Source organism: Gossypium hirsutum, chromosome A07 (genome assembly GCF_007990345.1).
Source record: "Gossypium hirsutum isolate 1008001.06 chromosome A07, Gossypium_hirsutum_v2.1, whole genome shotgun sequence".
Classification (NCBI taxonomy): domain Eukaryota; kingdom Viridiplantae; phylum Streptophyta; class Magnoliopsida; order Malvales; family Malvaceae; genus Gossypium; species Gossypium hirsutum.
Window position 1 is genome coordinate 96,931,469 of NC_053430.1, and position 72,089 is coordinate 97,003,557.

The window sequence follows — 72,089 nt, forward strand, 5'->3', positions numbered from 1 at the left end:
AAGTACCCAAAGCATTGAAATAAGTAACTGAAACAACGTTGCTCATTCCTTTACTCAAAGCTGCTTTACTTATCACTGATATACCCACATCTGTGCATTCCACTGTAATCATTGCCATAAAAGGGAGTGCATTCCATAGGTAAGAACTTAACCCCATATTTTGGCTAATTGCAAAACCTGCAATTGCAGAGAAATATGTGGAGATTTTTGGTTTTTCAACAAAGGAAAACTTGATTTTATATGTATTATATATGTATTGTCCCTATCTTGAAAGCAACAACTTAGCTGCAATTTGTTTACAAGCAGTAGTGTGCTTCAAAATTAATATCACCCCAAAAGACAAGCCTCACCATTATTTTTATCAGTCACTTGCATTGTACAATAACCTACAACATTTAATGGACTAGATAATTTCCTCTCATATGCACCTTGATTTTAAAACCATAATTTTATGATTAAACTCTTTATTTTTATCATTTTTTCTTTAAAATTACAGTTTTTACTTAATTTTATATTTAAGCAAATTTACAATATATATTTAAATATATAATAAAGCTAAAATGGCAATTTCAAAGAGAAAAGGAATTCATATTAAAGTGGACCAATGAAAGTCAAGAGGCACTAAAAGTGACATGGGATGGGGACATGTCTCAAATACAAGCACCAATTGAATTCAAGAATCATGCTCCTTAGGAAATGGAATAATAATCAACCACAAATTTAACACACTTCTTGCTGCAATTTTGTTTTTTAAATCAATCACTGTTTTTAATATTGTTGATAGCCATCATCATAGTACCATACTTATAGCGTAATATGAATATGTGGTAAATCGATATGTCTTCATTAATTTCTTTTAACCATGTCACTTTTTTTAACGTTCTATCCTCTAATTTATATTTTTGTCTGCAAAAGATGAACAAGCAAATAAACTCGAGAATATAATAAAGCATAACTATCAAAATGACTGTCTACGTCTTACACTGACAAAATTAGCCCACTAGCTTTGAGTGAAGCATAACAAAAATATCAAATTCTATAATGACTCCTGTATCAATTCTTTATAGAACAAACTTTAAAAAATTGGAAGATGGAGGAGAATAGATAAACTTTTTTTCTGAATTTTTGGTACATCTTGGTATGTCTTACAAATGAAATTCATCTCTTATTTATAAAAGTTATCATGTTAACTATCAAAATGGATAGTCACATCTTTTAACAATATACATAATAATTCAATAGTATCTACTTGAATAATCATAATTCTTTGTTAATAGTCAAGTAACATGACTTTTACAATAAGATACATAATTTATCACTTTTGACTAGTGGCAACTCTTTATTAATAACCAAGTGTTATAATGTTTGATTACTTATAGCTTTTCAATTATAATTATTAAAACATTATAAATATTTTGAAAATGTTTTAGCAGGTATGGTAGATGGTAGGTTTTTACTACAATATTTGGTTTGGCTCCTTAAGTTGGGTTTGGTTTGAACTTGAGTGGTGGAACTGGCTTTCTTGTCTTGATTAGCTACAGTCAACCAATTGTTATAACCTAGAGATGACCGCAGTTTGTGAAGGTAGTTCACACCGTAAAGGGTGCAGAGAGTTGTTACTTATGGGGTTTAAGGGGATAGAGTTTTTGTAGAGTGAGGTTATGTTCTCCTTCACCCTACCCATTATCTTAGGGGTATTTATAAGGGAATGAGAGGTTAATCATGGGCTCCCCCTTTAATCGGTCCTAGGCACCATTGTACGGTAGCGAGTGTCAACTTAGAGTATTGTTGGACTTGACCCAAAATGATCTACTAGATGTGATAGATTGATAGGTGTGTGTAAGGGTTCTTCCCGATATATCTTCCTTGGATTATATGGGTCTCAGGGGAATAGCATTTGGGCGATGTTATGGTAAGTGTCTTAAGCGGAGAGCGAGTTATTCATAGGTTTGTTTGAACTAAAACTTGTGGGATTGGACCTTCTAAGTTATTGGGCCTCTCTTGTTAAAAACGAAGGTATAACAATTTTATTTTGAAAGATTTGATAAATCCATTACTTTTATATGATTTGTAAATACTGTTAGGATTTCAACCCGATTAAGCAATGAACAAGAAAATAGCGGAATAAATTGAGAAATTGAACACACAAATTTAACGCGGAAAAACTCTTCCAAAGAGGATAAAAAACCACGGGCAAAGATAATTTTACTATAATGGCAAAAGAAGGAAGAGTACAAAAGATGGAGATTAAGACTAAACCCCGAAAACGAAGAACCCTCAAAACGTAAACACAAAATTCTCTAAATGTGTTATGAGTTCTAATCTCTAATGGGTGTATTTTCTAGGGTTGTAAAAGAGCCTATTTATAGGCTAAATTCATAGGTCAAATAATAATAAAATAATCTAAACTAATCAGTGTTTGATTGAAACAAGTAAACAGAGTTTAACTGAAAGATTATTTTTCAAATTTGACTGAAAATATGAGTCATATTTAACAAATAGTATTTTTTTCACATAAAACGTTTTACTTAAAACATAGAATAAGCATATCAGATTTTTTATTACTCATACAAAAAAAAATACAAGATGAGAAGCTTACCCGCTTATCTACTAGAAGGAGAAAAGGAAAATAAATAAATCATATCCATGTTTGAAGAATGAGAAATATTGCTAGAGGCATCCAAGACAACGTTTGCATATAGTAGGTGAATCCATGTATAAGGCACACCAAGCAAACACCAGTGACTGCAATCAATGCCACCTTGAAATGCTTTTTCATCCAATAAATCGAGGAATGTGCATCTTTTTTCTCAACTTTGTTAGCATCGTGATGTTAAACTACTTCCTTGGGATAATCATTTGTTTATATTCATTCTAGATATGATTTTTAAATAATTATAAAAATATTCTTTAAAAGTTATTTAAAATATTGTCATATTAACATGAGGTATAAGTGGCATGTTACTTAGTAGTGTATGATTCTTCCGTCAGCCACATCAACATTTAAGGTAAAAAGGTCTAATGCACAAGGGCTAGTTTATCCATTTTTAAATAAAGGGGAACAAAATGCAACTGTCTCTTAATATAGGGGCTTACATGGTACTTTTATCTAATCCTACTTATCCTTTAATTTCATGTCACTTATATTAAAAAAATTAAAAAGGCAAATCATCACTCAACAACATATATGCACTTTTTTTTCTAATGTCTAAAGGCTAATTTGTTTAGTTTTTAATAGGAAAAATATACAATCTGCCTCCTAGTACAAAGGCCTCCATAGTACTTTTAAGGTTCGCTTGGCATTGCATTTAGGTTGGAAAATTGCTTTTCAACCCCCCAAAACAATGCCAAATTTGATGGGTGTAAACAAAATAACAAAAAACACAAGGGTTTGTTTACGAAGTTCAGTTTTCCTATGTCTACGGAACTTAACTTAGTAAGTATTTCAACTATCTTTAATCCATAATACAACATGTAACTAACACTCTATCACTCCCCAGTATAGAGACCTCGCCTTTTAAACCTAAAGATTAGAACATTCACATCTAAATTCTCTCCCTGAGAATTTAGATTGTAAACACGATTGGTTTACACTTCAATTGCACTCACACAATAAGTTCTTTAACAAACAAGTAAAATGCTCTCATCCAATACCTATACAAGTCTCATAATATATAAAGGTTTTGAGACATGCTAACATACTAAAGATCAGTTGAAATGAAACCCCTTAAAATCAGCAACTACAAAATAACAAAAATAATATACTAATAAAGTATGTTATTAGTCTTCAAGGTAAATTCTAATTTAATCCCGAACAATTCTCCATAATCCAAGGGTTGTAATTGTTCAATCTAATCCAATCTAATCTTCACAATGCAACAAATTGATTTCCAAAGTTGGGCCTTCTATCGAGTGCCACTTAGAATACTGCTCCGCAACTTGCCTCAACAAGTTAAAAGTGCAGTGAAAAAGTGTTTTTCGACCTTAATGCAACTATTTAAAATGCATTTAAAATTTTGGATTAATTTTTATTTTTATCATTATATTAAATAATTTAAATGTTAATTATAAATATCATTATATTAAATTACTAAAATATTATTTATTATATTTAAAAGTTAAAAATATTTCATGTATAATTAAATTTAAAAATAATTTATTAGTTATAAAAATTTATTTAAAAAAGTATATTTTATATATAATTATATTAAATTATTTAAATATTATCTAGATTTTTTTTTTCAAACTCATTTTTGATATGGGCATTTTAACTTTCTATCTCAAATTTCAACACTAACTCCAAACACCTTAAATTAACAAATCATACTTTTTCACAACAAAAGTCACTTCTTTTCAAACCAAGTTTGTCAAAAATAACTGCTCAATCGTAATAGTAATGGGAAATTGACCCTCACCCTCTAAGAGAATTGTAAGGGCGAAACAAAAATTATTATAAAGTAGACATTTTTAAAGTAGATCTGGCTCATATGGACTGGGCTTACTCTGAAAAATGTGTTTTTAAATTCAAGCTAATCTTGATAATCCAAATTAACATATCAAAAATGTAAAATAGATTAAATGTTCAATTTGCATTAGATACTTTATTTTTTATCAAATTAATATTTAAATATTTCTTTTCATTTAGATACTGCAATTAGTTAACATTATTTTCTTACCAAATTAATATTTAGGTAATAATTTATATTAAGTTACCAATTTAAACTAAAAATGTTACCAAATATTTTATAACCAAATTAATTTTATATACTACTTTGTATTAGTTTATCAAACTAAACTAAAAATGCTACCAACTTTAATATAAAAATTTATAAATTATATAAAAGAAATGAAGTTAAAAAAATTTCTAAGGGGCAAAACACAAATTGTCATTTTTTTAGACATTAATTATAGTATTAAAATAAAAATTTTAAAAATTTGAGAGACTAAAATGAATATTTTCAAAATTTAAGGGAGACATCCCTGTCAACTCTCTCTATATCTGCCTTTAAAAATACGATTATTATACATTAAATCAAAAATTAAATTAATTCTTTTGATAAAGATTTTATTCATTTCAATTATTAAAAATTGATCCACGTACTATATACATATATTTGTTATTCCATCACTCTGAATGAGATGAGGTGGCAAGTGAGAATTGGGTTGGATGCATGTTGGATATTTATGTAATTGTAGACCCTATTGCACAAATCAGAACTGTAAGATGTGGATACGAGTCAGCATCTATCAATTCATAGTACTAAACAAAGAAATGGTGGAACGTTAAAAATGCCCTCAGGCACATGTTTGCCTGAATCAGCCCAACGAAGAGACAAAGCTGGACAGTAATAGTGATAAAGCGACACGCATCATTAATAATCGGTCCAATCAATCACAGTACCATGAAATGTATTAGGAATCGTAAAAATATCAACAAAATGTTTTATATAATTAATATCTCAATAAATTCATAATATAGTTGCACCTGAAATATCAAACTCATCAATATTTCTATCATATTCGATTAATAGTATTTAATATCTTCATTTTATTTTTATATATATATTTAATTATATTATAGTTCTTTTAAAATATTTATGTATTTTATATTTCTTTATTTTTTAAATATTAAAATTAAATTGAGATAAATCTATATTATTGAAGGTTAATTTAAAAAAGGAAATAACTAAATTAACACAATACATAAAATTTAAGAGCTAAATTTGTTATCATCCTAATTTTTTAATTATTACCTCATTGTTCAATCCAACACTTAAAAATATTTAATATAAATAGACCAAAAAATATGATTAATTAGATAACTATTTTTAAAATTTTAAAAATTAGGTTAAACATTCCGTGGATTCAATTAAAAGTTTTGGTTTTTCAATCCAACATGAATAAGTTAAAAAGAATTTTAAAATTTTATATTTTGAGTTAGGTTATTTAGTTGAGTAAATTTTTTTTTCCCGGTCTTGAGTGTTGGATTAGTGATTTAATATAAATATAAATATATATAATTATTATTTAACATATATAATTAATATAATACTCTCTATAATATAATAGATATTCGAGTCAAGCCGGATCAGGCTCAAGTCAAAAATATATTGCCCAGGATTCTGACTCATACAAAAAATGCATCTTAATTTTTACTCAAATCTATTTTTCAAGACCTTTTCATTTTTAAGATGAACTTCCAAGTGTGAACAGATAATTCAACCCATGAACAGTAATAAATAGCTTTGGTTTTCACTAATATCAAACCTGCTAATTTCAAGTCCTGCTACTAAATTGTGCATCCCATCTCGCTAACATCGAATCCAGCTTGACTCAATCCTGCTGGCTTTAATCCTGTAAGCTTCAGATCCCATAACTTTTCATTTATCTTATTAGATTCCTATTAAAAAAGAGATTAAATTTCTTCAACTCTTTAAAACTTTTTAGATTTTTTTTGGTTAAAGAAAAAGAACAAGGAATTCAAAATTATATCTTGAATCCACGATAAATTCAATTCAAACAATTCTATTATGTTGAATAATATATTATCATAATTCCCTTTATATATGAGGCATGAACAAAAATATATATAACTCCTTAATATATAGTTTCTTTTCTCATATTTGATTGAATTCTATAAGCAATATATATATTCCCAAGACCTTGGAAGTGTTTTATTTTCTTCTTCTTTTTTTCATAAAGTGAATTTATCTATTTTTTAAAAATCATTTTTCAGAAGTTGTTTTCAACACAGCCTCAACTTTGCGGGCAGCTACATTCAAATGTCCAACTTTGAATCTAACTAACTTCGATCCCACTAGCATTAATCCTGTTAGCTTATATGGATGGATATTGTTGCGATTTCGTAAATCAAAGTCTACAATGGATGGCTACATATGCAAGCTTCAATAACAAATCCTACTGTCAGTTTAGCATGATTAATTCCCAGGCTCTAAAGAAAAGCTAGAAAGTAGACTGCAGTTTACCTCCTCCTGCGCTTTCTCTTCAAGCTAGGCATTGCGCTTAGACCACTGATGAATGTTGTTCTGACATCACTTGTCTCCCGAAGTGATGCACTTTCCTTAGAATCATCTTTATTTGCAGCATTCTGATGGCTTAGATTCAGAGCATCATTTGCTTCATTAGGTGTCTTCCCTCCATTTTGAAGTTTATCCAGTAGTGATCCTTCAGCATTGACAAATGGTTCAGCTGAATCAATGTTATCGTCAGCTTTGTCTGTAAAAGCAAAGCAGTTTGAAGACTCAGTTGCTTGTACAGGATCTTGGTAGTTACCGGCATCTGGGTTATCAATTGTCTCACTTTCTTCCATGCAAAATCCACCTCCCATTTTCAGGTAATCATTGGCTGATCCGGATTCAGAAAAGGGATTGATGTCTTGGCTTGTATCAGGTTGATCAATGTCTCCTTCCATGCAAAATCCACCTCCCATTTTCAGGTAATCATTAGTTGGTTCAGTTTCAAGATCAAAATCTTGGTTAGCATCGGGTAGATCAGTTCCTCTCTCGTCCATACAAAATCCGCCTCCTGTTTCAAGATAGTCTCCATCGATATTGTCAAGAGAAGGCTCTCTAGCTTCACATTGAATCTTTTCCTTTACATCTTCAACAGCTTCTTTCTCCATTGCATCTTCACCAGAGGATTCTTTATGGCTCAAGCCACCCTCGTCTTCTAGGTCATTCACAGTGTAATTCACAGGGTTTCGAGTACGCATGGACTGAAGAAATGAAGAGTGTTGAAGCAAATCATTATATCCCAAAAATGAATTCAATTGGAGTTCTTTTCAGGAGCAATTAAACCAAGAAAATGAAAATAGCTTACCCTTCGCACTTCCCGTGGCTGATCTAACTTCTCCCCATCAACTTCCTGGTTATCATTGCCGCTATCACCACCAGAAGAGCTGGTTTCAAACTGCTGAAAACCAGAACTTCCTTTACGCCTTCTTCCTTCACCACCACCTCTACCTCTTCCATTCCCAGCTGATTGTTTGTTGGTTTTTCGCCTGCACAATGTCCGCAGTTGTGGTTCTGGAGTTCTCATCTCAAATGAAACATCCTTTCCAGAGTTCTGCCGTTTCCTTGATGTCTTAGGCACTGATTTGTCCATGGATTTACTCTGACATTGAGAAGCAATGTCCTCTTTCTTGTTTGAAGGTTCCCCTGATTTATCATCTCCACTTTGGACTGGGCTAACTCTTCTTTTGTTCCTACTTTTAGAAGCTTGTTGCATGCCATCATCTATCAACTCCGAGGATTGTTTTCCAGTGATTCCTTTAACAGCTTTCTTAATTCTCTTGCTACGTATTTTAGCAAATCTTTCATTGAAAGTGTAAAAGGCTTCCATTCGCAATTGAGTCTTCATTAAACAAGTAAAAAATTGTATCAGGAATTTCATCTACGAGAAGTCCTTGAATAAAAAAAAAAAACATGAACAGTCACAAGAACTATTTGTGACTCTTTACATGGTGCAGCTGCAAATGCTTTTGAGTGAATCATGTTGACATCATGTACATATGAGAGAGAAATAATCTAACCTCTCGTTTTTCGTACTCTCTTAAAACAGGCAGTAGCAACTCATCCGATTTCTGACTACCCCATCCAAACTTCTCCCAGCACAGTCTGCATGCAATCGAAGCAAATCAGAAAACAATTACCACATATTTTCATATCCACATAGCAGACTCCAGTAAGAACCAAAAAGGTGTTTATATTAGAATTGTTCTTAAAATGTTTGCTAAAAAGCAGCGCTTCAAACATACTTTAAGGGCATATTTTTAAAAGATAATATCAAATTGTAAGGTAACTCACTTGCGAAGAACAAAAAGATCTGGCCTTCCCCATGTGAATGGTTCAGTTGACTTATCTACTTGTGGCAAAGAATATGCAGAAATAACTGCTTCACTTGGGAATGATGAGGGTATGTGCCAGTTTTTGCTCACATTTCTCTATTAATTATAGAATAATAAATTCATAAAAGACAGAAAGAAGAATGATAATTTTGTGATAATAATGACGAAACAAGGTATTCACATGCTTATCCATGAAAATCTGCTTTATATCATTGATACAATCTGTAGACTGCATGTTCTTGTCAGCTTGAAAACTGTTCTGGTCAAATGAAGACGCTCCATTGTTGCTTTCAGATCCTCCCGTGCTGGTTTTTGTACTATTTACATCTTTTTCTGTGGATTTTGGCCCTCTTTTCCATGCACTAGATCCTTCTTGCACATTGAGCTTCCCCAAGATAGTAGGATCTGGGGACTCAATCCACACCCGGAATTTATGAAGTCCATCTTCTTCTGGGAATGCATTCACTACCTCAATAGCATTAACAATACCAATTCCACTGCAATTTAATGTACATCAGTGAGAGGACTATCAATGCAGAAGATCATCAAAGTAAGGACTAAATACTGACAATAAACGCAACAAATAAAAACATAAACAATTCCAAAAGAAGCAGATCTAGGAAAAGTGTTGGGAATGAAAAGGTAAAATTGTATTTCTTTTAATTCATGAATTCAGTAGAGTCAAAATGCCTCCATTATTCACCTAACCCCTTCAGTGTAGTCACTCCCCAGAAGCAATGCCATTCGCATTAACTTTTCCCTTGTCAAACCAAGTTCCTTCTCAATGTCCTGGACCAAGAGAGAGAGCACAAGAGAAACAAGTTAAACCAAAAAAAAAAAAAAGAGGAAAAGGGAGGGGGGAGAAGAAGAGAAACCTAATAAACACACAAGCACTGAACTCAGACCCTAATAATGCAAATAAGGTCAACAGTGAATGATCTTTCCAGGAAAAGAAAATAAAAATAAGAAAAAGAAACATCATCACAATAAGGCAAAAGATGCCCAGATTGTATATGTGATAAAGAAGCCAGAAGGCCAAGGAAAAAGGAATAGGAAATGACACATGAAATTTTTGCATTAGAAAGATCCTAGGAAAACTATCAAAACCTTCGAAAAGTCCAAATCCACCCAACTGAATAGAACCTTTTCACTGTTATGAAGCACCCCCCAAATAAGGTGTATAAAATTAATCTTACTCTATGAAGGAGTTACTTAAAATGAAAAGTAATTGAGGTACAAGAAGAAAATAAGAACTGCTCAATAGCTTTGTCGAATCCTGACCTGCATAAAGTAAGTCTCCACATATTTCCTATCATCAAATATATTCTTGTAAACACTTCGTGCCCCAAACAAGAATACATCAGAATCATCAGTGACAACACCATCAACAAGGTTTGTTAGCTCCATATAAGCACATTGAGCTTCTGCCTCCATCGGTGCAATAATGTAGGGTAAGCCAAACATTTGCAGCAGTTCCTGCAGAGCATTATGTCACCAAATATTAGGCAGAGAGCAACTAACATTCAAATAAACCTAAATCTCTTAATATGAACCACATCAAGTTAGGTACAGTTTTCATGTCTGTTCTCTACCATGTTATATCCCTTTTGTTAAGCAGCTAGCACACTAGAAAGTACATTATAAGAAGAAAACTAACCAAACATGAGGGGCAGCACACATTAATTCCAACATTCAAGTAGCGTGTCTCATGGATTTTTATGTGCAAACTAAATGTTCAGAAATACATAATCATTAACTTTTTTGCCTAAGACCCTTTCCACAGTATTATAGACTTCAAATGCTATCTTACCAAATATTTGGCTTCCACAACATGTTAGTAATGACTCCAGAATCCATAAAGATAAATAACAAGCCAATGCAAGAGATCCGTTGATCATGAAAATGGATGTTCTAAAATGTAAACAGAAATTCAGAACAAACACCTGACACTCTGCGAACATTTCACTACTGACAGATTCTGCATTACGTTCTAGCTTCCTCTGCTCATCTACCATATTGATACATTCCTGATCTAGAATTAGCTGCTCCTCATCCAAGCTAGCCTTTGAGAACTTAATTTCTTCATTATCATTGCCCTTAATGGTAGACATGTCTGTATGCTGCTCTGCTTTGTTGACACAATTTTCATAAGTTATATCCCCTGACAGTTCTTGCTCAATGTGAAGATCAAATATTACTTTATTCGCAGATGACTGCACCGTGGGAATGGATAAGTCAACTGTGTCAACTGATTGCTGCGATGGTTTAGCTTCAAAATCAATTTTCTTATCTTGATCCAGAATTTCAGCTTCAACACTACTTGTATTGTCATTGACCAGGTTAGATGGTTCATTTTCAGAAACAGTTTTCTTATCATGTGCTGCATCAAAACTATGAGAATTAACCTTAAACCAACTGTCAGAGATGGTAGACAACCCATCAACCTCCTCAGAAACATCCAAGTGTTTCCCTGTAGGAAAATCGACCTCCTTTTCCAGTGTTGCAACAAATTCTGCAGTTTCATTGTGCCTAGATTGCTCAGAATGAGAACCATCAGATCTTTCAGAAAATTTACTCAATATTGTCATGTTTTTATCAGAATTATGTACAGGTGATGGCCTCTCAGGAGAATTAAAGGTTTCTGATATAATTGGTTCATTCCCAGTACATGGCTTCTGGGGTCTATCTAAATTTTCACAAGACTTATTCTGCCAATTAACAGCATCCCCCGGAAAACTACTTGCACCTGTATCACCTTTCTCATGCAGAGATTCAAAATCTTCATCCAAGTTTTCTCCTAAGTTTTTTGATTCAATAACATCAGAAGGAAAAGAATTAGATTTTTCAACACCTACATCTGTTAGACTTCTCCTTATTGCCTCCTGTAGATCAGACTCCTCTTCCCAGTAACCTTTAGAGAGCATTCTACCTGATTCAACAGGTCCAGAGGAACTCTTGGGAGCATCAGAAGGCTCTTCCTCCCATTCCACTTCACTATCATCATTAATATTGCTTTCCTTATTCAAAAGATTATGTTCAGCATTCATACCAGGAGTAACATCATCCCATTTTCCTTCAACCACTCCCTCCTCCCACTCAAAATCTGAATCAGAACCCGAAGCCTGCTTTCTCAAAGATTTTTCCTTAGGAGAAGGTAGTGTTACAGGATCACCTGCTGCTAAGCATGCAAAAATATCATCATCATCATCAAAATACTCCGTCTTTCCATCATCCTCAAAAGTTATTTCCATACAAGATTCAGTTTCAAATGCAGACTTCCGGTTGCTCTCATTCACATTTACAGATTCACCATTATCATCACGTGAAGTTTCTACAAACTGATTTCCATTAGATACACTCTTTGAAGCGTCAATTTTGCTCTTATCTGGAACAGACTGCACATTCACACCCTTATTCAAATTTGTTCTTTCCTTCTCAATCTCTTTCATCAAATCTAAGTTCCTTTGTAAATCACGAGTCATACGAATTCCCATACCTCGCACTCTACTGACACGTACACGGCCTGTCTCATCAAGATATGTCCCAACATCTTCATGAGGAGCACTAGTAGATTCATCAGGGACTGATTCTGCTGCCACATTGGACTTACAGCTTGATTTAACACTACCCAGAAAACCTGAGGGATGATCTGAATGTCTCTCTTGTTGCTTATCTTCATCTCTCTCTTTTCTAGCAGACGTAAATGCCCTGGCAAATTTAAGAACGTACTACCCGACATTGTTAAAATTCTTGTAAAATGCCAAAAATTTAAAAATTAATGAAAGAAAGAAAAGAGCCAGTCCTTGTTTGAAGAAGTTACAAATAGAGCATTAATTCTGGTTTTCAATAATAAGTTCTTGGTCACGTGGAAAACAACAAAATTACCACTTACTGTTTGTCTCCAGTAAATGATGATGAAAAAATAAATTCTCTGTTGGCTTCAGAAGCTATCCTGGAAGTCTGTACACCAGCAACCCCTTGCCCAGCAGCAGCTCTCTGAACTTCATCTATCTCTCGACGGAAAGCAACAGTTTTAAGATAAGACTGTATTTGCAGCTCGGAGAACTTTTCAGGTGCCTAGAGCAGAAAAGAATAAAAGAAATAAGACCCATAAGGCTCAAAAAAAGCTACCTAATCAGAGTGACTATGGTAAAAATTTCATCAGTAAAGTGGTTCTCATACACATTATTAAGAAATTAAAATCAAATGATATCCAAGCTACTGTCCTGCATCAAACTAACTTTCAGAAATATTTCCCAATTCTGGCTAAACTTGATGAAATATAAATATGTAGGCATACCAAAATTTTCCTGTGTTAGGTTGAACCTAATGTAATCATTAGCAATGAAACAAATCCTCTCTAAGGCTTCATTGTATTAGTGATATAAAATTAACTTGTTGCTTCCATCATACAGAAACAGCTCAGTACTCAATGTCTGGAAAGAGATGGGGCCAGCTTCTTAAATATAAACTAATAAACATGAATCTAGTCGAGGTTATTCAGTAAATGACAGTCCATCAAGTACACCTTCAGCAGAATCCTGTAGCTTGGGTCATTCAATATGGTATGCATTCCCATTGGATATTAAATCATCAAAGAACGTACCTTTTTAACTTTTTGATACTTTTGTCTATTTTCAGCCATCAATCTTTCCCGCATCTACAAAAAAGAACATTGCAACAATCATCAAAATATATTGTGAAGAAGCCAGAAATCCAGAAATGACAACAACATATAACCATATTATATAGATATTTTCACCTGACCAAGAAGATCAAGTTGCAGAGATGGAGGCAAAGCAGCTAAAACAGCTGGATCAACATTCCCATGCATTGCTGGCTAATATTAAATGAAATTAAAAGATCAATAAAGAAATATATAAAAATAAGCCGCCATGAAAGGACTAAATTAATAAGATCAGGTAACCACACAGAAAGTCTTGATTTAACAAATAAGGCAACAAAATATTCCACAATAATACTGTTTTCATCCTTTTCCAAAGGAAAAACTTACAAGTATCATCTCTTCATCTTCATCACCATCCTCCTCAGAAGGGATGGCTGCAACTGATGTTGATGCATTAGCTAAATTGCTATCTTCCTTGGTTGCAAGAGACGCTGCCAACCTAAATTGACTCATTAAAACAATCAGAACAAACTAGTCAAGAAAAATAGTTCGTCTAAATTCAACTAAAAATGTTGCTTACATTTCATCCAGCTTTTCCTGACTGTAACTAGTTGATTTCATAGCATCGTGTTCTGTGCTACTCCTCTCCTTGTTAGATTGATTCAGGTCATTTAATAAAATCTTCTTACCCTTAGCATCAGTCTGCAATTTAATCAAATACAGAATGTAATCGATATCAAGCATAATACTAAAAAATTTAAAATAATGAAAATAATAAGGAGAAAACAAAACCTGGAAGACAGACACAACAAAATATCTCAACCAGCCTAAATACAGTTCCCTACCTGCTTAAGAAGCTGTCGTTGCATTGATTGTGGCAATGCAGCTAAAACATCAGGATCAATATTTTCATCAATATCTGGCTGCAAATGCATCAAGTACAATAACCACCATAAACTACATAAGTTGAAAATATCAAAAGCAATGAGCAGTTAAAACACACTTTATTTGACATCCCAAAAGTAAAGTACTTCTCCAACAAGAACTTGAGTAATACTTCCATTAAAGTGGTTCAATCCAGCAGAGAAACATGAAAAACAATACTTCCATAAAGATAGTAAATATAAGTATATAAAGAGTAAGCTCTAACCAGTATTATCACTTCATCTTCATCTTCATCTTCATTCTGACCCCCATCCTTTGCAATACTAGGCACTTCCAATCTTTAAACGAAATAAAGAAATAAAAAAAATGAGAAAAAGAAACCACATTTAACAACAAATATGGAAAAATATCCTTAAAACAAAAGGTATCTATTCAACCGGCAGCTTACTTTTCTTTCAGCTTTACATCACCTTCTTTTGTCAATTCCACGTTGGCATTACACCCCACAAAGTTAGTGTCAGATTGGTTATCTGAAGAAACCATCTTACCCTTATCCTTATTATTATTCTTCTGCATTTTCCTCTGGTTGTCAAGATCCTTAGCCAACTCTTTCAGTCTCATTTGCTTTAGCTGTTAATCAATAAAACATAGAACAATAACCCAAAAATGAATAAAGTTTAATCCAAATACAAAAAGGAACACTCATTTTCTCCACCACACATTAGAAATTATATTTTAACAAGGAAACAAATAGAGAATATAAAAGAATTAGCAATTTTCATTCAATTCAATTGCTGGAAGTGTTTTTTTTTTTTTTTCAATCTTAAACTTAAAAGATGCTATATTTTTAAGGACAACATTTGAATTCAGTTATTCTTTTTTAACTAAATACTACTACTTTACTTTTATTCTGTCAATAGGAAAAAACAATAGTAAATGACCAAATTAGCCTAAAAAAGCAGCATTTCAAATTACAAAGTTGATAATAATAATAAAATGGAAAAAGAATAGTACTTGATTTAGGAGCAATTTTTCAGCTGTTTTACGGATCTTAGCCTGAGCGTTTTCTCTCTGTCGACGTCGAGCAATGACGGTGCGGCGCTTGAGAATAGGTGTGGCACCGTCGAAGACGAAAACAGGTTTAGTTTTTAGATATAAAAGCTTGCAAATTCTCCTAAAAAACCCTAACAAATGCGCGTTTCGAATCATTTCTCCCTTCTCATCTCGCATCGCTTTCATGAATTGAACCATCCAAATACTTGCATCTTCAAAAACAAAACACACACACAAAGTAAATAATTTGTTAAAACAATTTAAAATTTGCAATTGTTAGGGATTCAGAGTTCACCGATGGCGAGTTTCTTTCCGGCTAGGGTTTCGACGGACACGCGGCGGCCGACGGGAGCTAGCAGTTCCCATAGACCGTGAACTCCCATTTTGGCTTGCTCAGTAAGAATTCAAAATCTTTTGTTTTTTTATCGTCGACTTGTATAATTTTTATATGAAGTTGGTTACCATTGCCGCCAATTGGCAGAACGATGAATAAACGACGCCGGTTAAGTTTTCTGGTACTTTTTCATTTTCACTTTTTTTTTTCTTTTTTCATTAAAAAAATTTGTATAAGTAGACAAGTAGTGTTATTAGCTTAAATTTTTAAGGGGTTTAATTATTTTAATATAATTAATTATATATTATTATTCATCCCATTACTAAAATCTTAAAAAAAAAATTACTCAACTAAATAACCCAATGTAAAATATAAAATTTTAAAAATTATATTTAATACCATAAAATATTTATTATATTTATTTGTGTTTTTAATATAATAAAATATTTATTATATTTATGGTAGTGTTTTTTTAAATATAAATACTTTTTAATGTATTAGAAAACTTTATTTTAGTATTTTTTAGTAAATTTAGTTATTATATTTTTAAAATAAAAATTAATTAAAAAAAGTCAAATATGGACAAGTTAGGTTGAATATAGATTACTTTTCTTAAACTGAATTGAGTTTGATAAAAAAAAAGTCATTTTCAGATTGAGTCAGACCTAAATTTAAAAAATTGATCTAGACAATTTATATAAACCCAACCTAATTCGATCGGGCCTAACCCATTAACATCTCTAATTAAAACACGTGTGAAATATTGAGTGTCCGAAAAAAAATGTTGTACTAGTTAAATGACTGAGAGTGTTATATGATTTGCATTTATGGGAGGCCACATGTCAAGTTAGAGATGCTCCATCAAGTGCATGGGTGAAGAGCTTGAGGAAGATCCAAGAACTTGTGTTCTCAGGTAAGTATTTATCGTTCTGTTCAGTATTTTCCTTATTTTGATCATTAGTTTTAGAAGGAGTTGAATTTGAGTTTTTATAGGTTTTGAGTTGGAATTATAGACGTTTCAGACTCTTCGATCTCCTCTATGGATACGGGGGCCTCATGCTCATGGTTCCAAGGTTCCTTGGGCATGTTGCCCAGGGAGACTTAAAACTCTGTAGACTTTTTGGGTATGCAAGAAGGAGATCATAGTTAGTGTTTATACAAGGCTTTATCTCCAAGCACACTCCAACGCTCAAGTTAAACAGGTGACTTATTAGATATTGCATGGATGCTTGCTATTTAGTGGCAACTTGATGTCACGCATGTTAGTGACTTAGAAAGTGTCAAGTGTCGTTCATTTGTTGGTGGTTTAAGAGTTGCATCAGTGAGTGTACGAGATCTTTTTTTGAGTCTAAAAGTAAAGGGTTTCTTTCTTTTGTGTGGGCTTTCATTATAGATTTCTTCTGATAGGTCATATGTAATTCCGTCCCCAGTAATAATAATGTATTTTTAACAACAGCAACTCAACCTCACACCTTTAGTTCTACACTTGTTGTAACAATACCCATATATCAGAAACACTGAAATCATAAGAAAAGTTTGACATTAGAAACTACAATAATATCAGCTTCAACTCTCAAAGCATCATTGACAAGGTAGCCTTTCGATCTGTCTTGTAAGTCCCACAGTGGAATTAAGTACCGATCACCATATCTACTAGCTGATGCAGTAAACCAAGCCGAATCTATAAAAAGTGGGGGAAAGTTAAAAAATGTAATTTTATCTATTAGAGAAGTATTTAAATTGTTAATATTTGTTTAAAGAAACCTTTGTATTTTTCTTTTAAGTTAAATAAATTTTTATTCTATAATTTTTACCTATAAAAAGCCTTTGTTGTAAGGTTGAAATATTTTTTTTTAATTTTAAATCATTTTGCATTTTATTGACATAAAAATTGGTATGATACGTCGATTGATTCTTAACTCGATTGGCATGAGCATTGTCCTTAATGTAGGAGGACATGGGTTTAAGTGCATTCAACATTTTTAAAAATATCTATTTATATACAAAGCAACAAATATTAATATGAGAGTGTTTTTATCTTTTCATGTTTAAATAAAATAATATTGTGGAGTGTGTCCTAATCTAATATCAATAAATTATTGGTAAAAATACCTCCCTATCCCTCTCAATTTTAAAATCAAGCAAATTGATCCCTCTAAAAAATTCAAAGCAATTTAATCATTGGCAGTTTTAAAAGTGAGCAACTAAGGATAATTAATCATGAAATTAATGTCTTCCTTAATTGTATATGTTTTTTTTTTGTACATATAGAGTAACAAATTTAGCCTTCAATGTTTACATATTTTTTCATTTTGCCCTTAATTCTAAATAATTCAACAAATTCAGCCTCAACATTTACACTTTTACACAAATGTTGCGGGATAAATTTGTTAAATTAGGACCAAATTGATAGAATATGTAAACTTTGAGGGCTAAATTTAGTATTACACCAATCAAAATTTTATACAATTGATGGAAAACATTAAAAGTAGTGATTAATTGTCCTTAGTTGCTCACCTTCGAAATTAAAGTGATTAATTGTCCTTAGTTGCTCACCTTCGAAATTGACACAGATTAAATAACTTTGATTTTTTTTAAAAGCGACCAATTTGCTCATTTTTGAAATTGAGAAAGAGACTAGAAAAGCATTTTTACTTTTTTTTATGAAAATTATATTTATTTCAATTGTTATAATTATGTTACTTTCTATGTTTTATTTGAATTATTTTCAGTATTATATTCAAAATTATGGGTGTAAAAAAAAAGGGGTAAAATTACCTATAATTTCCTTTGTGTTAGTGTAATTGAGACGGTCTTTGACCCTAAACTTGTATTGTGCGTACACTTTTCCTTTAGGTGGAAGGTTATGAGCCTCAACCAAACTCAAGAACACAGAAAGTGCATAGTACTTCGCTATTCCGATTCCTCTAGGGTAAACGATCAATTCCCTGTATTTTTAGAAACCAAAAAGAAAAAAACACACCAATAAGAGATTATATCTAAATAGAATCACGATTTGATTCCTAATATCGATTTGTATTGGTGTAAATGAGATATTTGTGCTTGCAAACTACTTAAATTTGATTTAGTCATTATCAAGTTATTTAGCAAATCGAACTAATGCTTGATTCAAATAAATTGCAAGCATGATTGAGGTCTTTTAAAAAAATATATAATACATTTTTTAGTCTCTTAATTTGACAATTAAGTCCACTTTGATATATATATATATTAGTTCACGTTGGTACCTAAACTTGATAATTAAATCCATTTTGGCCCATGAACTTAGATTTCATCAAGAGTTGATGATGTGAGACAATATTAGAATGTTACATCATCAAACTGGTACATTTATCAAGTTCAAAAACCACAGTGAACATTACTTGTCAAGTTTAGACACTAAATTGAATAATAAAAAATGTAGATATCAAAATAGACTTAATTATTAAGGTTCATAAGTCAAAATTTATATTAATTTTTTTTCATAATTAATATTGAAAAAACGTAATTCAAACATAATAACCGAACTTCTTGTCAAGCCTGAAAATAATGACTATTTTTTTGTTACTTTCAGATAATCAAACTTAATCTAATCTATTCAAGCTTTATCTTAAAATTTAAATTTTAAAATTGAAATTCGATCAAGCCGAGCTTGAATAGGGAAGTATAGGGTTACCATTTTGAGTCTCCAATAGTTTGAACACCAGAGGTATAGAAATCAGCCAATGACTTCGAATAATTTTGGAGTTGGAAAGTTATGGTATTGTTGGGTGGCCCCTTCATCATTGAAAGACGTTCCAATTTCCCTGTTTGTTCGATCACAAATACTTCAACCCCAAACGTGCAACAATCACCAACCAGGTATCCATTTGAAGCTTTATTGAAATGATCCAAAGACAGCAATTGAGCAATGCCCCATTCAGTTTTCATTTGATAAAATCGTTTAACCACCCCATCACTTTCTGCCAATATTAAAACAACAAATGTTGTATTAGAAATATTCGTGAGCCAAATCCCATTTGTATATTCGCCTAACCTATAAAATTGTTGATACATGGTATCAATAAGGGTAGGGAGAAAAGTAAAAATTTTGAGCCGATTCACTCAGATAGGGTAGAAAACCATCACAAAGAGAGATGGAGAGAGTTTCCTGTACTCTTTAGGTGGAGTGGAAAGGTTTTTATACGAGGGCTTGAGGTGCCATGTGGGAAAGTCCGAGTGGTAAAGGTACGTATGTCACGTGGTGGAAATGTTTTGCTGGCGAGAGTGTCCACAGGGACGTGATATAACAATTGCACTCCACCGAAAGAGGATAGGAACTCTACTTTCTCTCTAATCCCTCCTCTCTCTTAACAGCTCTCTACTTTCTCTTAGTGAATCCACATAACACCTTCGCTCATCTCCCTACCCTTATTAATACTCAAAATATATTAAAAATAATTCATAAACCAACATCAATTCGAGCTATAAACATGTTAAATTTATTTGTATGCATGTGCATATAAAAGAGATACACCTTCAATGGTTAAGTATTTGTCACGAATTTGATCAAGAATGAAGAACCTAAAGTTAACATTTACTTCCCAAGTACGAGGAAAATTTTGGGTGTCTTCAATTTGCAAGTAAAGAGAGATGAAGCCTTCGCCATTGCTTTTCTTGTTTCCATTGGGGTAGAGTGACAACCTCCTGTAGAAAAAAATGATGAATTATGTTTGCCCATCTAACCTAGATTTATATATAAGAAATTCTTACGTAAAACAGAAAAGCTACCATTTGTAATCCTGAACATCAAATGCATGGGATTCATACTTCTCCACCCCCGTAGCAACCAATAAAGAGAATGACTCTATACTGAATATATAGTGAGCTGGTGGAACTTCTCTTGTAGCTCTTCTTATTTCTACAAAACATCATCGATAATTTTAGTCATGATATTAACAAGTATAAAAGAACACCGAAACAAAAGGAAATTTTTTTGATTAAAATGTATTTATTTAATCGATCATTCAGATGAATCGTAAAGTTATTTTAGAGAAAAAAAATCAAAACATACCAGATTTTCCCAAAAACTCTTCCATGAAAAAGAATTTTATCGCACTAAAGATATTTAAGTTTTAAATTATGCATGAAATATTGTTTCTTTTTATATAAGAGCCTTAGGTATTCCATTGGATTCTTAACTTGCAAAACTTCATAAAAAGACCTCTTTGAGAGGATATTCTTGTCCTATAAACACAAATGACCTAAGGAAATGCCTATGAACATCTAACCCATTTTGCTTTACTTCTTTGCATTCAAAAAAGAATAAAAGCAACTTCTTTATTTCAACCATTAGAATCTTATCTTAAGCATAAGGCAAAAGAATTTTATGCTACTTATATATAAAACAAAGAACACAAATACAACTGTGAAAACTTTACAATTACATATAAGTTAAGAACAGTAAAATTATACCAATAACTTTTTGATTTAGGGATAAAATTATTTATTATTTGATATAAGAGCTTGGTTTACTCTAGCAATCTCACCTCTTAAATTCAATTATTAAAAAAATTAAAACACTTTATTTTTAATGAAAAATTCTCTAAAATAAACATTGAAAACATCAATAATTATTTTATATATTGGTGATGGTTTTTTTTTTAAAGTGGGTGTCTTAAACTATTACGTAATAATCAATTTAGGAGCGGATAAACCAGTAAGGGGGTTAGGACCACAAGTGAAAGCCAATGTCTATTTCTTCTGCAGTTTTTGCTAAACACTCAGCTAACCTATTGCATTCACTATACACATGAGTTAAACTAGAATTCCAATCACACCTCAACAAATCTCAAATCGCATTTACGACGTGAGATTTCGGTTGATTAATTATCACATTCCCTTTAATATGGTGTAACGCTTCCAAACAATTTGATTCTAACAACACATCTCGACAACCAAACTTCCAAACCTGTTCAAGACCATCAAGTATACCCCAAAGTTCTACCTCATATGCGCTACACAACCCCATGTTCCTTGTAAATTCCAAACAGCCACAAATCATCTGCATGTCAGTTCACACCACCAGCCATACATATTCCATATTCCAAATTCTAGCCACCATTCACATTAATTTTCCATTTTCCCGCCGGTGGTGGGGACCATGAAAGTTGTGTCCATCTTCTCCAACTCCTTGTGGACCCTTGCCCATGATTCAATTAACTGGCATATATAATATCATCTTTCTATCTCATGCAACTATAAATGAATCCTTCATTATCTACATAATCAACTTTAATAATACAATATTTTTTTTTCCACAAAGGCCAGCATGTGACCGTAAAAAAAAAAATGAGACTGATATGATTTTTTTAGCCTCACATAAAATTAAAAGCATTAGATGCAATCTTTTTCTTTTTTTGAGAGAATGGCATGTTGTTTGAATTCGACTAAACTCATAGTCAAATTAGGATTTAGTTGGAGTATGAATTTTTTAATAATTTATTTAATTGAACTATACAAATTGATTAAATCAACAAATTTTGTTGGACTAACAATCCAAATTTAAAAACCTCTATAGTACTTATTTGATTCCAATTCTAGGAAATTACAACAACAAAAAAAAGTCATTTTCAGTTCATTTTCATCCTTTGTCATGCCTAAGTTTTATAAACTTAAATCTTCATCAAAATAGAGAAGAAATATTAAAAAAAAATCAAATATAAAATTAAACCGATAAGGTCTGTAGGTCACGGCTTCAATTCCTTTAATTACTTGAATATAGACTGAAGCAAAGAGTTTAGTAAACAAAAACTAATATTAAACAAATAATCTAAATTTAAATAACTATTGAATATAAAAACTATTTTAATAAAAATTAATCGGGCACTAATTCAATTTAGTATAACAAAAATACCTTTATTTTATAAAGTAAATTGTATTATTTTATATTTTTATATAACAAAAAAAACATACACATAATATATAATATTTGAACTCAAGCCTCGATATTTTTCAATATTTGTACCTTACATTTAATTGAAGCCTTATTTGTTTTTTTTGTCCAAATCATAAGTATACTAGAATATGATATATATTTAATCAAATAAACAAAAAAATTTATAATAGAAAAAGAAAAAAAAACGACATTGACTTGTAATCGACTATTTTTTTTATATTCAGAATTCGTGACAGCCATTCTCAACAATATCGTCTCCAAAATTTGAACTTGTGTCTCCCCTTGAAAATATACCTTATCATTTTATCATTAACAGCTTGTAATTGACATTTTATCATTAACTAAAATAAAAATGTAAATAATATAGTAAAAAAAGTTTACATCTTATTCCATCCACAATAAATAAGAATTAAATGTTGACATATGATGTCGAAATTATTTTTAATTTCAAAAAAAAAAAAAGGAAAGAAAGTTTAAAACACACAGAAAACCTTCTTTATGATGATGAATATTCTCCATTAGAAAAAGACAACATTAAAAGTTCAATCTTCCCTACTGTTGCCGGCTTAAGTAAAATTTGAAGGCCAAATGGCTTAAATTTCCAGCTCTATAACATTAATCCAATCCATAAAATTACAAATTCTTGTTGTATATTCAGTTAATGAATCATTACCATTTATTTTATAATAATTACCTCGAGATTTCCTCCATCTTCCACAATCAAAACCATGAAATCCACTCTCATTAAACTCTAACTTGAATTACAAGCTTGTTTGAATCAAAGTTCCATCCATAAAAATAAACATGAAACCAATCTCAAAGAGTATTTTTATGTTCTCAGGTTATATTGCTTTGGGATTGGTCATTATTGGTTTAATTCTTTGCAGGCTGAAAAAGAAGAAAAGAGAAAGAGTTGAAGCACCAAGTCCGTGTAAGGTAGCATCAGTTGATGATATTGTTGATACCAAGCCTAGTTTTACGTCGACGGATTTTAAGACCGACGTAAGTAAATCCGATTATTCGATCAATTCAACCGAAAGTGGATTCGTCCCGTCTACCAGTCCTATAATAAGTGATTTGAAGTTTGAGGACTTGCTTAGTGCACCAGCTGAGTTGCTTGGGAGAGGCAAACATGGTACCCTATATCGAGTTATCTTCGAAAACGGGATGGTTTTGGCTGTTAAAAGGATTAAAGGATGGATGATTTCGACCGATGAGTTTAAACATAGGATGCAGAGGCTAGATCAAGCGAAGCATTTGAACGTCCTGCCGGCTCTCGCCTTCTATTGTTCCATACATGAGAAGCTTCTGGTTTATGAATATCAGCCTAATGGAAGTCTCTTCACTCTTCTCCATGGTAATTATACTCATTTTTTCGTTAAAAAATGTGAATACATGTATGTATGCAGGCCATAACATGATTGCCTCATTCATGCATGTATGTATGCTGGTAGAGTCCAATAGTCACATAAGCTACACTCAAGTACAACATCATGTCAGCAATGTTAACAATGTTAGTAGTTTGCAAGGCTAGTAATCCCACAAACAGAAACACAATATAAAAATATATATATCAAATTTTATTAAGTAGGTGGATTTATTTATTGGGCTTAACGAGGTGTTATAAAAATAATTTTTATGATTTGTTGTATCCTAGAAGCAAAATAAAACTTCAAGGAAAGTGAATCACGCCTCAAATCGTATTTTTATTTTACTTAACAGAAAATTCCTACAATTATCTAAACATAAACATTTTTAGCAACTAGCTGCATATGTATTCCAGGAAAGCAACCGGGACGAAAATTCGAATGGGCCAGCAGACTCAAAATTGCAGCCAAAATTGCAGAGGCATTGGCATACATGCACCGGGAACTGTACGTTGATGGCATCCCTCACGGTAACTTAAAATCCACAAACATCTTGCTGAAAAATAACATGGAACCTTGCATAAGTGAATATGGACTTATGGCCATGGATCCTCAAGATCCCTCTTCAAGCCTTAATGGCCTAAATTTAATGCAACAACAAACCAAGGGCACTTCAACCAATGGTTTCAAAGTAGACATATATGGCTTTGGTGTGATTCTGCTTGAGCTACTAACTGGAAAGCTGGTCCAAAATGATGGTATTGATTTAACTTCATGGGTTCATTCGGTGGTTCGCGAAGAATGGACCGTTGAAGTTTTCGATAAGTCGATAATTTCAGACGGTGCGAGTGAAGAGAGGATGCTGAATTTGCTGCAAGTGGCTATCAAATGTGTTAATCAGGCTCCTGAGTCTAGGCCAAGCATTAGCCAAGTTGTCTCCATGATTAACACCATAAAGGAAGAAGATGATAAATCACTAGTCTATGAACCATAAGAAAACAGATTATGAAGGAAATTTGCCAGTTCCCCATGTTTTCTTCGAAATCTTTCAGTTACAGTTAGTCCAGCTTTGAGTAATGTTAGATTTTGCTGAGAATATTTGTACTTTGACCTGAATAATTGACCAGCAACTCCTGCTTTTACTTCCATATAATATATATACATATATATATAATGCACATATATATATAATGCTACATTGTATTGCAATGAAGAATTCAGATAACTAAACTATAGAATCTCCTGGCTGCTAAGATTATAAAAACATCAACTAAATATGTGTCGGACATAGACTTCAAGCTTGTGAATAGGATAAATATCATTTAGAAATTATTGATCGTAAATATAGGTAGTTAGCACATGTGGTTAGTTAGCTTTAAAGTAGTTAATTAGTTTGATTTTCACCCTTGTATATAAACTAGAGATTATAATTTTATTTGGGTGAATGAAAGCATTTCAACATATCAAGAACTCGGTAACCTTTAAGGTGAGATTTTATTAGAGTGAGATAATTTAGGATTCTTTTTAAATCAATAGTTATGGTTAAAATATAGAAATGAGAAAACTGTAAATGTTTGATCGAACGACGTCAAAAATTAGAAAATTGTGCTAAAGACTTAAAACTTGTTAAATGAGTTACATAATACATTGTTTTAATCCAAAACCAGTTTCTCGCATTCTTTAATGTTGAAACTAGTTAAATTAGTTAAAAAGTAGACTCACATTTCTCAATGCAAATCTTACATGACATGATTCATGATAAATTTTTGTTTTTCTTTTATGGTAACAAAAACTTGGTATTAAGATGTGAAGTACATCCAATTGGCAATAGAGGAAGTGCCCATCACCACAAGTGACATAGAATCATGAGTTTGAGCACTTATGTTACAAGTGCTGTGCTAGTCAATCAAAGAATTATGGAAACTTGAGACATATCCTTCCACAAAATGAAGACATACAATGAATGATTCTCATAAAATATATATCAGTTTCAGGAAGTCGAACAGTTAGAATCTACCCTTCAATGGTTTTATTCAAAAAGGTGAATGATAATATCCAATAATTCTAGAAGTGAATGTTTAAACGGTATATTTATACTTATAAAATATTCGTTTAATTATCAATAAATAGTTGATTGCAATGATAAAATATGTTGTACTTTTAAAGGGAGGACTCAAATTTAAACTTTATAAATGATATTATTAAAAAAGATAATTACAAATCCAAATGTGGATCATAAAACAGACATGAATAATATAAAAATATATTTATTTATTTAGTTCGATAGGGAATATTAATTTGGGTATGATATCATGAAATCAAGTAGGGAATATTTGACTTGATTAATATACAAGTTTAATCGATTTTTTTCTTTATTTTTTTATTAATAATTAAAACTTCTAAATATGAACACTAGCACAAATATAAATAATTTAATTTGAAGCCATATATGATTAATATATGAAAACTGTTGGAAACTTTGATTTTTTTTTCACTTCATGTTCAAGTATTCAAATAGAAGATACAACAACAGTTGTGGTGCTATCAGAGCTTTTTGGTTGGCATGTTTGATTGTTACATCGACCTTGATCATATCTTGTTTAAACCAATAAATGAGGATAATTTCCTACAAAGTAGGAGCGTAAGCTTATCCATTAAACAACTTTTGAAAAAGAGTTTAAAATATAGGACTCAATCTTTACCTCTTGAAAGAGTTTTAAAGTTGTTAAAGTTGTTAGGAGACTTTTATATGAAGCCTTTTATAAGATAATTATTCAAGATAATTCATGACATAATTTCAGCTTTTATATGAGAGTTTAAAGCTTACTAAAAGATAGCGGGATGATCACTTGAAAATGCTCATAAATATGTAGCAGTGTGACATCTCTATTTATCAATTTTCGGAGTGTCTTTGTCAATTGTTTTGTTGTAATTTATAACAAATTAAGTTTGACTTTGGAGCTGCAATTATTCATAGTGTGGGATTAGATTGGGTTAAGCTATAATTGAACCAGATAAATTGTTGTAATTGAACCAGATAAATTGTTGAGTAAAAATCATTCTCTAAGCAAATCTCCGTAGACATAGGATTATTGATCTGAACCGCGTTAATAAATATATATTTTGTGTTATTTATCTCCTTACTTTGCCTCTTGTTTTACCTTATAATAAATTGTTATTTCCCACATTTGTTCCAACAGAAGTTCGAACAACAAAGTTGAAACGAGTGCAAGTTGAAGGCTTTTTCAAAAACCTTTTGAACTCATTTTCAATACTTACGATTTTACCTTGCATACATATCAATCCCTCTCCCTCCCCCCCCCCCATTGCAAAACTCAACCCTCATTAATCACCCCTCACCTACATTATTTTCTCTTTAAGCTCACTAGATCGAAGAAGCCAATAAAGTATAAAAAGCTACAATGAGCATCTAAAAACTAGGAAATTTATTGATCGACTTAAAGGAAAGTTAATATTTAATAAAATTATATGTACAACCGTGGTAATAAACATGTGACAGTTATTTGGTTTTACATATGAGTAATAATTCAACTCAAAGGAAGATTTATTGCTCGACATGTTCTTATTATCAATGTTTGATTGCTTCAACAAGATGTCACTTACAAGTTAATATTTTATCCAAAGATGAAATATTAATATAGTGATCAATATCTTGAGATGGGATTTACCTTTATTCAAAGTATTTTGGTTTAAAATTTGAGGTCTTATATGAGTTTGTTTTAATTGATTCAACTACTATTATACCTATCAACATCACTACATGCATTGAAACATTCAGGGGCAATATGTCAAGTAAGATTATCTCGGCTAAGAATTTCATGGTCAGCAGCGAAAAAGGGTTTTTCAAGAATGAAAAGGATGAAATTGATACGTTTAAGTAATATCACTACATGTATTAAAACATTCATGGGCATGTGGCAAGTAAAAACAACAAAAGGATTGATGTTTCTCTTGTGGTGCGAAAGATGCACTACTTAATTTTGTTTGTTTAAGGTTAATTTGACTTCAATATCTAGACACACTTTGGTGGATAGATTTCGGTGCAACAACTCACATTAGTGTGTCTATGCAAGATTGTCGGAACTATCGAAAGCCTAATGATGTGAAAGATACATCTATATAGGTGACAATAATTCGGTAGAAGTTGAAGCAATAGAGACTGTAGCGACGTAAAAATTTTAGCTTGGTCGCTAATTAGGGTGTTTGATTGAAAATTTAAAGACCGAGGTTTGATTTTGAAAAAAAGGGGAGTCGCCATCGATCTTTTTCTAGGTGTGATCGGACACCTATTAGATTTCTTTTTAAAACAAAAAAGAGAAGGCCGGGTTTAGGTCTAGGTCAAAAGCTAGATAAAAATTAGGGTTTGGGAGTCGGTTATGCGCGAGGAAGGTATTAGCACCCTCGCGACGCCCAAAATTTGTAACGTCCCCTATCCCTATACCGTCACCGGAACAGGGTTACGAGACATTACCTTACCAGTCAATACAGTCCAATTCCGGTCATTAATTAAAATAAATATTCATACACATCCTAGTTTTAAAATGTTATCCCTTTAATGGGCCCTCGCGGTCCAATATGAACAGTAAATTTCAAAATTCATATTTTATACCGTTGCCAACCATAATTTACTCATTTCATCAATACTTCTACAACCTAAATGACTCTCCTTAAACATCCTGGGTACATGCCACTATCAATACTCAACATACTTTACCTTAATGAATTCGGGATCGTCCTGGGATGCTGATTCAACGTACTATCTTTACTTAACTTGCACACGGAAACAAACCGTACGCTGAGTATGGTATACCCAGTGGTATTTCTAAAATCCGAACATTTAATAATATAACAAATACTTAAGATCATAATAACAATTACAATTATGCAATTATTTATTCATAGATAAATTTCAACTACTTACCATATAAATTTTATACAAATCATATAATAAACACAATAACATAATTGTTCAATTCTTAACTAAATCCATTATTATTTACTCCATTCTTTCACTTACTATTCGGTATAGCTTTCCTTAATTTATTCACAATTCAATATCATTAAACTATATTCAACTATACACTTATCAATCATATTCCATTTTAATTCATTTCAATAACAATCAATTTTATTTATATCATATCAACTTACTATCCCTGATAGCTTTCACTATAAACATACGATTCATATATCTCAAATCACATTTCAATTCATCAAGTGACATCATATATCATCAATTCAAACTCCAATCATTTCATGAACCTTTGGTTCATATTTTCAATTTCATATAAATTTTCAATTCTCAATTCAATTTCTCGTTTCATTTCAATAGCTTGATCAATCAAATTTATTCGATTTATCTTTCAGTTATTTACCCCTATTAACAAACCCGGACTTTGACGGATACACGGATTCCAACCCAAACACACCAGTACGGCACATTGTGCCTAAAACGGTACATAGTACCTGATCAGTATACGACACATAAAGTGCCTAAAACGACACACAAGGTGCCTGATACGACACACGAGGTGCCTGATACGACACATAAAGTGCCTGATCGATAAAGCCGGCAAATCCCGTACACTTCCAGATCCTATGGCATGCCAATTATATCCGACTCAGCCCGACTAGTTAATAGGGTATTTCATTCACTTTCTCAATTTAATAATTCTTTCATCAATATACCATTCTGATAATCACATATATTCACCCATTTTCACAATTCATACAATTTCATTCAATTCAACAATATATTTCAATTATTCACATTAATTCATAATTCAATACAATTCAATTCACTTTTCAATATCAAATATTCAAATATCACAATCTCATATATTCATATCAATTTCCTCATATTTCCAATCAATTTATTTTTCAATATAACATTCATTCAATATTCAAATTTCTACATAAATCATATATATTATATAATTCAATCAATATAAATTCAATCAAAATAATTTCAATCAATATAAATTTAATAAATTCATCGCATACCAAAATCAATCCATTCCAATTGTAAAACATCATAATTCTAACACTAACAATTGCCATATGTATATAAATATAACAAATAATAACTAAGTTCATATTATAGAAATACAAACCGTAATTTTTGAGCTAACTCCCGTTGACTTTGTCTTGTCCTTTCTTAGCCGAGATTTCCGGTACCACATTGACTACGAAATTTATACAATTCATAATCATTAATACATTACTAATTCATATATTGAGTTACAGAATTCTAAATTAAGATCCGCTAATTTTTCCTGAAACTAGACTCACAAATCTTCTTACAATAAAATTTTCAGAATTTTTGGTTTAGCCATTAAGTACAGTTTATTCTTTAAATTCACCCCTATTCTGTTGTCTGACAGTTTCGTCCCTTCTTCACTAAAAATTAATTATCTCACAGTACAGAACTCAGATAATATTTCCGTTGATTTCTCCTGAAAATAGACTCATTAAGGATTCTAAACATATAACTTTAAGCCTCTAATTATTTTTCTTCAATTTTTTGTGATTTTTCAAAGTCAGAACAGGGGAACCCGAATTTATTCTGACCTTGTCTCACAAAATTCATTATATCTCTTAATTTACAATTCAATTGCTTATATCGTTTCTTCTATAAGAAACTAGACTCAATAAGATTTAATTCCATATTTTATTCATCCTATAATTTAATTTCTACAATTTTTGGTGATTTTTCAAACTTAGACTACTGCTGCTGTCCAAAATAGTCTTAGTACAAAATGTTGATTTACTTTAATTTCAATTTAATCCTAACTAAATTCACTTACTTTTCTATCTTAATTCATACTTTATTTCTATTCAAATTTTGTCCAAACTCATACTTAACTATTAAATTTCCAGCATATTTTCATAATTTCGAATTTATTTCCATTTAATCCCTAAAACTCAAAACTTATAGATTAGTTTACGATTCAATCCTTTATTCAATTCCAATCAAAATTTCTATCAAATAAACCCTCAATTCCATCATTTTATTCAACATGAACCAAACTTAGAAATCTAATGACTTTCAAAATTTTTACTTAAAACAAGTACTATTTATCTTTAGGATTTCAAAAACTCAAAAATCATAAGAAAATGGGCTAAATTGACTTACCAAATTAACTTGGAACCTTTCAAACCCTATTTTCCCTTTTTCTTTTCTTTCTTTCTTTCTCCCCTGTTTCTTCTCTGTTTCGTTTCCTGCTATTCTGTTTCCTTCCTTCTTTTTATTCTTTTGTTTCTTTCCTTTATTTCCTTTTTATTTACTTTACTTTTAATAATAATATATAATATACTTATATAATAAGCAAACATATATGTGTATTACAAGTGTATGTATTTAATTTATTACACATGTATTTATAATTACCATACAATTGTTAAAATAATATTATAATATCATTAATATAAATTATAATATAATAAAATAAATATATAGTCTTATTAAATAATACATTCATGAAAAAAAATCTAAGATTTTTATCCACATTTGCCGCCTCATTTATGGGACTTGGTATATTTACCTATTTGGTCTCTTTAACTTTTCTTTAATTTATAATTAAACTTTCACACTTAATTCAATTTAATCCTTTCCACTAATTACTCTTAATTAAGCTAATTTTACTTAATTAAAGTCTAATTAACCACTCAATTGACTTCGTAAATATTTTTAATAAATATTTACAAATCCATTTTTTAGAAACGGAGACCCGAAAATACACTTTTTCGGTAACGGTAAAATTCGGGTCATTACAAAATTGGTATCTTATAAACACGTGTTGTCTTGATTTTCAAAAATACGAGTTCAATGTAAGATTTAACCGTGATCCAATTGAAAAGACGAGAAATTTTAATTTTTATGTTTTTGAGAAGGACATACCGTTTTAACACGAGTCACTTGAGATTCACCCAACATAGCGATGAAATCGATGACATAGTGTTTAAATCGGTATGTTGCCTTGCTTATTGAAATAAATGAAGACACGAATCAACATTTTAAAATAATGAACAACGAGGTAATATATAAAAATGGGCGGGAAACGAAAGATAATAGTTGGAAATGCATCAAGGCACATAATACATATGACAATAATATTAAAGACAATGACAATGCACGCGATATTAAATGTAACAATAGTATCAAATACGAGAACACAATGAGAACACAATGAATATACATATGTAAAAAAAATGACATTAAGAATATGTACATAATATATACTTATACATATATATATAATTAGTAATAATGTTGGAAATATACTACATATAATATTTGAAATATACATGAAGTGATAAAAAATATACATAACTATTAATGTTAAAGTATATACATATGAAAAATGAATGTACATAGGGATGAAAGATGTTTACATAATAATACTAAATATAGGTACTGATATATATATACATGTACATAATATATTTTAAATGAACATATACAATATACATATACAATAAAATACATGAATACTATGATATTTTAAAAGAACATATATAGTAATACGTATAATAAAAATAATAATATACATAATATAAGAAGATAGGAGTATTAAAAATATAAATAAAATAATGAAGAAATCAATAAAAATAATATGCACAATAATATAATAAGAAAATATTATAATAAGTATTAAGAAATATTTATATATATATACATGTATAATAATGAATAATATGATATACGAAAATAATACTAATAAAAAGTATATATATACGTGTAATAAAATATATGTACTAATATTAATAATAAATATAAATAATATATACATAGTATGGTATTAAGAAACATAGATATATAAAACATAATACTAAAATATATATAATATGTAAGAATATATATATGCAATAAAGTATTAAAAATTTGTACATGATATATATAATATGATGTTAAGAGTATACATATGAAATATGATATTAAAAGTATGTATACGTAGTATAAAGAATGTATATGTAATATAGTATTAAAATATATGCATAATATATGAAAGAATAATAATGTTATAAACAACTAGTAATGATACTTCATAAATATATATACTTACTAAAAATATACATAATAATATATACATACAAAGTACACTAATATTTAAAAATAATAATAGTAAATATAATATTAATATTAAATAAAATTAATATTACAAATTTAATTTGAGAGCAAAAATGACAAAAAGGACTAAATTCGAATTAAAAACAAAGTTTAGGGAAAATCTGAAATAAAAAAGAAAAGAGAACAACCTATTTCAACGCACGCAAATAGTGGGGGGGCTAAAAACGAAATAAACCCCTTCGATCAAAATGCAGAGTATTATGGGGACTAAATTGAAAACCATGGAAAATTATGGGGCCGAATTAAAAAATGACAAAAGACTTAATTGCAAAACGTTTAAAAAGTGGAGGGGTTAAACGCGCAAATAATCCCTCCCTTAAAAAACATGCGGATCCTGCTCGGAGCGGGTCGGGTGTCAAAACGACGTCGTTTTTGTTTAAAGGGGGGACCAAAACGCACCGTTTTGGTCCTCTATAAAAGATAAAAAAATTTGAAAAAAAAATTATTTGGAAGGGGAGAAAGAAAAAAAAAGAGAGAAAGAAGAGAGAAGGGAGGGGGAGGGGATTCCCGGCCAGGGGCTGGTCACGGGCCGATCGTCGGCCGCCGTCAATCGCTGGCGCCGGCCACCGTACACGGTGGCCGAAAAGGTAAAAAAAATTAATTTTTTTTGGTATTTTTATTATTTTTTCTTTTATATGTTTTTTAGTATAGATAAGAGAGAAAATAGATTTAAAACGAAACTAAAATAAGAGAAAAAAAAAGAAATAACCTTAGATTTTAGCTTTTGATTTTTGTTATTTCTGATCTTCTGATTTGGTATTATCTATGTTTTAATATCACTGGAATTTATTGTGTGAGATGGCCGAATCTGTTGTTTCATTTATCAAAAATTCATCCCCCTATTTTACAACTTTGATTCGGGTTTTATACCCTTTCTCATCTAATTTCCTATTGTTTCTGTCTTGTCTCTTTGCAGGGGATGGGCAAGATGGAGGTGACAGAGGCATGGGGTGCAGAGGGCAGGTGGCCGGTGCTGCAGGGTTGGTGGCACAAGTGGGGGTAGGTTCGGCTGAACTTAGGGGACTAGGGTTTGGTAGGATTTGGGCTGTTAGTTGATGGGTTTGGGCTTCTGTTGGGTTAGATTTTAGGGTAGTATTGGACTTGGGGTATTTGGGTTTTGTAATGGGTTTTGGGTAAGGGTTATTGTTTGGGTTTGTAGGTTAGTGGGGTTTAGATAGTTGGTATTAGTTTGTTTCTGATTTGTGTAATGGGATGTTAGTTTAGTGGGTTGGTGGGTTTTGGGTTTAGTGTAATGTAAGTGGGCCAAATTGGCCTATAACAGAGACTTTTAGATTATTATCAAGGATTTGATTTTATTTGGATTTGAATGAGACTTTTTTTGTACCATCTTTAGGCGGAACTTGATTTTCATTTCAATATTTGACAAATTCGATTATTTTTGTTCATTTGGAAATGAAAATCTTAGCCTCTTTCATAATTCAAATTTGGTTGGTTCCAATTCTTTATCAGGTTATGATAATATATATTTACTTGATACTATTGCTTAATTTAATGAATCTTCTCAAACTATCGTAATAGGTAAGAAACACAAATTAACCGCTAAGAATTCGGCTTTGTTGTAGCACAAGAGATTAGATTATATCTCTAAAAGGAGAATTGATAACTTGTGTCCAACAATATTCTTAATCCATTTGATTTTTTTTCCAGATAGTTCTAAGGGTTACTAATTTTATAGTCCCACTATTACGGTTATTTTAAGACGGATAATGCTTGTTTTTTGAAGATGTAACAAGCCAAACCTGACCCTTTAGAAGGATTCGAGTATGAGATGTCACATCAAAGAAATCGTCTATCTTTAAAACTATTTTGGCGTATACTTTATAAAACTAAGGTGTGTATTAAACATTTAATAAAATAATAAAATAAGTATAAGCCATGTGGCGTATAAACTTTAATAAGATAATTTTCATCATATGAATTATAACATTGGAAAACCATTTCATAACTCAAATGAAGCTTCATTAAAACATAGTTTATCAACACAGATTTCAAATACAAATTCTTTCTAAACTACAATTAGACATCACCGCCATCATCATGCATAATACAAAACAACAGAAGTCTCACAGCAGCTGATGCCCTCTGTCGTAGTCTAACAAAATGTTTTCCTTTAATAGTAAACCTAAGAAGGAAAAGGGAAACGAGATAAGTTCAAAAGAACTTAATGAGTTCCAAAAGAAGTCTTATCATTAACCACTAATACTTCAAGTAGATCACATCAAGGAGAAGTTTGCCAGATGGCGAATACCATACATAGATAGTTTATCCGCCGGGTTACTATTCTTTTGGTACATACACTACGCCCATATGACCATACAGATAAACCTTCTTCATGCTAGCCACATACCCAATTCCTTCATCAGATTCATATCATACATTCTATTCATATTCCTTTGTTCGTATCATTTGTCGTAATTTTTCAATCTGGTTTGCAACATACATTTGCCCTACTAGAGGCTACACAATCATTTTCATGTATCGCAATCTTTCAATTCAATGTACATTCCATTGAAGGCATCACCATGAATATTTCCTTAAAATCATTTTCATGATTCAGTCCATATCATTCTTATCAAAAGCAGAAGATAGTGACCTAAACATGAAAAATGATTCTCACACTTTAACACATACATTACAAGCTCACACAACTCTGAACAACCACTTTCCATATACACACTTTACCTTTATAGAGCATAAGTACTTACCTTATACGAAATATAAAATAGGAATACCACACACATGAAAGTATGAAGGATGTAATACCCTGAAAATTTTTACAGTAAGATATTATCCTTGATATAGTAAAATAAGGAAATAAAGTGAAAAAAGGGAAATTTTGAGTTATGTCAATATTGAGAAGTATATTATGATATATTAATTCAAGAAAGGACTAAATTGTAAAAGTGAGAAAAGTTTTGTTGCACAAGAGTAAATATTCATAATTTGAGGGGTTAAAGTGTAAATATGAAAAGGTTGAAGGACCAATAGTGTAAATAATTTAAGAGTGGAATGATCTAGAAACTAAGGAAAATGGATGAATTAGGACCAAATTGAATAGATGAAGAACTATGAGGGACTAAATTGCAATTTTACCAAATTAAATGATGACTCAAGGATGGAATTTTAAAAGATAATGAAGGGCAAAATGGTCAATTGGAAGAGAGAGAAATCTAGAAAGTAATAATGATGCTAGAGATATTTTGATATTTTATAATTATTTAATTAGATAAATATTATTTTATTAATACTTTAATAAGATATTCTATTATTATTTTATTAGTATATAAAGAAAGAAAGATGAGAATTTCTCATCCATATTTTCCCATGCACTAACGTGAGAGAAAGAGAGGAAGAAAGAAAGTTTTGCTTTCTTTACAATTTGGTCCTTTTACCAAAAATTTACCATTTTCACCCAAAAATCAAATGAATTTCCATAGCTACCAAGAGATAAAAATGTTAAGAAGAGCATGGGGAGTTAGAATATCAAGTTGGATTCAAGAAATAGAAGCTGGAGGAGAGAGAAAATCAAGTTAAAGATTAGTATCAATAGAACAAGGTAAGTATATCAAGATTTCAATATGTTTTTAAGTTTGTTATTATTGACAAAGCATGGAAATAATGTTATAGTAGAGTTTTCTTACATAAAGTCCTATGTTTTTGATATGTTAGTTAAGAGAAAATAAGAGAAAGTGATGAGAAATGGTGTAGAAAAAGAAAATAAGGGTGTTATAACATGGTAATTAATAGCTTGCACAAAAATAGTTTGGACAGCAGCAGTAGACTAACTTTGAAAAATCACCATAAATTGTATAAATCAAATTAGAATATGAAAAAAATATAGAATTAAAGCTTATTGAGTATAGTTTCTCATAGAAGAAATAGTGTAAGCAATGGATTTGTAAATTTTGAGATATAATGAATTTTGTGAGAAAAGGTCAGAATGAATTTGGGTTCCCCTATTTTGACTTTGAAAAATCATAAAAAAATTGAATAAAAATAATTAGGGGCTTAAATTTATATTTATAAAATCCTGAATGAGTCTATTTTTAAGAGAAACAAACAAGAACATCATTTGAATCCTGTATGAGGAGATAATTAATTTTTGGTGAAGAGGGGTCAGAACTGTCAGATAGCAGAACATGGGTAACTTTAAAGAATAAACTGTACTTATTGGCTAAACCAAAAATTCTGAAATTTTTATGGTAAGAATATATATGAGTCTAGATTCAGGAAAAATTATCGGATATTAATTTGGAACTCTATAAATCCAGATATAAATAATTTAGTGATTATGATGCAGATAGATAGCTTGAATATTCATAAAAGTAAATAATAAAAATTATGGATAATGTTACTTACAAGTGTGTTATCTACATTAACGATGTGGAATGGAGAGGAGGAGGAGGAAAAATTTTTAATGAATATTCATCTAGCATGGCTAATTTGCATATTTTAGGCTCAGGGACTAAATTGAATAAAAGTAAAAATTTATGGGCAATTTTGTAAACATGTCAGAAATGACCAAATTGCATGAAATGAATTATTTTATTATTTAAATTACAAAATTGAATGAAATTATTAATTTAGTTCAAGATTGGGGGAAAACATGTTTTAGGGATTAAATTGAAAAGTGTTGAAATTATGAAAAATTCTGATATTTTATAGAATTCATGGATTGTTATCAATATATATGAGAATAATAGTTGGAAATAAGGATTAAGTTGCAAGAATTTTATTTTCCTGACCCTAAGGATGAAATCGTCATTAATTAAAAGTTTAGGGGCAAAATGGTAATTTTGCCTAGAGCATTAATTAAATGTATTAGAATATGAAATGAATGAAAATGATGATCAAATTTATTTATAAAGATCCGGACGACTCAAATATGAGACTTGATCGTGGAAAGAAAAGATATCAGATTAATGAAATTATAAACACAAACAAGCAATGAGGTAAGTTCGTGTAACTTGAATTATATTCTTAAATGCTTGAGATTGTACGTTATTTATGTGAATATGATTTGAATGTTCATTGTATGAAATTTTATGAAACATTGATAAATTTGATAAAAGGAGAAGAAATCTCGGTTGAATGAAAGGAAAATTCGATAGATCTCTGAAAAGGAATTGACGGTAAAAAGGATCTAGCCCGGACGGGTGATCCTATCCTGATATAGCCCTCCCGAAGAATATGTGTAAAACAGATTTAGCCCGGACGGGTAATCCGAATTAGGGTCTGAATTTAGCCTGGACTGGTAATTCAGATCCAAGCTCATTAGAGTAATTGTCGTTGCAGGGGATTTAGCTTGGACTGGTAATCCCGACAATACTCTATGAGTTTATATTACAGGGGATTTAGCCTGGACTGGTAATCCCACTGTAAGGATGAGATTCGCGGAAGTGTGCTCTCTGATATGAAATGTGTAAGACCATGGTTGAAAGATACCATGGCAACCTAATATGAAATGTGTAAGACCATGGTTGAAAGATACGATGGCAACCTGATATGAGATGTGTAAGACCATGGTTGAAAGATACCATGGCAACGTGACATGAAAAGAATAAGACCATGGTTGAAAAATACCATGGCAACATGACAGAAAATGAGTAAGACCATAGTTGAAAGACACTATGGCATCACGTCAAAGATAAATAAGACCTTGGATGGGAGACGCTATAACATCTGTTGAACAATTGATTTTCAGGTAAAATATATCAGATGACGAATGGTTATATGAAATGGTTGTGTGAAATGTTTACAAGAACTGGTCATATGGAAATATATGTACAAAAGCGTTGTATGAAATAATTATGAAAATGGATAAACGAAATAAGTATAAGTACATGGAATATAATTTATGTTAAGTTTGATATAAGCTATTACCAGAATAAATATACATAAAATATATGGAAATGATGAAGCATAAAATATTGATATAATGAAATGAATGATATATGCTTCTGAAGAAACGGTAAGAGCATGATATGTTTCATGACATGTACATATATGATTATCTTTGATATGTTGATACAAGGAAATTATGTAATTGAGACTATTATTAAACTCAAGTGCGACATGTCGAGAAAATAGATATATCAATGTTGAATTTATATGAGATATGTGCAAGTATACTAACAATGTTGTTGTTTGATGCTTATACAAGTGCCAAACTGTTGATTGAATGGTAATATATTTATTTTATATGATGCATTGAATCGGTAAGTATTTTAATTTTTTTAAGTGATCTGTAAATGGTAGTAATGCTTCGAAACCCTGTTCTGGCAGCGAATACGGGTTAGGGGTGTTACAAAGGAACTCACCAAAAATACAACACAGTCTATATAGCAGGACCTTTTCCTTTATCATTCAAACATTTTATGGTGTCTTGAGCTAAAACATAAATAACTAAACTTATCAGATCATTACACCATTGAACCTAAACATGTATGCAAGAAACATTAACATTTAACCCAAAATCAATAAGCTTTCTTCCTTACATAATAATATGATACTTATGCATTCAGAGTTAAAAATACGTAAATAACTATGAAAATAACCTAAGGTTCATCAGTATTTACCAAAGAGCTAAAACAAACGTAGAAGTTGATTGAATACAGCAAACCCAACTTCAAATAGGTTTTTGGACTTAAGCTTTTCAGAGAATGTAGAGGAAATCAAGAAGAAGATGAATGTAAAAAAACACAAAGTTTTTTAATAAAGACACTGATATCTTTATATACCAAAGCACAAAGGCAAGGTTTAGTGAAAGGATCAGATTATTCCACTAACACTCTTAATTTTCGTGATTAAGTGTAATTATCATCATTTAAGTCTTATCAACTAAAGTGTCTTAATTTTATTTTAACTAGTTTTTACTTGGCTAACTAAATAATCTTATAAAATAGTAAACAAATCTATTAACTAAAAACTTAACGAATTCGCCTAAACTTTTGGGTGGCGTATACTTAACAGAAGAATCCGCCAATCAAAGATCTCTTCAAAACACACCATTCACCAAAACAAAAGATTCACCAATTAGTGTATACATAAAATATTATACTTAAACAAAATTAACACCTTACTTTCTCAGAGCTACGCTTAATACCATAACACAATAAACAATAACCAAATATAGAAACTTCGTCGGGTAAGCTGTTACAGAGGATGTTGAGTTTGTGGGGGGGGGGGGAGAGAATTAAGGACATTGTCTTTAAAGAAGAATACGTTGATATTCCTCAACACATTTTTTTATTGGTATTTATAAAGATGAGCAATAGACCATTATACCTAATATTGTTGAAGTAGTAACTTTAGATCAAGACAATGTCGTTAAACCTCTTCATCAAGTAACAAACTCTACAACTTCAAGAATGAATGTCATTAAAAAGGTGTACTAGAAAAAAGGGTTATAATAGCTTTAGTGGAACATTTTGACATTGAGCTGCAATCAGATGGATGTTAATTTAATGGTTTCACAATGGTAACATTGGTGAGGCGATTTATATGATGTAACTGGAAATCTTTGTGTCCGATTATGCAAATTTAATGATTTGCAAATTAAAGAAATCCATTTATGGGCTTAAGCAAGTCTCTCGTCAGTGGTGTTACAATATTTACCAAGTGATTATCTCATTCGGTTTTGAGATGGCCTTGGTTAATGATTGTATATATCATAAGTCCACTAGGAGTAAACATAGTCTCAATCACTGCCTCAAGAATGATATTGAGATTACAAAAATGCATAAGATACCTTACATTTCAATAGTGGGAATTCTAATGTATGTTCAGGTTTGTATGCGTTTGGATATTGCATACACTGTTGGGGTGTGCAAATATTTGAGCAATGCGAGTATGGATAATTGGAAAGCAACCAAACAATTCATACATTATCTTCACAAAAAAAATATTACATGCTCACATATTGGAGGTCTGATAAGTTAGAGATTGTCAGGTATACAGACTCTGATTTTAATGGAATATGGATGCAAAATTGTCACTAAGGTGCAAATTGTGACAACAAATTGAAGTCCTTTATTCCAATAACAACAACAACACATCAAAGTCAAAGTATATAGACTTTAAATTCCTAATTGTTAAAGTAAGAGTTTAGAGTGGTCAGATGTCTATAAAGCATATTGGAACAAACTCCATAATTGCGAATCTGTTTACTAAGGAACTACCACCTAAGGTTTTTCATGAGCACACTACTCATATGGGTGTAATGTCATTTGAGGATGTCCAATTTTGGTGGGAGTTTGTAATTTTAAAGTTTTTCTGTTATAAACACATTTTCAGTTATTTTAGTTTATAGATATTAAGGTTATATTCTGCAGAAATAAAGTTTATTTAGTTTATTCACACTTTAGTTTTGGTAATGTTTGATCTCACTAAGGTTTAAGGAGAACCGATTGGAAATAGACATGTTTAGATCACATTGCATGTAATTTACATGTTACACATTCATAATTGATCTATGTCATTTGGTTGTGTTAATATACATGATCAGGGATGTATTTAGTTACGATATATGTAGCGAAAGTCGCATTGGTTCTATGTTAACATGATTAATGGACAAAATTGTTCAAAATACATTTTGGATACGATAGTAAGGTTTTGAGCTCATAAGGTTGTGTAATGACATGTAATTATAAGGTAATTAATATCTATATGTGGTCTAAGTGGGAGATTGTTGGGAAAAAAATGGACATCACATATATAATAAGAATAATTACATTTTATTTTTTTCCAAATTAAATGTGATCTAATTTGATTAAGGTTTATTAGGCTTAGTCATTAAATAAGGTATGAGTCAAATATGTGTATATATTTTAATAATTAATTTCTAATTGATGATAGACTGATTAGAAATTAAGGCTAATGTGCAAAAGTTATATATTAGGGTTATGGTCCCTAAGTTACACATACATAACTTTTCTAGCATCCCATCTTAAAAAAAGAGAGAGCCACCATTCTCTAAAATACTTGTGTGTTAGTTTGGAATCTGAAAAGCACAAGATCTCAAGATTTTAATGGATTCAAGTATGCTTCCATATTTAGTTTTATTCTAGTTTTGTTCTTGATGACTGACATGACATATCCTAATTTACAGTTTATTAAACTTTGTATCAGACTCCTACAATTTTAACATGGCACCCCTTACCAACACCCTAGGATCTCCTTATTTGACTCTTGGCACCATTCATTTTCTAATCGGGCATTATGATGACACTTTAATCTATAGAATTTGAGCTTGCCCTTTCAATAGAGTCATTGACCTATATGACTTCAGTGAGTACTTACACCACTCTTAAGAATCTATTCAAATAAATTTAAATTATAAAAATCATTTATACTAAACATATTTGATTGATCAAATAACTTAGTCCAACTCAATTCAAAAACAATCCTCCAAATATATCAATCATGTTTATAAACTTGTCATAATGTATGGTAGTATCAACCATTGGCAATAGATACACTAATAAGGTGTTTGGTTAATGGAATGTAGGATTCCTTTTGGTAATAAGAATAGCAAAATGTAAGATTACTTTGCACATTACATATGTTACATTACCATATTTGGTTCGTTTGGTTGGAATATAAAATTCATTCTTTGATTGACAAAATATAAACCTAAAATCACATTTTACTAAATTATTCTTATTATAGAATTTGTTCTTTTTTAACAAATTTTATTTCTTTAACATTAATTAAAAGATATTGATATGAAAATTCACGAAACTCTCTCATTGAATTCTAGAACTTCATATTCTCATTTTTGTAACAACATAAAGCATTATTATAACAATTATTATCTGGTGCATTATTAGTGGAAATAAATTTTTTATAAACAGGATAAAAATGATGATAAGTGTCGCATTTATTTATTGATCAGATTTCTTTGATTGTATAGCAAATAATAATATTTATTATGATTAATATATCGATTCTCCTTTCAAGTACAAACCTTGCTCAATTATTTTTTTTTACAAATTTTATCCCATTATTTAAATACAAAAATATTGATTCTTTTATTTTATCACTACATATCATTTTCTTTTTATTAAAAATATTTTAGATAATTTTTAAGTTTAGTTAATATTTTATTTATATCAAATATGATAACCAATAATTTATCTATTTTTTAATGTATTATGTTAAAATATTATATTTTAATAATTAACGATGCCATAAAATAAAGGAATAAAATTATCCAAAATTTTAAAAAAGAAAAGACAAAATGTCAAAAATAAAAATTACGTATGAAATCTTATATTACGAGATGATACACAATTTATTCTAAGATCTTGACACTATTAAAAATACAAAATTACTGAATTACGAAACAAACGTAAATAATATAAGATGACTTAAATTAAAAATCCTAAAAAATAAATAAATTTAACTATATTTAAATAAAATGTATAAATTTTAATTGAAAAGAAAAAGGTCCACTTAAATCAATTCCAACTACACTTTGGTTTAAATGACTTGACAATCATTGAAAGCATGAAATCAAACTACTAATCAACATTTTGTCACTTCTTCCATTACTTTAAGTAATTAAATTTCATTTTTCCTACAAATTGTCCCCACTATAAATAATACAGTTAGCTTTTAGTGACTATAACAACTCCATCTTCATCATCATGTTCAACAAATTGAAATAATTTAAAGAAAAGAAACCCTAAATTATGTGGACTGCCCAACTAAACAATTATATGTCCCTTCCTTAATTATATATTGTTTCATTTTTGGTTAATATGCAAAGTAGTCCTTGTATTAAATTAAATTAAATTCACAATTACAAACCTAAGCTCATATGTTGTAAGTTCTTTTATGTAAAAGTGAAGGAGAGTGACACATGGTAAAATAGGGTTGATAGGGTATAAAAGGAGGCACAAAGATGGTGTAGAAGGGTAAAAATACTATAGAGGTGTTTATATTAGGAGTCGGATTGTATTTTGCCCTATCTATTAGAAAATGACAACTTAATCCATGAACGTTAGATGAAAGAGCAAATTGGTCATTCTATTAAAAGTTTCATCCATTTATGCTATTAAAAATTAGTCTATATATGTCAGCATGAGGTACACGTGATACGCCACGTATAATTGTTTGGTTATTTCGTCAGCCACATTAGTTTTTAACAGTAGAAATAGATTAAAATTTTAATTGAAAGACCCAACTTACTATTTGATTTAACCTACATAAACTAATTTGTCTATTTTTTATTAAATAGGGCAAAATGTAATTTATCTCTTAATATAAAGTTCTCCATAATACTTTTACCGAGATAAAAGACATTTATTTCGAACAAAATAACTCAGTAAAATAAACACCAAACAATCAAATACACAAGCCTTTAACTTAATGAAACTAATTTATCGGGGTAACTTGTCGGTCAAACACAAATTTGAATTTTCATTCCCAAATAATTATTTCCTTTAAATACTAATATGAACAACATATATAATTCAAGGATCAAAATAAATATTAACCCTTCTATTATCTTCCTTACGCGACAACTAATGTCTTATCCTCGTCTAAATCCTTCACCTAATTTGCCTTTTAATATTGAGATAAAGATTTAAAAAGAAGTTTTCCACATATACTATAGTTAGCATATTTTTTTTATATATTTATGTCCATTTTACGGTTTACATTTGAGGTACGTGGTTGTTCTTCTCAACAATAATATTTTTAAAATTCAAATATACATTCTTTTATTGGGAGAAGAGATAAAGGCAAGGGAGCACAGAGTGGTTTTGCCCTCAATAATAGTAAAATTACACTTTAACCCTCAATAATATATGATTCATCTTTAATTCCCTTAAAATAAGTTTCTAACTTCGTCCTTAATTTAAGAATATAATGTATTTTACCATTAGAAAATAAACGTAAGATATGTATGTGTATATCATATAGTTAAACAAGAAATGTGACAAATAAACTATATTTGGAGCACAACAAAACCCCCCAAAAGTTAGCTACTAAAATAGGATAGTAATAATATGGTGACAAGATGAACAAATGAAGTAGAGTTTCTTATGTTCAAAAGAATAAAAAGAGTAGAGCTTCTTGTGTCTCTTAATATTTGCTTAAATGGGTTATTTGATGGAAACCAATGAAGCATTGATTGCATGATCATAGGAATTTGGTTGGATTTTGATTATACAAGAAAAGGGGTAGGTTGCTGTATTTTTTTTTATGATTTTTTTTAGTTATTTTTTCACCAATCATATAAAAAATTATTTAATAAATAAGTTTAGTTTTTAAATTTTATAAAGTGGGTTAATAAGAATTTGTAAATAATGTGTAGATTCTTACTCTATATTTTATTTTTATTTAAGCTATATCATGTATAAACCCTGTTTGAATATATTTTAATTTCAGTTCAATTATGCATTATAATAGTTTATTATAGTTATAAGTATTCGGCTTTGTAATTAGAATTATACTTATATTTGTAACTTAAAAAAAAACATGTAATAATTTATTAATATATATATAATTAATCAATGCATAAATTTGTAAAATTATCAATAAATAAAACAATAAAATAACACTTTCACCTTAAAATTTATAATCTAATTTCGACTCTAATAAATTTTATTTTGTCACCTATGTCTGTGTAAGCCTTGAGTTGGTAGTTCGATTCATAGAATTAAATTATTCAATTAAAATATTAAAATATTTGACTTTTTGGTAAATTAAATATGTGATTTTGATATTGAATAAATATCATATATGGTAAGAAAATATCTAACATAGCAATTAATTAACAAAAAGTCATATTTAGCATAGACCTGTTCATGGGTTGGATTATTTGGCTCAGCCCGAAGGTTTGCTCGAAAAGTGGGAAGGTTTGAGTAAAAATATAGGCCCGAAAAATGAGTTTGGACAAAAAATAATAATGCCCATTTAAAAACGGGCCGGGCCTTGGGTAAGGCTTTTTCGGCCAAGCCTGAATATGTAAAAAAAAACTACAATTTTTTGTTGTTGTTTTTTACTCTCTTCTTTGCTATTTTCTTATTGTTTTTTCACTATTTTGTTACCATTTTACTATTATATTGTTACTCTTTTGTTGTTATTGTATAACTCTTGTTTTATTGTTAATTTTGTTGCTATTCTAGAGTTATTTGCTTGTTAATTTGCACATATCTTAGTGTTATTTAAGTATACGTATATTTTTAAAATTTATTTTCAATTTGTTGGAAAATATTTATTTTAGTATTTTAGTATTTTTGATGTATTTTTTAAAAAAAATTATATAAAAATAATATTAGATGGGTTAAGCTAGGCACGGGTTTTAGCATTTTTATTCGGGCCAGACTTGAGTAAAATTTCAAGTTCATTTTTCGGGTCAGGCCTAGGCCTAAAACTTTGGTTGGGTCTGGCCCAACCCATGAGCACCTCTAAATTTAACTTAGTGGTATTGTTTTTATTGCATGATTAAATTTTTAAATATTTAAAATTTTATCATTTAGGCAATAAAAAATCATTTATGAGAATAAATTTAACAAAAATAATAAAGAAAAAGGTTAAAATATTCTTCATAAATTTGAAATTTAATCCTTCTATTTTTATTTCTAGAAATTAAATCTTTATGCTTTTCGAATTTTAAAACTTGGGTCCAATTATTAACGGCACTTTAAAAACACTTTTGTTAAATTCACTGATGTAATATTTTGAAATTAAAAAATATTCACTCAGTAACCATATAACAAAACAATGTTGTAATGAACCTTAATTTAACAGAAAAACTTTAACGGTGTTATCAATTGGAATTACATTTTTAAATTTGAAAAGTATTTAGACTATATTCCTTGAAATAAATGTAGAAGATTAAATTCTAAATGTACAAAAAGTACAAAACATTTTAACCCTCAAAAACTATATATTAAATCTTAGCTCAATTGATACCGTTGTTATTGTAACAATTAAAAGAATGTAAGTTTGAGTGTGACTTGAAGGTTATGGGTGAAAGTAAACTTTATATAAAAAATTAGATAAAAGTACCATAGAGTCCCCTATATTAAGAATTATATTACATTTTGCCCCCTCTACTCAAAAAAATAGGTAAATAAATTTCTGTACGTTAATTCAAAGAGCATATTGATCATTTCTGATAAAAAATTCATCCAAAAAATTATCTTTTGGTTGAGCCAAACTCAACTTTTCAACACTAATAATACCAACAATAATAATATTAGAAAAATATGGAAATATGTAAAGTTGATGCATGTGAACTTGTGATTGTACTGTTCAAATGTTTGGACTTTATGTATATGAAAAAGTCTAAATAAATCAACATCCTAATAATACAAGAAATCTTGAATAAGGGGCCATACCATTCATGTGATTAAAAAAGTTTTAATGTTAGGCACTATATTTAATGATTATTCATTTATAATAATGATTTTTCATTACTTTTTAAGCCTAATTTGGAGGATGAGGAGGACTTAACCAAACTGTCAGCTGCCCTTTTAGCGTCTCTGCTAATGCAACGGAACCAAATTGTGCTCCCAAGGCAGCTTTAGGCCATCGTACATCGCCCATGCCTCGGATCGCAGCACAGCACAATGACCAAACTGTTAGTGGTATCCAAGGATCCATTCACCCACAACAATCCGCCACCAGCTGCCCTCTTTAGACTAGTAGAGCACCCATCCATCACAATTAAGCTTGAGAAAATTGAGACCAAATATTTTGGTTCAATTAATAACTTTTTTAAATGAGCATTTATTTTCAATACAATACATTTTACAATATTTAATTTTATTATTATTGTTATTTTTATACTAACTACAAATAAACATATAATTAATTTGAAGTATTGTATATCATATTACTAATGTGACAGACATGTCAATCTAAAACTAATGTCAAATCCTACACTAAAATCCCAAATTCAGTAAATGAAATTAATAGACTTTTTAGACATTATAGCTCAACCTCTTAGAAAAAATTGAAAAACCAAACATAAATAGGACATCATCAATATTGTCTGCTTGTGGTTGACCATTTTGAATCCCACGCGCTCCCATTGGAAAGTGGGGCCGAAATTCCAGCTCTTTCCTTTGGTATCCTTTATACTTTAACCTCTTTTCACTTTGGAAACTACAGCTGCGCTTCTGCCACTCTCTCCCCTCCTCTTGCTACTGCCCTTTTTTCTCTGTTGCACCAAAAACTAGAAGGGAAGGGTGGGACTCACTTTTTGTAGAGAACAAAACAAAAAAATTAGAAGAAAAAAAAACACAAAAACCAAAGTGTTTTTTGACATTGGGTTTTTGATATATACTTGTATTACATAGATACCCTTGTTTACTTTCCTCTCTTTTTTCTTCCATTTTCAAGGCTTTTCTTGGGGGTAAATTTCAAAGACTAGAACAAAAAAGAAGAAGAGGGTTTTGGTTTTGGAGGATATAGGTGAAAAGAAAGACAAGGAAATTTGTGGAGTATATCGAGTTCTTGTGTTTGTGAAAAGAAAGGTTTTTGTTTTGAGCATTGTTTTAAAGCTAAAATATGAGGTGAGTTATGGTTTTGAAGTGCAGCTTTATGATCTGTGGGATGTTAGAAAGCAAAGAAAAGAATTGGTTTTTGGAGCATAATAACCATTTGAAGATGTCTTGGGTTCGTCATCATAATCATCTGCAAATCAAGCAAAAAGATGGTTACTTTCAGTATCCACCACCTCTTCCTCCATCATCATCATCATCATCATCTTCAAACCCTTCACCATCATCTTCTGGTACTAAAATTAGTCCTGCTGTTCTTTTCATTATAGTAATTTTAGCTGTTCTATTTTTCATCTCTGGTCTCCTCCACCTGCTTGTTAGATTTCTTATAAAACATCCATCTTCATCTACATCTTCACAATCTAATAGATACCCTGAAATATCTACCTCTGATGCTCTTCAAAGACAGCTACAACAACTGTTTCATCTCCATGATTCTGGTTTAGATCAAGCTTTTATTGATGCTTTACCTGTATTTCAATACAAAGAAATAGTTGGTTTAAAAGAGCCCTTTGATTGTGCTGTTTGTTTGTGTGAATTTTCTGAGAAAGATAAACTGAGGTTGCTTCCTATGTGTAGCCATGCTTTTCATATAAACTGTATTGACACCTGGCTCTTGTCAAACTCAACATGCCCTCTTTGTAGAGGTACCCTTTTCACTCCTGGGTTTTCAATGGAGAATCCAGTTTTTGATTTTGATGACTTAAGGGAAGATGAAGGGTGTGTTGGTAATGGTGAAAATGGATTTACCCCTAGTCAAAAAACAGTGGAAATGGAAGAAATAGTTGTTGACAAAGGGGTTTTACCTGTTAGGCTTGGGAAATTCAGAAGGATAAATCGTGAACCAGATGAAGCAGGTGGTGAAACCAGTAGCAGCAACTTAGATGCAAGGAGGTGTTTTTCAATGGGTTCTTATCAATATGTGCTGGCCAAGTCAGATCTAAGGGTTACCCTCTCTGGTGGTCAACAACACCATAGCCATGATATTAAGCATTCATCAGCTGAAAGAGATGCAGAAGAGAAAAAGATCAGTAATATGAGTAAAGGTGAAAGCTTTTCAGTTTCGAAGATCTGGCTTTGGTCTAAGAAAGGCAAATTCTCAACTTCATCAGAATCCCAAACTGGTATGACATCTTCTCTTAACTCAGACTTGCCATGGCTGAAGAAAACACAAGAACAATGAAAGCTTATTATGCTTTTAGTTCTTATGTCACATGTTTCTTGTTCTGAAATCTGAAACTTCAAAAAAAAAAAAAGAAAAAAAAAAAGGAACTACTCACCATAGCCATTTGCTCTTGTTTTAAAAACATGAATCGAATGAGAGGATTAGAATTCATGTAGGAAAAAAGGCCATTCGTTGTACTACTCAAACTCATGTTGTCATATTTATGTAAAACAAGATATTTCATACAAATCTTTTCTATGGTTATGCATATCTTAGGGATCTAATATCATTTGTTCTTCTAGTATCATCACAGCTTTGTGTGGTTACCTCACTGGTTAATTCTTCATGTAGAAGGTTATGGTAAGTAAAATTGTATGTTTTAAGGTTGAAATGGTTCTAATTTTTCCATAAAATTTCCCCTTGGATCATATTTTTATCTCATATTCTATGATGGTTAAAAACAATTACTTTAGGATAATGGAGTCCCTTGTATTAGAATACATTTTGTCCTTTTTTTTACTACAAGAATGAGTAAATTAGTTCATGTACATTATATCAAAGAGTAAATTGATATTTCTGTTAAAAATTAGTTTTTGAATGTCAGAATGAGGTGCTTGTCAGGTATAATTATTTAGTTATTCCGTATGACAGCGGAAATGAATAAATTTTTAATAGAAAGGGTTAGTTTTCTTTTTAATTTAATATAAAGATTAATTTGTCTATTTTTTTTAACAAAGATGTAAAATGCAGTATGAGTTTTAATAGAAAGAGGGTTCCATAGTTCTTTTCCTGATGATATGATATCCTGAAATGATGCATGAGTTGGTAATTTTGTAGGGACTGTGAGCTGCAGAGTCTCTGTTTCCCTTTTGGATTTTTGAAATAAAATATCTTATTTCACTCTTTTTGGTCAAATGTTATGTACTAAATTGAGTAGTTTCAATGCAAAACTAGGATGATGTCTCATAAATTCAGGTAATCATAATTCTACTTCAAGATGCAAAATGATATATACATAGACATAAAACAAATATATATATCTATATAAACACAAAATAATTGTTTAAATGCATAAATGATAACCAACAGGGTTGATTTATGTAATTTTTTTTAGCCTTTTCTGTTTTATAAATATTTTAATCTACCCTTTTGGGAGAATGTGCACTCAAATCTGTTTATGCAGATTGATTAAAGGGTAATGATCGTGGGATCCATGAAAGCAAGCTGTGCAAAAAGTTTTTTTTTTATAATTTTTTTATATATAATCTTGTAATCAGACCCTTTAATTCAAAATCTTGCCTTGTAGCAGTAGAATGCACAGCTAAATTGTGGGTCATGTTTTTGTTCTTTCCATGTGCCCCTTGTTGCATTAACACTAAACAATTCCCAGTTTTTTAATGATGATTTTGGATCCTACATATCAACATTAAAATCTATTATAAAATATGAAGATAAAAATATTTTATAACATGTAAAAATATATGAATTTGACACAAATATCTTTGTAGTTGGATATAGTTAATAATTAAACTTTCTTGAAAAGCGCTTTTAATAAGTATTGTGATTGATATTGTTGTCAAAATGTGGTTGGTTGATGATAACGGAAAATAAAAGAAGTTATTATTTAATATTAAATAATTTAATGCAATAATGTGTAAATTTGTTCCTCAATGTGGGCATTATGGATGGTGAAATTGCTGCAAGACTGAGGAAGTGTTTACACTTTAAATAGGAATCCAAGAGTCAAAAGGTGAGCAGAAAGAAAGATGAAACCAATGATGAAAATTAATATGTAGGGTATTTTTGTTGTTTAAACAATAGAAGAATATGGCATAGATCCTTAAATATCATATAAAATTCTCCCACCCCACATGAGTTTGAGAGCAAGTGTCCAACAAAGGCTATTGAGAAGCAAAGATGATAATGTCATCATCTCCTAAGATCCAAAGGAAGCAGAAGACAGGCAGAGCAGCCAATGAGAATGTGCTAAAATTATTGGTGGGTTCCACATTGGAGCCTGTTAGAATCATGTGAAGTATAATAATCAATCTCCTCAGGACTGGTTTCATTTGACTAATAGGAAATTGGTACACTTTTGCCTATTTCTACCTTAAGCCTTGTGTCACAAAGGGCTAAGCCCAACCCACTTCCAACATTTCCACACCAAAATGTCAACATGACTCAAATTTAGTATCCATTTTATTTAAAAGAATAAGCAAATTAATTTTTTTTCAAAAATTTCATCTATTTTTGTTATTAAAAATTACTATTTATATGTTAGAATGAGGTATATATAACATATCACGTATTATTATTTATTTATTCCATCAATTACAGTGATTTTAAAAAGTATAATATTTTTTTTAATAAAAATACCAACATATAAAACATAATTTAACTCTTGCTCTGATTCTTTTGAATTTTCTTTTTCACAGATATAATTAAGCTAAATAATGGTATATATGCAACATGATGTGGTTCAGAAAAGTTGATAATATTGTCTTAAAAGATGAGACATGGTGATTAGACAACTGCCATAGCTAGATTCCACAAGGACAGCATAAGCCAAAATGTGGCTCATATTAGAGATGATGAAATTTTAGTTAAAATTAAATTAATAAATCGAATCGACTTAATTTGATCGGAGGTCGGTTAATATATTTTTTTTAAATTTAGTTATTAATTAATTCAGTTTAAAATTGAGTAATTAATTGAATTAACCAAATTAACCGAACTTAATAATTAATATACAAATTATATGTAGTTTTAATTCAGTTAATTTGAATAATTCGATCAAATGAACATTATAAATTTATTTATTTTTATACATTTTATTTTGGTTTTAATCAAAAAAATAAAAAACATATAAATTTCGATTAACCGAGGAACTAATCGAAATATTTTGGTTCGGTTAATTTAAAAAAAAATCAATTTGATTAACAGTTAAAAGATTAAAAAATTCAGTTAATTTTGTTAATACTAAATCAACTCGATTAACCGTTTAAACCAAACAAACAAATAATGCAATACTTTTACTAATTTATTCTATTCAAGCAGTCAAGCTACGTAATATCTATTATTTATCTTTTTCATTCCTAACATATAACTATTACATTATTATTCTATTCCATTTCAGTGAACTAAACCTATCATTAGACTCAAAAATATGCTTGAGTAAAAAATTAAACCTAATTAAAATATAAATATGCTTGGACAAAATTGTAAGCTTATACTTTGTGTTAAACTAGACTTAGACGAATATAAGACGTGTTAATATTATTTTTAAGTTGGGGCCGACTCATGAACTCCTTTAATTGCAATCCTTATCGCTATTGAAAAAGAAGATGCTTCCCTAAGAGTTAAAGTTTAACATAATTCTAATATAGCATTCACATTTTTCATTTATCTCAATCCCACCCCTAATATTTGACCTATTTAATTAAAAAGAGAAATCTCTGTGGGTTTGGAATTGGGATTTGTATTGCAATACCAATGACTTAAAAAAGTATTTAAAAAGAAATTCAGCAAAAAGATATTAAAATTTAGCTAACAGGAAACCTGTGAGTCTTTATATCAATCAATTTTAAAGGTTTTCTTTCTTCTTCTTTTTTCATAGATTAGACCAGAGTTGTCCATGCTGCGATTCACAACTTGTGGTAAAACACAAATTAGTATGTTTTTTTGTCATTTAATTATGAAAAATTACAAAATGGTCATCTAATTATTAGAAAATTTCTTTCTTTAGTCACCCAACTATCAAAAGTTATAAAATAGTCACTCAACTATTCGATTTTGTCTTTTTTGGTCACCCAATTATATTACATTTTTGGGTGTTTTAAATTTTACATTAGTCAACTGATGACCAAAAATGAAAAAAATTCATAATTAAATTACCTCTAGTGTAATTTACCCGACACAAATTAGATGGCCCGATAATCAATTTTATTATATAAAAAATTCTGTATATTTTAAATTGATTTTTATATTTTTAAAATCAAAATTAAATAAAATAATATGTTATTGTTAAATACTAATTAGTAATTTGAAAAATCTTGTTAAAAGCGAATCTTTTAATAGATCAAGGCTAGTCTGGGTATTAAAAAAAAAAAAGAGTTTCATTTCTTTATAAATTAAAAAAAAATTAAAATATTTTTATGCTGAATAAATAGTTAATAAATATGCAAGATTTGTATTCATTATCTAAATTTTTTTGACCCAATTGATTTTTTTATTATTCTCGAATTGATAATTGCTTAAAGAATGAGTTCTAATTCAAAAAATCGAACACTAAGACAAAACCAAACCGAAAATTTTTAACTCTCTAAATTTGTATTATAATTAGTAGATGATCAGAATTATAATCACTTTTAGTCCCATGTTGCCACCCCTAGCCCTGTTTGGGTCCATCTGACTACCTCATACCTCATCCAATTTTTTAACCTTATTTTTTTTTAACTAAAAAAAAAGTAAGCTCAAATATTTAATTAACAAAATAATTAAATATATCCCCAAATTAATTATTAATTTAATTAGATAATTCTAATTAAATAATTTATATAACTCAAATCTAATTTCATTAAAATTATTCAACTTTCTTATATTATAATTTAAGTATAAATTTATTTAATTATTCGAACGAAATTCAATTATGATACCTCCATTTTAATTTTCTGTTTAAACTTAATTTATTTAGTTTACTCATCCAATTAAATTCCCAAGAAATTAAATTTATTACAAGTCATCACATGCTTTCTTGAAAAAAAAATGAAGGATTATTAAATAATATTATTTATTAAACGCGGCTTACCAGAATAGAATTGTTGATCAGATCTACGCTAACAAATAATACATGCTACTCATTTCACTTTTTATGTTGTGTCCCAACTTCATATTCCAGCCTCAGTTGGAAAAAGTGTTATGTTGAGCTTTACATAACTATCAGATTCTTTTTTCCACGATGCAATGGTAGTTTAGCATTAATATTTTAAAAAAGGTTATAGTTCTCGCAACATCGTGCTACCTACATACTAGAGATCTCTATCTACGTTGTCATTCATGCCTTGGCTATATGTGGATGATTTTAATGAACTAGTCTGGAGCTTTGAAAAATATGGGACCAAATTGCACGACGATCAAGAAATGGAGAATTTTCGTTTGACATTAGATGATTAGAGGCTACGTCATATTGGTTTTCATGGGAGGTGGTACACTTAGGAAAGAGGTTTTTCAGCTTAAACCAGTGCCCGAGAGAGGCTTAATAGAGGTGTTGCTAATCAACAATGGTGGGAGTTATTTCCCAACTATCGTTTAGATCATTATGGGATTTCGGTTAACATAATTAGGTTGAGGCAAAATCAAGACGCTAATTGTGGTGTAACTCATTCGATGAATTTGGACTGGACAAAAGTGGTGAAAGTGCCTTAGATACGGTGGCTTGTAAAGAAGCTTAGATGTGAAGGTGGGGTTAGGGTCGAAGGAAGGAACGTACCAACACCATTGATACTCATAAAAAAAAAAAGAACAATTGCCGATTATAATGGTAATTTGTTAAAAGCCAAAGAGGTTCATCTAACCTTAAACGAACTTTGAGAAAGATGACTAGTATTGGAGACTGTAGGCAAGTGTCATGAGTCCTGCAAATGAGGACGTGATTAAGGCACACTTTGATAATCTATCTTGTTCGTTGGGGATCATTTGGCCCAACAGGACTAATCCATCTACTTAGCCTGGTTAAAATGTAAACACTCCAATAATTTATACTTTACCAGGGTGAATATTTTGTAATCCTAAGAGATAAGATTGTATAAAGTTTAAATTCCTTAAGACTCTCATCTTATAGATAAACTTTAATGTTGATGTTGATGTAATTTAAATCATATAATTGTTTCTTGGGGAACTCAACAATAAATAGAGTTATTCCCCTTCCTTTGTAATCACTTCATTTTTAAGTAATACAATATATTTGAGAGTATTTATTCAAACACCTTATGTGCATTGCTTTCTTGTGGCATTTCTGTTCAAGTCGAGTTCCTCTATTTTTTGAGTTTCTTTCACTTTATTTCAGTGCCTTATAGAATTCTCCTTTGTGAATTCTCACTTTCGAGAGTTAGGCTAACTTAGGAGGATTTGAAGTTAAGTTTTTGCCTAAGGTCACGCGGTTCGCCAGACTAAATTTCTAGCCCCATGATAGTTGATATCCGAGCTAAGGTTTGAAGGCACCAATAGAGATGACGAAAGGAGTAGACGAGCAGATGATCTACCGTAATTTTATACGTCAAATTAGGTTCTCCATTACACTTAAAGAGCTTATTCTTAAGCAATTTAGGTGTCTTTTTGTTACTTTTATCGATTTTTAGTTTTTGTTATTAATAAAGTGTTTTTGCTAGTTTTATGCCATTTTTTAGACCTAAATTGGTCAAACACATCATGGGGAACTAATAATATGATTGAATAGTGTAGGAAGTTAACAATGACCCGAGCTTGGGGAAATCACCTTTAGAATGGGGTATCGTGATATTGAACCATGGAGATTGTAATACTCTTGACAGTGCTGAAGTGAAGGAAATTGAGACCAACTCTAGCGATATTGCGATACCAAGGATAGGTATCGTCATACCGAGACCCCTCAAGACTCCCAAGTGAGATACTACTTAGGGTATCATGATACTAGAGCTTAGGTATCATGATACGCTCCCTGATGAGGAGAAAAATGACTGTAGAGGTAGTTTTTGTCCAACACCAGCACCAATTAAAATACAACATCAGGGGCATTATGGTCCAAAATTTTGGTTTGTAATAAGTTGTCTTCTTCATCTTTTTAAGGTTTAGCATCAAATTTTTCTGGTTTTTAGTGGTGTTGGTAGTTAGTTAGTTAAGTTTCACTATAGCTTAGTCTTAATTGTTATTTAGTACTCAAACTTGCTTTGTATTTTAATTTAACCCTTAATCATTAATATAGTTCAACTCCATTTTTTTTTTTGATAAAAATCTTATTTTTAGTCTTATTTTGTTCCACCATTGTTGCTACATTCATCTTCTTCAAGCAATTATCAATAAAACCCTAAGACTTTTTTAACCCTATATTTGTGCTTATGTTAATGCATGATTAGATTTAGGACTTTGTAGGACTTATTTTTGTGTAGTTAGGAGTTTAGACTAAAATATTAGAAATTTTGGGGTATGTTATAGTGGTATCGCGATATCCATTGGTCAATATCGGGATACCATGGACAATTTTAAAGGGAGGCCAAAACACTTTTCGATATTGCGATACCGACCCTCTAGTATCGCGATATCCCAAATAGTTTCAAATTTTAGCTTTGACTTGAAAACACGCTGTGGTATCGCGATACAGACTCCTGGTATCGCAATACCTGGGACAGTTTCAAATGGGAGGGATCAAAACACTCAAGGATATTACCCAATTATGGTATCGCAATACCCCTATTGGGTTTTGTAAAAAACTTGATTTGGGTATCGCACCCGCATGTTTTATCCACATTTAACCCTAAAACTCACCTAAAAACCCAAATTCTTTTCATTTTTAGCCCTAATCTCCCAAAGATCCTTCCCCAATGTAATACCACTAACCCGTCTCTGTCACCGGATTAAAGTTATGGAGCATTACTGTACAAATTAGAACATTTATCATCGAAACAGAATTAACATACAATTATATATTAGCATTAGATAACATAATTTATTTATAGAAAAAATAATTTTACGGCCTTAAATCGAGCCTAAGATACCCTAAAAATAGTTTGGGAACAATTAGGGACTAATTCGAAACAAATTAGAAAATTTTGGAAAAACATGAAAAATTGGGAAATAGGGGTCACACAGCCATGTAGACATTTGAACTATGGGACACACGACCATGGCCCAGCCCGTTTGCGAAACCGTGTAACTCATTGACTTTGTTCACACGGTCGTGTCACATGCCGTGTGAAGCTTACACCTCAAAACAAAATAACACACAACCGTGTAGGGTGACCATGTGTGGCACATGGCCATGTGATAGCCCATGTCCCAGGTCGTGTGCTCCAAAATTAACCCTTAAAACAAGACAACTCAAGGCCTATACTTACATTACAAGACACCCTTTTTCCCACACATACATGTAACCAAAAACACCTTAAATACCTATAAAACATGTCATTCAATCATCCTAATTGTTTTAACTAATATATCATTCAAAGGCACCACAATTCAAACATTGATTCAACACATTTCAAGCCAGTTTCATACCTTGAACATATACCATACAAACACACAATTGACATGCTTCAATGCTATAAATATGACATTTATTTTCTTGACCTTCAAATGACCAAATACACATTAACTTAAGCATTTTACAAGGCCAAAATAAACGTATACACAAGTTTGGCATCAACCGAAATATCTCAACTTACCAAGTAGTAAACTAGCATATGCATTCAAACCTTATACATGTCAAACACACATCACACACTCACCAGTTAGTTAAATCATTCTCAAATTATACCACTTAATCACATTCCTTCACAAGACACACACGTAAGAGACCAAACTCACCTATTAACACAAGCATATACCAACTTATTTCAAAACACATATATATACGCAAGTATGTTAGGCATAGTCCAAATTGCCTTTTCCTATACATAACACCTCATAAGATTAGTAGGTGAAGCAATGCACATATAAATTTAACCAAATAAGGCATATAACATTTCAAGCTTTTCAAATCATCAATCACTTTCATCATATACTATATACTTTCATTTTCATTACTTTTCGCACCCCAAATTTCATATATCATACATAATATAGCATAGTAAATCATGACATATACCTAATAAGCATTTAGGTTTTATATATCACCCATCACACACACATATATATATCCATTTCACATTCTACACATTTGATTCTACATAGTTAGTAGATAATAAGTAAACATAACATATATTAAGAAATAAATTTCATACTTATTTCATCCATCACATGATAAATTCTCATCCTTTTCATTGCATATGTGCATATCTATCTTTCCATTTCATATAAACATTAGTACATTAAGTTTTTATACATGTCTTTCGATTAACCTTTACTTACCCGTTGAATCATATAGAATAGCATTGGATACTAAAGAATGCTCACACATAGTGTGCCTTTTCATGTAACTGTAACATTTCATTTCCATTAGTGCTCACACAAGCTGTGAAATGGGATTGCTCACATGAGTTGTGGGTTGGAATGTTAGCTACACGATGCTGCTCACACGAGCTGTGGAGTATTCGCAACAAATGCAGGACCTCAGCCATCGGTAGGACATTCAAGACTAGCACCCAAAATCGTATAACCCTAATGACATGTCATTCGTATCCTAAGTATTCACAAGGTTCAAACGAGACTTTTACATCTCAAATCCCTTATTTCAATCGTATTATAACATTTCTGTATACCATCATGAATTTTACATTTATAAATTACAACTTTAAGTCAACTAACCTTTCAACAATATCCATAATATCAATTATCAAATCAAGATTATAATTCACATAATTATACATAGAAACTCATCCAAAACTTCAAATGACAAATTTAATCTCTATACAAACTTCCCTGAACTCATAACAACTTCTAACACGATCAGACCACTATTCCGCTACTTTGACTCTTCCGCGATTTGTATTCGTTCGAGTTGTTTCTTGATCTAAATAAATATTATTATTTAATTAACCCCATTCCAGCATTTAAAATAATCAATTTAACTTATAACCCTTAATAATGAAAATTTATAAAATCACCCTCAAATTTTACCTTTTATGCCATTTAGTCCTTAAACTCGAAACTTACAATTTCCCCATTTTTAACCATAAATCATGCTAGCCGATTTTTACCCAATCTTATAACAGCTCACATTTATCAACAATTTACAATATTTTCCTTGAATTTTACAATTTTCATAAATAAGTCCCTAAACCTTTAAATCATCAAAATTACTTAACAAAATATGTACATTTAACAACCAAGCTTAACAATCTATCATAAAACTTCAAAAACATATTAAATTCATCCATGACACAATTTATAACTATTGAGTATGACTCCTATTTCAGTCAAATTTGAGAAATAACATTCTAGTTAAATTCTATTTATTTGTTTCAATCAAACTCTAATTAGTCTAGATTATTTTTTTTATTATTTGACCTATGAATTTAGCCTATAGATAGGCTCTTTTACAACCTTAGAAAATACACTCATTAAAGATTAGAACTCATAACACTTTTAGAGAATTTTGTGTTTACGTTTTGAGGGTTCTTTGTTTTCGGGTTGTTTGGGGTTTAGTTTTTATCTCCTTCTTTTGTATTCTTTGTTCTTTTACCATTGTAGTATAATTATCTTTGCCCGTGGTATTTTATCCTCTTTGGATGAGTTTTTTCACTTAAATTTGTGTGTTCAATTTTTTAATTTTTCCGCTATTTTTACTTGTTCATTGTTTAATCGGATCAATCCCTAACAATAATGTTTAACCGTTTTACAATTTAACCCCCGAATTAGCTAGATTAAGCTAATACAAGCTCAAAAACATAAAAATTACTAAAAACTAACCTAAAAAATATAACCATGCACAAGGGAGAGCTTGGACGAACCTCACACCCTCAAAAATGGTGGTTTTTCGGCACCAAGAAGATGAACATAAACAAAATAAAAAAGATTTTACCTTTTTGTTTCTTAATATATACTTTACTTTTTTATTTATTTATTTTAACATATAAAATAAAACAAATTAAGACACCAACCGGACCTAACATCAAATTATGGAATAATAGCTACATAAAAGCTTACAACTTTAGTATTTTAACAATTTAACCCCTTTAACTATTAGATTTTAGCTTTTGTACCTTTTTTGATTTAATCCTTTTTATTTGCTTAAGTATTTAAACCTTAAAACTTCTTAACCAGATTTTAGTACCACCCTAATAACCTTCTATAAATATTTAATAGAAATATTTATGGGTTTGATTTATAGAATTGAGATCCCGATACCTCATTTTCTAAAGTCTCCTCCATTATCGAAGTTTGTTTCAAACAAATTTAAATCAAAAGAGGCCAAAAATTTATTTTTGATGCTTCAAGGACAAACATTCATCTTTGAATGCGGCTTTAACCCAACCTCTTCCTTATGTGAGGAAATATGGGATCTAGTCCGATATCAAAAGTGGCACAATTTTTGTTTATTGCCGAAAGCACCCGCGATCATACCAATTGTTTAACCTAGAGTGGGTGAATTAAATAAAGTCAACACCATTAAACCATTGTCAATAGCAATATTTTTATTTAGTTCTCTCTCTAACGATTTTGAAAAAAAAGAGAGATTAAAGCTTTGTTTGATAAAATGTTGAAATAATTCAATTAACTAAAATTAATATTTTCAGCAACTTAATTTTTTAAATATGTTTGATCTTCTAAAAAAAGGTGAAAATGACGAGTAGATAAAGGATCTGCTTATCACTTAATAGAGAATAAAATCAATAGTTTTTTATTTTATTTTATTTTATTTCATTTAAGATTATATTATCATTTATTAAAGAATCTAATTGCATTTAATATTTAATTTTAAATAAAATATCAAACTATTTTATAATTTAAATTCAACCCTTAATTTTTCTGTACTTATTTTTTCAACACTTACGGTTTTCAGCACTTAATTTTTTAGTTTATCAAACATAACCATATCCAAATATTCTTTATAAGGAATCTCGATTTTTTTCCTGAAAGTAACTACGAATGGCTGCTCTCTCTCTTTCAGTTAACACTTTTCTTCACAATTTAAGATGAAAATAAGACAATAAGAAAAACCCGTAATAAATAAGGTTATATATAATTGTGAGATCACCGAGAACACCATCCAAACTGGACACTCAATGCTGAGAATACACCTGTTAAAATTTTCTAACAGATAAACTAATTTATTTTTTTTATCGAACGTATAGGAATTATTTTATTTATATTTAAATAAAATGAACAAAAATACAAACTAGCACACAGTACAAGGGTACTTTTAGTGTCACTCATGCTACGTATTAGTTTCATTTATATATTAATTAATACATAATTTAGTATTTTATTTACAGTTATATCTAACTTTTTTTTAAACTTATAAGTATATATAATATTACATTTCATAGTAAAATTAAATTTTACAATTATGATCCATTACTAAAATTTGGAGAAAAATGTGAAAGGGATTTAAGACTATTCTATAAAACATAGACTGATTTCATAACTTTTGAAGTCAAGAAAAATTTTTAAAAATTCTACATGGAAGATGAAAAGGAAGTTGCCCAATACCAAATGTTCCTCCACTAACCATCTTTCTAAAGAATTGACCCTCCAAATTTTCTCTTTTACTCTTACATGAATTTGCTTGCATGTTTCTTTGGACTCACCAACATTTTTTCCCTCACAATTCCTTGTCAAAATATAATCATACAAACAGAAAATTGGTGTACTTCAACCTAAAATACTATTTAAGTATGCTTTTTTATTATTATTTAATGTTGATTTATTAAACAGTTTGGTCAAACCTAAGACAAACAAGCTTTACCCGTTTCTATATTCCTATATAAATCACAGCCATGCAAAGTAGCTAACTACTTAAATCTCAAAACAAAACTTTAAGCCTTTGAAATATCCCACTTTTGATGGAGATGAAACACAAAGCCCTCCACTTCTTTCTACTACTCATCATGTTCTTAAGCTTCATGTTGTTGATTACCACACCGGAAGCTCGTCGGTTTGCTCTGAGTCATGCCGATAATGCTGTCGTGAAGGCCAACCCTAGCCAACGAGAGGGTGGCGGATTTGATCTTGAAAAAGTTTTTCAAGTTCTTGATCTTCTCAAAATGAAAGATTCATCAGGGCCAAGTGGTAAAGGAGAAGGGCATTGAAATGTAGTCAACCAATATGGTTATTGTTGTTGAGGTTTAAGATAATAATAAAGGTGTTGTAACAAAGATATGATGATTGAAAATAAATTCCTTTAAGTTGGCCATTTCAAATGGTTCATTTAACTCATTGTAAAACATTTATTAGAAGAAATAAAAGAGTTCATATTTCATAGTAAACTTTTTATTTTTTAAGTTGAGAATATATGTATATATTCTAATTTTTACTATAAACTAAGTTGAAGTGCGTGAAAATCACATATTGAATACTTTTATAAAAATTTTATCCTTATATAACCATTTTGAAAGTTTTGACATTTAATAACTCCTGAAAGATTAAGCCTAAAATGAAAAGAAAAGAAATCAAAGAGAACAAGAGAGGAAATCAGGTTGATTTGTATATTCGACCAAGAGTGTTAAAAGGGCTATCAAATGGACTATGACCCAAGTTCTAGGAGTTTGACTTAAGAGTGATTCAAGTTCTATAGCATCTCGGTATAATAGCATCACTTATGTACTTAAATATTTAGATCACTCAGCTTTAAGTATTTCACTGAAAACTTAAACTGTAAACAAAACTTGTTTATTCTCTCAAATGCACTCAAAATACGTTTCGCTATGAACAAATAAGTGTTCTCAATATTAGTACAATACATATATAAGTCTCTCAAATATATAAGAGTCTCGAGACTTAATTAACATGCTAGAGATCAATTACAATAAATTCCCCCATTAAACAACAACTAAATTAGCAAGATACAAAATAATAATAATGACTAATGTAAAGTGGGTTGTTAGCGATATCTTCAATGTTAACTATTTTTGAATTTTTATTAACTTTTTATATTTTTTGAATTTTAAATATATTTTTTTATATTTTTAAATTTTTTTGTTGACATGACATATAAAATAAATAGTGTTATGTCAATATAAAAATACACATGAACTATCATACGGGTTACCATGCTAATATCGTTAAAAATTTTAATATTTTAATTTCTATTTCTATTAAAAAATAATTAACTCTTTTCTAAAAAAATTAAAAATTTAGTTTAATTTTAAAAAATAATGATGAAATTAATAAAAGATGCTGTATCTGACAGATACCATTTGCATGTAATATATGATATCCGATCATGCTAGCAAATTATTATAAAAAGAATAAAATATTTTACCCTTGAAACAAATGGATAAGATAGGTGACCTACTTCCAACACTGAAGGTGAAGCTAAAAAGATTAAATTTTGTTAGTCCCTATACTTTGTAAAAGTTATAAATTTAGTTTCCATACTTTAATTTAATTAATTTTAATCTCTTTATTTTTCGAACCAAATAGTAGCTATTAAATATGCTTGTTTAAATTCAATTATTAGTCATTTACTATATGTATAGTTGTAAATTTTGTCCATATTTTTCAACTAGGTCAGTCTAAGTCACAAAATTTAAATTTTCAATTTGGACGTAAATGATAATCGTTCATCCATTAACTAAATTTTTAGTGAGTAATATGCAAAAATAATAAGTCGACGTGACATTACATATAATAATATGTTTAGCACATCAAATTTTAGAAATAATAAAACTTAACTTAATGAATTTAACGGTTATCATTTGGTGAGAACTGGATTTTTAAAATTTTAAAAATATAACGACTAAAAATGACCAAATCAAAACACAAAAATTAAATCCACAGCTTTCGTAAAATGCAGGGACTACTAGCAGAATTTAACCAACCAAATAGATCAACTCAAATATCCAAACACTATTCTAACAAAAAATCAAACAATTTCAAATGAAAAAAGAAAATCTAAAGGGTTCTCTTGATTTATGGATCAAACAGAAAAACATATTTTACATCCTTCTATGTAAACAAACATGGAAACTAACATATCCTAAGTAAAAAAAAAAAAAAAACTTCATCATCCATAGTCCTACATCTCCCCATGTTCATAGCATAGATATGAACTTTGAAACTTCTTTCGTTCTGCTGTCATTTGATTATGAATGAAGTTATAAGCCAGATGGTCAATAGCCATGGGAGTATCCCATATAATTCAAACGAGGTCGAAGGTTATGATGACTATAAGTCGGATCCCCGTAGTCTACGGCCTTTATCACCATGGCTTCACGCCTTCCATCCTGTTCTTGAACTGCCCCGAAAACAATCTCGTTTGTCTCGCAGTTCTTCTCATAATATGTTTGTGAATTTGTTGAATAATGCTTCTGCAGACGCTGTTGTTGCTGCGGCTGCTGCTGCTGTGGTGGTGGCTGTCGATGATGTTGATGCATCTGCATTTGCTGCTGTTGCGGATAATCAGCATCCCATCCATTATAGTGAGGCCTGCTTTGTTTGACATGGTGTTTTCTTTCAAGGTCTTTGGTCGGAAATGGGTAACTTCTCTTCGGTGTTGGTGTTCGAGTATCTAAGGATGGTGGCTCATCTTCATCGGGAATGACAAAGCTCTCTTGCATAGGCCATCCTCTTGAATGCACAGTTGGCTGCTGGTACTGATGTTGAAACTGATAATACTGAGGCTTCCTTCTGAATCCAGAAAATAATCCCCCGAATATTTCAGCCATGGACGAACCCGTATTAAGGACAAGCCTACCAATTGAACCAAAAAAGCCCTCTTCCACTTTTTCTGGTTCATCTTCAGCAGGAATTAATGGAGGCCTGACTGATTTAGGAGGCCTCTGATACGGTGCCATAGGTGCCACCGTAGCTCCTCTCTTTATTGGAGTTCTAGAATCCTACAAAGATCGGGACTTGCTCGGTCATATCACACAGAATTCATATCAACACTGAAAAGAATAAAAAGAACGGTAACCCAAGAAAGGAGAGAATTTGAAAATCTCCAACCTTCAATCCATTGGCATAAAGCATAAAACATCGGGCCACTTACATCATGGGAAGAGAACATTGCTTGTACCCTACGCTGTAGCAAGGCGAGCATGTAACCGAAGAAGGCAGCAGCAACAAGCACTGCTATACCTACAACGATCAACATATATCTTAAAAAGATTTTCACAATCTTGAAAGGAAACAAAATCAAGAATAGTTCGAAGGCGACGTACCTAAATGAAAACTGCCATCGTACTGATACGAACAATCATCATCATTTAGTTGAATCTCGCGGATGGCCTGGTTTCCTCTATCTACAACCAAGAGAGAGCAACTACTTCCAATGTAAACCACATCAAAATCATTCGAAAATTTTGCATCCTCACTCGGACCATCAACATGGCCTGCTCCTCTGCTCCATTTTCCTCCTCCAGCAATAGTTGTAACCCCTGCATAAGAAGTTATGTTATAATAGCATTTATATTTCACGGAACTCAAACCTACAAAACTTTGAACAATGCCTGAAAATAACCTGATTCGCTGATCTTTCTGATAGCCATATTCATCGTGTCTGCGATGTATATATTTCCACTGTCATCCACCGTGAGCCCTTTCGGGTGATTCATTCTAGCTTCTCGTGGTTTCCCATCTACGTGCCCCGAGTACCCTTCGGATGATCCAGCAACCAACTTAGGTCTGCTATCTGTAGTTTTGCATAAAATATCAGCAACCAATAAGAAAACCGATATGTTGTATGAATATTAACCGAACGCCAAGATAACGAACAAGAAGAAATCAAAGAAAATCAAATCCATACATTAGAACTCCAAAGTAAACTTGAACGACTCATGGTTCGAATTAACACAGTATTTAAGCTTCATAAAGAAGCTCAAAGGTGTCCAAACATTAGTCAAATATTGTTCAAAAAGTGAAAGTACATGCACATGAGGCTTAGATCATGTATTAGAAAGATAAAAGACTGGAAACTTGTGTAAATTGGAAGTTTTTAGTGTTCAATAGACAATGTCAGCTTTGAATAAAAAAAGCAAAAAGATTAAACCTTCAAAAAGATATAACCTATGTCACTTCGACTCAATTGGATACAGATTCTTCAAGAACATAAGATCTAACTATCCCTGGTAAAAGTATCATGGAGGCCCTTGTACTAAAAGTTAGATTGCATTTTGCCCCCTCTACTCAAAAAATGGGCAATTTAGTCCCTATATGTTAGATCAAAGAGCAAATTGATCCTTCTATTAAAAAATTTATCCATTTCTACTGTAAAATCTGGTCCTTGTAGCCATGCCAGTTTTTAAAAGTAGAAATGGATGGAATTCTTAATAGAAAGGAGCAGTTTACTCCATTTTTTAAATAAAGGGTGCAAAACACAATCTAACTCCAAGGGCCATCATGGTACTTTTACCAACTATCCTTTTAAAAGTCGAGTCTTCTCCTATACAAAAATGGATCAAACACATTCACAACCTTGATTAAGCAATAAGGTAACAATTTACAAGAAAGTGCCTCATTGAACAAAATCAATCAAAAGAGCCAAATTTCCAATTTCAATCAAAAGGAATTTGGATTTTAAGTTTGACATTGGACACATATCTAAAACCCCAAATCAAAAAGTTTCTTCAAGAATTGACTTACACCTAGACAATGGCATTGAAATCTTGTAAATGTTACTATTTTCAGCATCCAATACCAAGAGTTCTCCATTAGGGGAAACTTCAACAGAGAATGGTTCAATCCCAAGCTTACTTCCATCAAAAACTGTTTCCACAGTGTATCCACTTTCAAATTTCATCATTGAACGGGTTGAAACAGCTAAAAGAAAAAAAAACAAATCCCATTAACCCCATTAGCTTAAAAAACCCAAAAAGCAAAGGAAACTTGAAAATTGATAGCAAAATTAAAGTGAAATTACCTGTTTTAGGCTCTGATTTTAGTGACAATAGCCATTTAACAAGAACAGACACCACATTTGAAACAACTGAAGTTACAATTTCTGCAAAAGAAAAAAACAAAACAAAAAGATCAAAATGCAGAGCAAAATTTAAAACAAATTACAGATGGTGAAACCTTAAAGACTTACTTGCAGGTGGGGTAGCAGAAACTGAAGAAAACCCATTAAAAAGAACCAAAAAAATGAGAGTTAAAACAACCCATTTCTTCACCATTGCTTAACTTTAGTTCAAGCATCAAAGATATAAGCTTTGTTTTAACAAAACAATGGCTTTACTATATATATATATAACATTAAGGAGAAGGACCCCACAGAAATATTGTTTTGTTTACATAATAGTCAGTAGAAACCTTTTTTTGAAAGAGACAAAGATGAGAGTAGTGATTATGGGAAGTGTTTTAAATAACAAAAAGAAGGGAACTCTGTTCAAGAAAAAGAAGTAAAAGCAAAGAGAGAGAGAACCTTAGACCATATATAATGAAATAAAAGAATCATATTCTCTGCTCTGCTTTCTCTTTAATTTCTTTTTCCTCTCATTTAATACACACCTTTTCCATGAAAATTTAAATTTTATGTTAAATTTAATAATTACAACATTATTTTTTTAGCATCAACAAATTTAATAAAATATATTAATAATTTTGATAATTAATTTTAAATTTTGAAATCTAAATAATTAGAAGATGTAACTTCTGAAAATAAAAATATAAGGACTAAATTTTTAATTTGTAAATAATATAGAGGGTTATAATAAATTTTAACCTTTTTATTTCTTTGTGTTTGACATCGGCCAAAGGTACAATTGAATCAAACTCAAATATAACTCGAAATTTGAAAAATTCGAGTTTTATTTATAAGATAAAATATTAAATTGTTCAAGCTCAGTGCCATTAATTCCATTTTTCAAGTTTAATTCACCTTATTATTAAACTTATGAGTTATTTTAATCAGGTATTAAGATTCTAATTCCTTATATTTTGACAAAGTTGAAATTTATTTCTTATACTAAAAAAAATTTAAAAAAACAAGTCATTTTGTTTTTTTATTTAAAATTTTAATCTAACCATTAATGCAGATACCCTCATATGACGTGTCGGAAAATAAATATGTTAAGTTGACAAATTGTAACAAAAACTACTAATATAGATAGTGATAGGACTAGGATTTTTAAATTGAAAACGTAAAAGGATTGGATTTTTAATTTTTAAAAGTACAAAGACTAATGGCCTCTTTGGATAAGCATTTACTTTTAGTGCGGTGCGTTTAGATTTTTTTTTTTGTCTCACACTATCTAATTTTACCGTTATTATTATTTTTACACTAATCGTAAGTAAAAGTATCTTCTATCCAAGAAAACTCTAAATCTCAAAATTTATCTATATTAATAATAATAATAAATAGTGGTAGTAACAACATTCCCAAATGAGAAAAAGAAAAATAATGAAAAATTGTAGTTGCGTCCAAAGTGAAGTATCCATAGCTGCATGTGTTTAGGGGTTTGATGTAAACCAAGCATCTGCCATTATGGAATCATTTTCAGTATTTTATCTTGCAGTTCTTTTCTTTGCAAAGACGTTTATTTGGCTTACTTTTTCATGGGTTTTGATTGAATCCATCCATGCTTTTCTATAAGCCTATAACCCCAATTTCACCCTTACATTTTATCTTTTCTTTTTCATTTTTTTTTGAATTGCACCTAAACTTATACATTGCCCGGATCAGGGATCCATTCATAAAATGAGAGGGTATGAATAAAAATATAGGTTTAAAAATTGGGTTTAGCCAAAAATAAGGCCTATTTCTTAAACGGGCTGGGTCTCGGGTAAGTTTTTTTTTATCCAAGCCAAGCCTAACCCAAGTTTGTAAAAAAAAAATTACTATTATCTTTTTATTATTTTGTCACTGTATTTCATTGTTTTGATAGTATTTCATTGTTTTGATATCATTTCATTATTATATTGCTGTTATTTTTTTATTATTGTTTGCATATTATATAACTATTGTTTTATTGTTAATTTTGTTACTATTTTAGATGTATTTGCTTGTTAAGTTGCATTTATATTATTATTATTTAAGTATATATATATTTTGAAAAAATTTATTGGTTGGGAAATATTTATTTTAATATTTTTAGTGTATTTAATGTACTATATTTTATAATATAAAAAAGTTTAATACGATGAGGTTGGGCCGAGCTAGAATTTTAACATTTTTATCCGGATAGAACTTTGGCAAAATTTTAAACTCAATTTCTGAGTCGGGCCAAAAAGGACCTAAATTTACCAAAATTGGATGGAAAAAGTTAACGTGGTTGGTAATTGACTAACCATCAACGATATTCATAACTATATGACGCACCATGCATAAAGTGAGATAAAATTTTAAAAAGTTTTTTTAAATTATTTTAATTTTTTAAAATTATTTTAAAAAATTGTAAAAAAAATTGTTTCTCTCTCTTCCTTATACGAATCTCATTACTTCTAAAATCGAATCTAGAGGAGACTAGCAAGTGCTCCGATTTTCCTTAAATTATGTTAAATTATATTTTGACCCTATAAATTTTTAAAAAAAATTATTTTAATCATTATAATTAATACTTAGAGATATAATAATTAGCGGTTGGTCCCCTAAATTTTTTAATTTGATTTTATTTTCTATTTCATTTCCACAGTTTTTACATTTGACTCTGTTTTTTTAATGATAAATCTGGTAACAATTTTAGTTTAAATCTCATTAATTTTATGAACTTAATATTTATATTACATTTTAAATCAATTAAATAAATATATTTACACTAATTATGGTATTGGTATTTCTAATTTTATGTTAAAAATTAAAAGATAAATTTTAAATTTACACATTAACTTCAATTTAATATGTAATGCAAAATATGAACTTTTATTCGGTACAATTGTACAAATGAAACTTTACTTTTGATTTAACTATAAATATTTTAAAAAAAATAAAATACATCAATTTATTTTCATGCAGCATAAATATAATTATTTATATATGAAATATATATAAATATAAAATAATGAACGGTATTAGTGTTTTGTAAAAATCAAATTATAATATATACAATTGCATAAAATTAAGAACTCGTATATCACATTATAATTTTTTTAATATTAGCAAACTATTTTATAAGCTTTTGGTAAATATATTAAGGCCCAACAAACCCCTGAATTGAAGCGACTAGCAAGAACGTTTGGGGTGTCAGCTGTTGAGCTCTTTATCCAAACCCAACAAAAACCTCCCAAGGAAGTGGTGTGCTTGGGCTTATGCCAACAAAAACCTCCCACTATAAATTAATTTTATGTACTTCTTTATTGGGTAAAATTTGTGTAATAATGCTTTCTATGCTTTTAATATATAAATAGAACATGATGGTTTGTTATAAGTACCATAGCAGTCTTGAGCCCTTAGACCTCGTCAAGGACAACACAACACTTCATTAAGTTAAATTCTACTAACATACGAGTATTTAGTATATGAAATTTATTTAACTTATCTCATCAAGTACATGTGTTGAGCTTTTCCTTGTATAGTTTACACGTGAGATCTTACAAAGCCACCCTTGCATATAAAATACCTTCCTTAAACCATGAGTAACCATGAGTAATGGGACTCTTTCTCTCTCTCCCGTTTTCATCTATATCTCCTTCCTCCCCTCAACTAAACTTAAAGATCTCTCAACTTCTAGCTTAAGATTCTCCGTACTCCATCATGTAAACCGTCATCTTAGTCACTTTTCTCCATTTTGCCTCAACGTACAATTAAATCAAAATTAATATTTAATATAATACAATTTCAGCAAATCTTATATTAACTAAGATTATCTAAAAAAAGAATCAACTCAACTCAACCCTTAGTAAAAGGATCGATCTCTCTCCTACAGGTATTGTTCTTTCATAAGGCTCGATTTATTTTATTAAATGTGAGTATCTTGTACACTAGTAGTGCATTTTTTTAACTCTACAAGTAAAGTTATAAATTTGACACGTGTCTCATTTCTTTTATAAATATTTTTTATTCTATTTTTTTTAACTATACTTTATATACATTTGTCATCAATCCAAACTCTACTTGTCGAATTTTTAAAAAATTTTAGTGACGGTGAAACAAATATTTCCCTTTAATAAAATAATTACCATTTTTTTTTATCTAAACTCAATTGATAGTTTAAATCGAGGAGGCAAACGTTTCATTGCATAGCATATTAACGCAACTGAATCAAATTAGTGAAAGAAACGTTACAAACATTTATTTGAAACGCTCATGATGTGCTAGTGCCATGCAAACTTTATAGGCATTCTGACAAACACCTGGTGCGCTAGGCCATTTTTCGATACTGTTTTTCATTCAACAAGCATGAAATCTACCATTAGCAACATGTCCAAAAAACACTAT

At 30.4% G+C, this 72,089-nt stretch overlaps 6 protein-coding genes and 1 long non-coding RNA gene across 11 annotated transcripts in view; 3 read left to right on the forward strand and 4 right to left on the reverse strand.

Annotated features, from left to right (window-relative positions):
• The window catches only part of LOC107955580 (WAT1-related protein At5g40240), a 2,962-nt gene extending 2,671 nt beyond the window's left edge, over positions 1-291 (reverse strand). The window contains exon 1 of one of the 3 annotated variants that reach the window (XM_041116811.1): positions 1-291. This exon is cut by the window's left edge and continues 31 nt beyond it. In XM_041116811.1, the coding sequence (XP_040972745.1) occupies positions 1-157 (157 nt within the window). In that variant the 5' untranslated portion in view covers positions 158-291. The other 2 variants (XM_041116810.1, XM_016891370.2) reach the window with 2 other exon arrangements.
• A 5,710-nt stretch (positions 292-6,001) lies between these two features.
• On the reverse strand, positions 6,002-15,859 carry LOC107955581 (DNA repair protein UVH3). 3 transcript variants are annotated; one of them, XM_016891371.2, is made up of 19 exons: positions 15,727-15,859; positions 15,393-15,643; positions 14,827-15,008; positions 14,644-14,716; positions 14,339-14,416; positions 14,074-14,195; positions 13,881-13,992; positions 13,629-13,706; positions 13,473-13,526; positions 12,759-12,943; positions 10,810-12,574; positions 10,148-10,342; positions 9,570-9,655; positions 9,048-9,363; positions 8,826-8,962; positions 8,552-8,636; positions 7,840-8,373; positions 6,987-7,735; positions 6,002-6,354 (listed from the first exon to the last, which is right to left on the reverse strand). In XM_016891371.2, exons 1-19 carry the CDS (start codon positions 15,812-15,814, stop codon positions 6,312-6,314), a joined length of 5,133 nt encoding a protein of 1,710 aa, XP_016746860.1. In that variant the 5' UTR covers positions 15,815-15,859; the 3' UTR covers positions 6,002-6,311. The 3 variants fall into 3 exon arrangements, with proteins under 3 accessions (XP_016746860.1, XP_040972746.1, XP_016746865.1); XM_041116812.1 differs by lacking the exons at positions 14,339-14,416; positions 14,644-14,716; positions 14,827-15,008; positions 15,393-15,643; positions 15,727-15,859 and having other exon boundaries at positions 13,881-13,984; XM_016891376.2 differs by lacking the exons at positions 14,074-14,195; positions 14,339-14,416; positions 14,644-14,716; ... (1 more) ...; positions 15,393-15,643; positions 15,727-15,859 and having other exon boundaries at positions 13,629-13,702; positions 13,881-13,990.
• LOC121231863 (uncharacterized) lies at positions 15,378-16,902 on the forward strand. The gene is made up of 4 exons (XR_005929961.1): positions 15,378-15,517; positions 15,712-15,827; positions 16,600-16,678; positions 16,759-16,902. It is a non-coding gene; the product is annotated as an uncharacterized lncRNA (long non-coding RNA).
• Positions 16,903-17,176: 274 nt separating this feature from the next.
• LOC107955583 (uncharacterized) lies at positions 17,177-20,906 on the reverse strand. The gene is made up of 6 exons (XM_016891377.2): positions 20,819-20,906; positions 20,536-20,665; positions 20,282-20,451; positions 19,442-19,727; positions 18,544-18,713; positions 17,177-17,446 (listed from the first exon to the last, which is right to left on the reverse strand). The coding sequence occupies exons 1-6, from the start codon at positions 20,841-20,843 to the stop codon at positions 17,289-17,291; spliced, it is 939 nt and encodes a 312-aa protein (XP_016746866.1). The 5' UTR covers positions 20,844-20,906; the 3' UTR covers positions 17,177-17,288.
• A 2,485-nt stretch (positions 20,907-23,391) lies between these two features.
• LOC107956897 (probable inactive receptor kinase At2g26730) lies at positions 23,392-25,215 on the forward strand. The gene is made up of 2 exons (XM_016892381.1): positions 23,392-24,059; positions 24,486-25,215. The coding sequence occupies exons 1-2, from the start codon at positions 23,507-23,509 to the stop codon at positions 25,061-25,063; spliced, it is 1,131 nt and encodes a 376-aa protein (XP_016747870.1). The 5' UTR covers positions 23,392-23,506; the 3' UTR covers positions 25,064-25,215.
• A 23,152-nt stretch (positions 25,216-48,367) lies between these two features.
• LOC107955584 (RING-H2 finger protein ATL46) lies at positions 48,368-50,176 on the forward strand. The gene has a single exon (XM_016891378.2). The coding sequence runs from the start codon at positions 48,782-48,784 to the stop codon at positions 49,943-49,945; it is 1,164 nt and encodes a 387-aa protein (XP_016746867.1). The 5' UTR covers positions 48,368-48,781; the 3' UTR covers positions 49,946-50,176.
• A 14,482-nt stretch (positions 50,177-64,658) lies between these two features.
• On the reverse strand, positions 64,659-68,189 carry LOC107955585 (uncharacterized). The gene is made up of 7 exons (XM_016891380.2): positions 67,806-68,189; positions 67,638-67,718; positions 67,361-67,537; positions 66,240-66,410; positions 65,941-66,156; positions 65,769-65,857; positions 64,659-65,616 (listed from the first exon to the last, which is right to left on the reverse strand). Exons 1-7 carry the CDS (start codon positions 67,888-67,890, stop codon positions 64,891-64,893), a joined length of 1,545 nt encoding a protein of 514 aa, XP_016746869.2. The 5' UTR covers positions 67,891-68,189; the 3' UTR covers positions 64,659-64,890.
• Between the last annotated feature and the right edge of the window lie 3,900 nt (positions 68,190-72,089).

Excerpts from the sequence above, each read along its gene's own strand:
- LOC107955583 (XM_016891377.2), bottom strand. The coding sequence starts at position 20,843 with ATGGAAGAGTTTTTGGGAAAATCTG. Across the intron at positions 20,666-20,818 it reads AGAGTTTTTGGGAAAATCTG|AAATAAGAAGAGCTACAAGA; the intron begins GTATGTTTTGAT and ends GATGTTTTGTAG. Across the intron at positions 18,714-19,441 it reads ACTATTGGAGACTCAAAATG|GGAATTGATCGTTTACCCTA; the intron begins GTAACCCTATAC and ends CTAAAAATACAG.
- LOC107955584 (XM_016891378.2), top strand. The coding sequence starts at position 48,782 with ATGGTTTTGAAGTGCAGCTTTATGATCTGTGGGATGTTAGAAAGCAAA.
- LOC107956897 (XM_016892381.1), top strand. The coding sequence starts at position 23,507 with ATGAAACCAATCTCAAAGAGTATTTTTATGTTCTCAGGTTATATTGCT. Across the intron at positions 24,060-24,485 it reads TCTCTTCACTCTTCTCCATG|GAAAGCAACCGGGACGAAAA; the intron begins GTAATTATACTC and ends TATGTATTCCAG.
- LOC107955581 (XM_016891371.2), bottom strand. The coding sequence starts at position 15,814 with ATGGGAGTTCACGGTCTATGGGAACTGCTAGCTCCCGTCGGCCGCCGC. Across the intron at positions 15,009-15,392 it reads AAAAATTGCTCCTAAATCAA|CTAAAGCAAATGAGACTGAA; the intron begins GTACTATTCTTT and ends ATTGATTAACAG. Across the intron at positions 12,944-13,472 it reads AGTATCAAAAAGTTAAAAAG|GCACCTGAAAAGTTCTCCGA; the intron begins GTACGTTCTTTG and ends TTTCTGCTCTAG.
- LOC107955585 (XM_016891380.2), bottom strand. The coding sequence starts at position 67,890 with ATGGTGAAGAAATGGGTTGTTTTAACTCTCATTTTTTTGGTTCTTTTT. Across the intron at positions 67,538-67,637 it reads AAAATCAGAGCCTAAAACAG|CTGTTTCAACCCGTTCAATG; the intron begins GTAATTTCACTT and ends TTTTTCTTTTAG. Across the intron at positions 66,157-66,239 it reads CAGAAAGATCAGCGAATCAG|GGGTTACAACTATTGCTGGA; the intron begins GTTATTTTCAGG and ends CTTCTTATGCAG.